This window comes from Trichechus manatus, unplaced genomic scaffold (assembly GCF_000243295.1).
Source record: "Trichechus manatus latirostris isolate Lorelei unplaced genomic scaffold, TriManLat1.0 scaffold00014, whole genome shotgun sequence".
NCBI classification, from domain to species: domain Eukaryota; kingdom Metazoa; phylum Chordata; class Mammalia; order Sirenia; family Trichechidae; genus Trichechus; species Trichechus manatus.
Window position 1 is genome coordinate 11,295,944 of NW_004443950.1, and position 70,268 is coordinate 11,366,211.

Consider the following 70,268-nt stretch of genomic DNA (forward strand, 5'->3'; position numbering starts at 1 on the left):
AGTGATTTGGACAGTCAAACATAAATAAGTCTTTGTTGTTGTGTGCCTTGCTTGTTGAGTGATCTGGGTACACAGTTGTTGTAGGGCAGATCATATCCCAGAAGATAGGGTGATGCATAACTGTTTTTCCACTACAACACTCATGGAATAGCCTGCTACTATTATAGTAACCTCTCACTTGCATTGATAACACATATTCTAATTCCTGATACTTGCTGGGGAAGAAAAAAATGTCAGCCGGTAAGAATACAGTAAAATCTCTCTTAAAGAATTTTATCCAACCTTCTTTATTTCTCCCTTGAGAGTCTGAATGACAAGATTGTTACCGTCATGAAAAAGAAGACCTACCTTTGCACTGGTTTCGGGCGTTTTTGAAGGCATCTTCACATTGCACACCAGATGCAAAACATGCCGTTTTTCCTGCTGAAAGTATTAAGGAGGTACTTTAGGACCCGAATTCAATCTGGTAAGTGCTTAAAACATTCAGAAGTTAATGTGGAAGTGATATACCTTTGGAAGTAAGTCCCTGAGACATTGGTGATCCAACAACAGCTTCCCAGAATAAATTAATCTCTGGTCCTCTGGATGCTTATCACGGAAAAGAAAAGAGTAACACAGATCAACATTCAGCCCCAACAAGCTCCCAAACACAGAAAGAATTGTTTTACATAAATAACCTGAATATGTGTGTTTTCCTCCATAGGCAAACATTTTTTTCAAAGGCCTCATACACAAAACTTTTTATTTAGAAAGTGCTTAACTTTAAACTGATCAATAACATATGAATAAATTTAGGATAGCAAATTATCTCTGGTCCACAAAACGTAAGGCAACTATTTGACCTAACCCCCAGGGAAACTGCTTTCTGCTATAGAAAACATAAATTTTATTCGGCCCTCCTACAGCAGCAACTAACTTCAAAACTTGGCTTGTTTCAGAGAAAACAAAGTTCTCTCAAGGTCAGTCTTCACCAAAATCACCAAGGATTGCCTTAAAATAACAAGAAGCAATTCGAAACTTAAGCCTTCAAAGGCTTTTCCCCACATACAAATGCAGTTATAGAGGAGATGGAGAGCGGGGTAACAATTCACACAACTCTGTGAGAGTTAGTATCCCTATTTTAATGGAAGAAACTCTGAGAAACTGACTTGTTCAAGGTCACCTACAACAAGAGTCAAGATCCCAACCCCTCTACTCCTCCATACCAGGGATTTTAAAACCATAAGGACTCTAAAACACTTTTATACAAAATTCACTTTTAAAATAGACTTTTCATGTATTTTTTACTTCTTTTAAAACCGTACTTTTAAAAATAATGACCCCAATGATATATACCACAGTACACTGGAACTCACCAACCTGTCAACCTACTCTTGCCAGAATAACCGATGATGGAAAACTTGGAATAAAGCTATTCCTGCTAACTAGCCCGAGACTGTAAAGCACGTTGTTTAAAACCAACAAAAGACAATAACAAAAACTGTATCTACTTATCGGCATAAATCAGGATTTTTGACACCGTGCAACTAAAACAAAATGTAAAAATATATTGGATGCTATGTTCACCACTGTCCCCACTGGCTGACTTTAGAAGTAAATGCTATACATATGAATTTGTAAAATACTATTAGATATGTGGGGCCCTGCATTATACTGAAGATTTCTGCCACTAGAACTGTTTGAAAACCATAGCACTCAGTAGTAACAGCTGCCTGTGGGTCTGAATTGTTTTCCCTTTTAAAGGCCTGACTTGACACTGTGTCTTTACCCAGGAGACTGATCTGAAAAAAAATACGTATCTTAAACAACTGTTCTAAAATAAGGCTTCTCACATTTACCATCTTATACTACAAAAAACAAATGAAATTGTGCTCCAGGCATCATAACTTTTAAACATAAATTTGTAGAGCTGAGCAGATGTTTTATTCAGAACTTTGGGTCTTCAGACCCACCTATTATGAGTGATGTTCCTAACCCACGGAAGTCTTCAAGGAAAATTCTCCTCCCCAACACTGCCTTTTACCATCTGATGCAATCAGAAATTACACCTGCTTCCCCAATTTGTGTACCTAATAGCCATTCTCACAACCAAACAGCCACTTAGCTTCTTGGAAACAGTTATGGTAAAACTGCAAATAGTGCCAGAGTGAATTCTAAACTGCACCGGGATAGAAAACTTATTTAAATAAATAAGTAAATCTCAAAATAACAACTCAGAAGTAAAATGCGTTTTTACACCCTTGACAACAAAACCAACCTAACACAGGAGCTACCTACCACATACCAGAACCCTCTAGATAAGGATTAACAATTTCACAATCTTTCCCTGTCCTGGTGCCCTTTCCTGTTTGATCCAGAATTACAAATGTGGGCAGCACAGAACACTGCTGACACTTACATAATATCCGAGCAGAAAGTAAATACAGTAAGGTCCAGAGCACAATCCCTCCACCACGTAGCGCGGAGGCAGGGCGGCGCTAAGGATGATGTTGACAGACGTGTCAACCAAAACAAAGCAAGGAAGTCTCCGTAATTGAGGGGCCGAAGTCCTAAAACTCAAGGACTCAAGAAGGAGCCTCCTTCAGCCTGTTTCCCCACGAAGTCACTGTTTACCATAAAGTGCGCCTGGCTCCTCCCTCGAACTAAGCAAAGGCTGGAGAGGCCAGCGCGAAAGGGAGGGGCCGATGGCGGAAAGTGGACCGGGAGAGGAAGAGCCACGTCTTCTGCCTGGGTGTGGGACTTTAAGGACGCTGTGCCTGGCGCTCTAGCCACTGGCCCAGGGTGGCACCTGCACCCTCCTCTCTGCACTGAGCCATCACATTCGTACAATTCATTTCACAGCATTTGTTATTTTGTTTCTATCCATTGTATGCAATCCTATAGAGACACCTAGTCGCCCTGCCGTTTGGGGACACTGAGGCCTGGAGGGTGAAATGACTCACCCAAGGTCAAACTACTGTTTCAGTGGTTTGGCTAAGCGTGGAACCCTGACCTGGGCCGAAGGGGAAGAGACCTAGGAGGTGGGGCAGGGCTGTGAAGCGTCTGCGGGTTTGGGGAAGTGGGGAAGCGAGGGGACAGGAGACGGCAGCCCACCAGGAAGGCGGGGTGATGGCGGCTAGCGAGAGGAAGCGACAGCCACTGGGCAAAGAGAGGGGCGCCTATGGTACTGTTGGGCAGGGAACGAAGCCACAGCCTTGGGGAGGCGACCAGGCGAGTAACTGCCGCCCGAGCAAGGCCAGCTAAGGAGGAGGCTACCGGAAAGCGGATGCGGACGGGACATCCCTAGAAGGAGGGCTCGGGGGATGGCAGCCTGGAGCGGGAGTTGGGGGCTCCTCTCACCGGGCGCTCGGGGTAGACGCGGCTCAGATGGGCCTTGAGGTGGCCCACGCTCCAGCTGCGTTCGCAGCTCAGCTCCAAGTCGCGGTGGCGCTGGTTGGGGCTCTTCACCAGGAGCGTGACCTGCTCAAGCTCAGGCTGGGGCTCGGGCTCCATGTCGGCTGCGCTGTAAGCTCCGCTGCGCTCAGAGATGGCACACACGCCGCGCCGCAGACCCCAGCAACCCCAACGACGGCAGTGCACGTCTTCGGGGCGCGCGCCCCCGCCTCGGGCACCTTTTATAGGCAAGCCGCGTCCGGGCTCTGCGGCCAGAACCCACTGTGGCTGCCGCCCATTGGCTGAGGCAGAGGCCCCGGCCTAACGTGGCCCAATCGACGCCCGGATTGGGGCGGCGGAGGCCGGGCTGAGTACGTGGGCGTGGGCTGAGGCAACCGGTCGCGGTTGCGTCAGCCCGAGTCGCGGCTGCATCCTGGGAGCCGGGGTTCGGCGGCCATGTTTGGGTTCGCTGCGCCTCGTGGGGGGTGGTTCCGTCCTGAGTAGACTCAAGAGCTTTGTACCTGTGGTTGCCTGAGGTGCCTTAGGAAGAGCCATCCCACCCGACCTCCAGGCTCACGGTCTCTACAGATTGTTTCCTCACAAAGCAGCACCCCCACCCTTTTTGACCCCAGGCACTAAGGCCAAAGCCCCTTTTCCGTTCTCCCAGTGGCCCCAGGACCTGAGGTCTCACAGTCAGTCAGCTCAAAGAACAGCTAGGTGGACCATATCGGCGAGCCCAGCCTGCAGTGTGCCCTGGATGTGCATTAGAAGGGCACGGAAAAAGTTGCGCTGACTTAGTGGTCTGGGCTCTTGGACAAGAGGATGAAGACATCCAAACGGCTGTTGTCAATTGATCTGTGGCCTCTTGGTCTTGAACGTTACACCCTCAAGTGTGGGACATCATCCTTATTATGAATGGCAAGCAGACCACAGTCCAGCTTACACTGGGAGACTCTCGAAAAGGATACCCACGCACTGTTCCTTTCAATTGGGACTGAGACTGGGAGAGAGGTTTCCTAAAATGTGACCACAAAGGCCTCTCTGTCATAGGCACTCCCTCCTCCCCTCTGTAGGAAAAAAAGTCTTACAAAACTGACATTGCACTGCCCCCATCCTTGTTCCAACCCTGCTGGGACATTTGTTTTTTCAGGTGTGTGAGGGAACCAAGGCTTGGCTTGGTAAGGACAGGGGTGCAGAAGGAGCCTGGTGGCCTTAATATAAACAGAACATGAGGTGCTTTCTTTCTCAGCTGTCTTTATGTTAAGAAGAGGGGAGACAGCTTTGGAGATAAATTGCCCTCAAGCTCAGCTTTCTTGGTTGGTTTTTGTCTGCTGAGGAGGGCTCTGTCCCTTTTCATCATGGCCAGCTTCACGAATGGAGCCTATGCAGTTGTACAGGGCCCCACACTTGGTTTCGTGCTCTGTTACCACAGCCTTGGAATTCCGAATAAACTTGAACAAGAGCCCTGCATTTTCATTTTGCACTGGGTCCCACAAAGTATGGAGCCAGTTCCTTTTATATATCAAGATGGAAAAGAAAGATGATTATGGTCTGATCTTGCTAGTAGTTAGAAGCTGACCAATGGGGCAAGGCCAGATAAAACAACCAGAGGCCTTAGAGGGGACAGCCAGGCAGGAGATAACAGCTTCACTGGGAAGTTAAGTATGCCACGTAACATGGTTTCCTCTGGCCTACAGTGACAAACGTCGTTGTTAGGTGCCGTCGAGTTGACTCATAGCCACCCTATGTACAATAGAACAAAACTGCCCAGTCCTGCGCCAGCCTCATAATCTTTGCTAATGTTTGAGCCCATTGGTGCACCCACTGTGTCAATCCAACTTGTGGAGGATCTTCCTCTTTTTCACTGACCCTCTACCTTACCAAGCATGACGTCCTTTTCCAGGGACTGGTCCCTCCTGATAACATATCCAAAGTACATGACACAAAATCTCGCCATCTGCACCTCCAAGGAGCACTCTGGCTGTACTCCTACCAAGACAGACTTGTTAGTTCTTCTGGCGGTCCATGGTATATTCAGTATTCTTTGCCAACACCATAATTCAAAGGCATCAATTCTTCAGTCTTCTTTATTCATTGTCCCGCTTTCACATACATATGAGGCAATTGAAAATACCGTGGCTTGGGTCAGGCGCACCTTAGTCCTCAAAGTGACATCTTGGCTTTTTAACACTTTAAAGAGGTCTTTCGCAGCAGATTTGCCCAATGCAATGTATCATTTGATATCTTGTCTACTGCTTCCATGGACGTTGATTGAGGATCCAAGTAAAATCCAAGGTATATGGCAAACATTAGGACGCCTCAAGACAGCTCATCCATTTCCACTCAATAGCTGGGGAAAAGGCTATCCAATTTCTGTGATTCCCTCACGTCATCCCTGAGGAGATAGCTTCTTTTAAAGGACTTTGGTGATTGTGTCTATAGCACATTTAGAAAAACATTAAATTCAGGTCAACAAATGTGCCAGTAATAGAATGATCAACAAAGCATAACCTTGTTTTCAGTGACCTTACAGATATAATGAGGATGATAAGACAGTATAAAAATACAAGAACTCAAATGTCTCATACATTTCTGGGGGACCTATGAGAGGGGCTACCTTGAGACAGAGAGGAGAGGGGGGAGGAGTCAGAAAAAACTTGATGGAAGTGGTGGAATTTGAGCTGAGGATGGAAGATAGGTGGGATTTGAAAAAAATAATAAATGGCAGCCTCTGTTGCTGTTATGAGTCAGAATCAACTCACTGGCAATGGGTTTATTTTACTTGATTGATTAACTACCACCCGGCTGTCAGTTTGTCGCACTGTGGTGGCTTGTGTGTTGCTATGAAACTGGAAGCTATGCCACTGGTATTTCAAATGCCAGCAGGGTTGCCCGTGGTGGATAGGTTTCAGAAGAGCCTCCAGACTAAAACAGACTAGAAAGAAAGGCCTGGTAATCTTATCAGAAAACTAGCCAATGAAAACCCTACGGATTACAGAATTTTGTCTGAGACTTCAACTCGCTTGCTTTGGATGCCTCATTGGGAGGGACTGATCACTGGAGAGGGACAACACATTTGGCAAAGCAGAGGGCCAGCAAAGGCAAGGGAGATCCTCGATGTGAGGCATTAACTCAGTGTCCACAACAATGGACTCAAATATCCCAATGATCATGAAAATGGTGCAGGATCAGACAATGTCTTGTTCTTTTACACGTGGGGTCATCACAAATCAGATTCAACTCAATGGCAAATGATACCGGTAACTGGTATACCCATACAACGAAGTACTACTCAGCAATAAAAAGGAATGAACTACTGATACAGGCAACAACATGAATGAATCTCCAAACCATGCTGATCGAAAGAACTAGACACAAAAGAGTACATATTGTATGATTGCATTAATATCAAACAAGAACAAGCGAAACTAATCTATGGTGACAGAAAGCAGATCAGTGGTTGCCTGGGGATGGGGGTGGCAGAGATTGGTTGGGAGAAGGTATGGCAGTGGTGTGCTGAAGCTGTCTTATACCAGTTCCCGAGTTGATTGTGAGCCTCTTTCCAACTCTGCTTTCAGAGACATCAGGCTGATAGCTTAAAATTGGCCATATGGGAATATTTGCACCAGAGAGATCGGCAAATGCTATAAATCAGAGCTTTTTTCCCCCTCAGGGAGCCAGCTGTCAAACTTTTACCAGCACACCACTGGCCATGAGGGAGCTTTCTGGCTATGAAACGTTCTCTCACGTTGTCTTAGTCATCTAGTGCTGCTGTAACAGAGATACCGCAAGTGGATGGCCTTAACAAAGAGAAATTCATTCTCTCACAGTCCAGTAGGCTACAAGTCCAAATTCAGGGTGTCAGCTCCAGGTGAGGGCTTTCTCTTCTCTGTTCGCTCTGGAAGAAGGTCCTTGTCATCAGTCTTCCCTTTGGTCTGGGAGTATCTCAGTGCAAGAACCTCAAGGTCCAAAAGACTCGCTCTGCTCCCAGCACTGCTTTCTTGATGATATGATGTCCCTTTGTCTCTGCTCTCTTTTCTCTTTTATATCTCAAAAGAGATTGGCTTAAGATACTATCTAATCTTGTAGACCTCATCAGTATAACTGCCACTAATCCATCTTATTATGTCATAGTGATAGAGTTTATAACACGTAAGGAAATCACATCAGATTACAAAATAGTACACAATCATACAATACTTGGAATCATGACCCAACCAAGTTGACAAGATATTTTGGGGAGACACAGTTAAAGCCATGACACGTGTTGATAGGTGAGTGGGTTACACATTTGTCAAAGCTAATCAAAATATACAGTTAAGACCTGTGGCTTTTACTATCATAAATTATACCTCAATTTCTAAAATGAAAAAGAATTTAAAAAGGACAGCTGTCTGGGTCCCACTGCAAGCCTACCAATTGGGTTCTGGTGTAAGGACAAGCTTTGGGAGCTGTTGGCCAAGTGTGACAGTAAGTACAAGGTTTATTCTAAAATAATAATAATGATAACGTCACTGAGGAGTGAGACTGGAAAGAATTTTGGGACCAGCTCAGGAAGGACTTCGCATGTCACCCTTGGGAGTTTGAGCCTTATTTTGTGGGCACCAGGAGGTTTGTGAACAGTGGAAAGGACATGATCAGAATTGTGTCAAGGGGCCATCAGTCCGGTTGGGTTTGAAATGGAGAGACCTGGGGTCAGAGGACTCAACAGTTTCATTCAAGAGGAAATGTGGTTAATGAGAAGCTAGTTTGTTTGGTAAAACTTCATCTACAGCACAATAATAAATAAATAAATGAAAAGAGGAAATGTGGATCAGCACTAAGATGGACAAAAATGGAAATGTGAGGCCCATATAAGAGAAGCTGCAGAGATAAATCAGCAGGGAGAGGAATTGATAAAGAAGTCTGCTCATGAAGAAAAATACTGGCCAACACTGTGGAGTGCCTACCACACGCCAGAACTCTGCATGACTTCATTCATTCAATACTCACAGCACCCTTATAAAGTAGAATGCTATTATCATTTTCATTTGATGGCTGGGGAAACTGAGGTCCAGAGAGTTTAAGTAACTTGCTCAAGATCACAGAGCTAATAAGTGACCAAGGCCAGAAGCCAAACTCTTTCTGACATTATTATTTTTTAAAGTATATTGAAGTATAATTTATATACAGTAAAATACAAGGATCTTAAATGCAGAGCTTAATGTGTTTTGACATACGTGTTCACCTACATAACTCACTCATGTCAAGATAGACGAGATTTCCGTCATCCCAGAAAGTTCCCTAGTGCCTCTTCCCTGTCAACCCCCTCACCCCCACCACTCCTGGTCCCAGACATCCACTGATCTGCCTCTGTCACTACAGTTTGGTTGTGCCTATTCTAGAAGTTCATATAAATGAAATCATACAGTATGTATTCTTTTGGGCCTCTCAAAGATAGAAATTCAAGCAGGTCAGAAAAAGAAAGATGGTGAGCTGAAGGGAAATCCACGTTCTCAAATGAGGTTTCTGGACATGTGGAAATGAAAGGACGATGGAAACTTTTCAGCTTGATTGTTGTCGTACTGCTGTGGTGCTATGTCTCCACAGTGACCTCATTCATGTTTAAATTCTGAGAGGGGGAAGGGAAGAAGGAGCCAAGGACCTGTCTTATTTTCTGGTCATCAGCTTGGGAGGGTCAGAAAGGGGACTTTGCAAAAGCCAAGCAGGCAAAAGATCACTAATAGTGCACGTTGTATTTTAAATCATCTCATGTCTTGGGCCCTACTGAACTTCTGTCCTTTGTTTTTGGAACACTTGTTTTTATTTGGTTTCTAGAGATCCCCCAAATAATTCACACCCCGGTCAGAAACCTTTCCTTCTATGGTCATTTCTGAAGTACTAGTTGGGCAACGGGGACAATGATGATTCAGCGCTAGGATTCTTATCTTCCATGTGGAAGACCTGGTTCGATTCCTGGTCAATGCACCCCATGCGCAGCTACCACCCATCTGTTAGTGGAGGCTTGCATGTTGCTATGATGATGAACAGATTTCAGCAGAGTTTCCAGACTAAGACAGACTAGGAGGAAAGGCCTCACGAGCTACTGCCGAAAATCAGCCAATGGATCACAATAGTCCAATCCCATTGTGCGTGGGGTCGCCAGGAGTTGGAGGCTGACTCGACAGTAGCTACCAACAATCTGGCAACACATGCATCATCTTCTTTAGCCCAGGAAGTGGACATCCTGTTCTGTACCCATGAAATCCATCCCACAGTAACTCTTGTGCCCATGCTAAGCCAGAAGCAGCTTTCCTTCCTTACTGGAAGAAGCCTCCAAGACAAACCTTCCCTTACCATGTGGCCAGTGATGGGGAAGTGTTTTAGTCTGATAAAAGAAGGGGAAATCTCAGACTGTGGTTCTCAATCCTTGAGAAGTGATGACACCCACTTCCTATTCATTTCATGTCACATTGCCTGTCTCTTAAAAGTTCCTATTATAGACATTTTTAAATAAAAGAAAATTAACAAACACTAAGCTTGCTTTGAGAACCCCAACATGTCCCTTGAATAGGAGACACCAAGGGACATGGCCAGTCTAGATTGACAATTGGGGCTAAGCTATAGTAACAGAACAATGGGTCTAATAGTTAACTGTAGAGTGAACTTTGAAACTCAGCCCTTACAAGGCTTAAAAATGTACCCAAGACTGCAAGTCAAACTGTCTCGATGGGCTACTTGCCTCCTTAGCCATGAGACCAGAAAAGTGCATGGTACCCAGCTACCATTACTGAACGTTTTGATCAAAGAGACAGTTAGCTGAATCCTAATCAAAAGGTGGAAAAATGTGGAACAGAATTTCAAATTCTTACAGAATCCAGACCTACAGGATCTATTGAGACTGGAGGAACCCCCAAATCTATCGCTCTGAGAAAATCTTCAAACTATGAACTGAAATTGTCCCTTGAAGTCATTTTTAAACTAAACAACTGTTTAGCTAAACTAGTAAATTATGTTTGCCATAAAAATTGTGCTCTTTTAAAGAATTACCTATATGAGATCAAATTGTCACCAGTAACTACAAAGCATATATGAGAAAGAAGTTTAGGGGGTAGTGAGTCTAAGTCGATGTTGGTGGAACAGTATGAGTAGAGCTAGCAAGAATGGAGACACAACGTGAAGAATGTAACCAATGTTACTGAATAGTACATGCAGAAATTGATGAATGGGTGTATGTTCTGCTGAGTGTATTTTCACCAAAATTAAAATTTTAAAAAATATATCCAGGCTCCTCTGTTCTGTTGAAGATTGTCTTCCAGCTTTTCTTCGAATGGAAGAAAGAACCAAAAAAAAAAAAAGAAAACTGTCACTATCATAACAAAATCCTTACTGATCCCCCAAAAAGGGGCTTTGGCCCTGGACCAGATGGCTGGGTGGGTGTCTACCTCAGTTAACAATCTCCCTCAGGGCAAATACTCAGCCTAGCCCCATACCGCAGGTGCCGAGGCTCAAGGTTTATGGCTTTGCCCAGCCCCTGGTTTTGGCTCCAGGGCACACAAGAGTAAGATGGGTCCTGCCTTCCAGCCTGCATCCAGGGCAGGGGTCACAGGCTGCACTTGGAGGCCCCACATAACCCTCAGAACCTGCACTCCTCTTTCCTTACCACAGCCCTGCCCGGCCCTTTTCTAAATATTTTGACTGCATACCAGCATTTTACTTTAAAAATAAAATAAAACATATATTGATCTTTATCTATCTAAAATTTTATAGTCCTGTTCATATATAAGGAGCCCTGGTGATGCAGTGGTTAAGTGCTCGGCTGCTAATCGAAAGGTTGGTGGTTTAAACCCACCAGCCACTCCAAGGGAGAAAGATGTGGCAGTCTGCTTCCTTAAAGGTTACAGCCTTGGAAACTCTATGGGGCAGTTCTGGTCTGTCTTATAGGGTTGCTATGAGTCAGAATCAACTCAATGGCAGTGGGTTTTGGTTTTCATATTGTCATGGATTGAATTCTGTTCCCAAAAAATATGTTTCAACTTGGTCAGGCTATGAGTCCCAGTATTGTGTGATTGTCCACCATTTTGTCATCTGATGCCATTTTCCTGTGTGTTGTAAATCTTGCCTCTATGATGTTAATGATGCAGGATTAGAGGCAGTTACGTTAATGAGGCAGGAGATTGTGTTTTAAACCAATCTCTTTTGAGACACGAAAGACAGAAGTGAGCACAGAGACAGGGGGACCTCATACCACCAAGAAAGTAGTGCTCGGAGAAGAGCACTTTTAGACCCGGGGTCCCTGCACTGTGCTCCTTGGCTGGGAAAGATTGATGACAAGGACCTTCCTCCAGAGCCTACGGAGAGAGAAAGCCTTCCCATGGAGCTGACACCCTGAATTTGGACTTCTAGCCTACTAGACGGTGAGAGAATAAACTTCTGTTTGTTGAAGCCATCCACTTGTGGTATTTCTGTTACAGCAGCACTAGATGACTTAAACACACATATATAGAATCTTTTCTACACTCTAAGTGGAATTTTGATTGTGTGTTCTTTTCTGGGTCTCTTTATTTTTTTTCCCCTAAGAAAACCCCCACCTCCCCTAAGCTGGGATTTTTCATACTAGACCTAGCATTTACGCAAAGATGCCTAAAACTACAGAAATAGCTTTATAGCAACATTCTTGTTAAAATAGTGGGGCTTTTTCATCCCCTCCATGAGTCTAATCCAGCCTGCTCAGCCCTCCCATTCAATGCTGGCTTTTCCTCCTGTCCTCACCAGCCCACGAAAACACCTCCACTCGTTTCTCCAGCTCTATCTCTGATGTGGTCTGGTGTCCCTTCCCTGCCCCAGGCCCAGATCACTCAGAAATGAGCCCCCCAGGGCCTGGTTCTTTGTGAAGAGGCTCCAGCCCCCTCCCCCTGCACCTTGCCCTTCTACCCAGGACTTCTTCACATTCCTGAACCCCACTTTCCCCAGGAAGCGTCCCTTGAACACCTCCCGGTTGCTTCTTGCTGTTATGCATCTCAGCAGCCTTTCTGACCTGAAGACTTCCCTGGCCGTAGGCAGCCTCTACTGACCTCTAGGGCTCTCTCCCAAGATCTCAGCATCTTCAACAACTGACTCATGAGCTTCCTTTCATTCTTGCCTCTCTCTACTCCTCCAACATCCAGCTCACACTCACTCTCACAGTGCTCTCCTCCAGCTACCTTTATCTGCTCTCCGCTTTCCTCCCACTACCCTTTGTATGATTCACCCATTCATCATTAATTCGTTCATCGGACAAACGTTTACTGAGTGCCTACTCTGCGCCAAGCCCTGTGCTGGGTACTGGGATACAAAGATGAGCCAGAAATAGTCACCATCAGAGCCGACATGCAGCCAGCCATTTCAGTGGCTAAGATACTGAAATACCCTTGTGCCAGTTGGTGGATAGACATTGCCCTAAGTATCCCCTAGCTGCCCCATCCCCTCCCCTGAGTCTCCCTGTCACCCAACAACTAAAAGGTTCATCAATCACTACACTCCTAGAGCTCATAGTCAAAGGGTGGACACCTTAGACTTTGATAGTGCTCGAGAATGTTTACCTCCTCTAGAACTTCAAATTTTGAAATGCAGACATACTGACTACAAACTTCCCTTTATTATTCCCCTATCTCCCTCTCCCCCATTCCCACTGAACACTTTTTGTCCTCATGCTAGCAGCCCCTCAAGTCTTCTCAACTCTTGCAGCTCTCTGCCCACCTTGGAACTCATGGCCAGCCACCTCCCCCTACTTTTGCTGTCCTCCTTGAGTTTTTCATGCCTTGATCTTCCATCCTTCTTGCTTGGACAGCCCCAGCCCTGGAAAACATGTCACCTGCATCCCAAAGAGAGTCACAAGGTCAGGTGTCCTGAGAGTTTTGCACCCTCAGGCTACAAGACATCAGAGATGCCTTCTTTGCTGCTGGGCAAAATTTTCCCCACATTTTGTCAATTCACCATTTCTACCTCTTCATCAGTTATTCTCTCCTTTGCGTCTTCAATCTCACCTCTTTTACCTACAAATACACCCAGGTCTCTAACGCTCACCCTAACCTTGTAACAGAGACATTTATTGCTCAATGAATATTCATGTGCCCCTCAAATTTCTCAGCACCGTTGTAGTTAGGTGGAGCCCTGTGACTACCGGGCTTTGAGTGGAAGTAACATGTCACTTCTGGGCTGAAGTATTTAAAAGCCAGTGCAGTATGGAAAAGCAACACACTCTATGATTCCAACTATATGACACTCTGGAAAAGGCAAAACTACAGAGACAGTAAAAAGATCAGTGATTGCCAGGGGTTCAAGGGGAAGGAGGGAGGGATAAAGAGGTGGAGCACAGGACGTTTTAAGGGTCCTATTGAAACTATTCTGCATGATACTGTAATGGTGGATACATGATATTATGCATTTGTCAAAACCCATAAAACTGCACAAAACAAAGAGTGAACTCCGAGAGCCTACTCTGTCCTTCATCCCCTGCTCTGTGCCTTCTGAGGCCCATGGTTATCTGGGTTTCCTCCAGTGCTCTTCCTCAGGGTGTTTTCCTGGCTCCCCCTCTCCCCTGCCCCAAAATGTAGCCTTCCCGAGGACCTAGCCTTGGCTCTCTCCTCTGCTATACCTCTCTCTTGGTGGTCTCACCCAAGCTCTAGCTTCAATATCCCTGACCATGAGTATGACTCCAAATCTATTTATAGTCACTGCTTTCAAAGAGCTGCAAGCTAACAGTGGATACCCTGAGCTCTTCCCAAGCCCCGGGATCACAACTCTGACCACCTGGATGTCTTCACACTTAAAACATCCAAAACCAAACCCACTTACTCTCTCTTTTCCTCCAGCAATAAGCCCTTTATATTACATCGTTTCTCCATTATTAGAGCTGTTCAGGCTCAACTTCTGGGGCCCTGTCTCCACCCATGTATACATCCAGGCAATTCCCAGTTCTGGTAGATTCTATTTCTTCATACTCTCCCCCGTCTCTTCCCCTTTTCCATTTTCTCTGCCACTTTTAAGAGGGCTGAGCCTTGTTACTTTGCCTTTGGAATTCTGCACAGCCTCCTCCCTGGGCTCCCTGTCTTTTCTCTTCCTGCCTCCTTCCGTCTCCTGCCCAACCGAGCTTCCTAACTTTACCTTCAGTGACTCCCCCTAAAAAACCAGAAACCAAACCTGCTGCTGTCCAGTCAATTCTGACTCATGGCAACCCCATGCGTTACAGAGTAGAACTGCTCCATGGGGTTTTCTTGGCTGTGATCTTTACAGAAGCAGATCGCCAGGCCTTTCTTCCGTGGTGCTGCTGGGTGGGTTTGAACTACCAACCCTTCGGTTAGTAGACGAGCGCAAACTGTTTGCACCACCTGGAGACCCTAGTGTCTCCCCAGCGCTTCTGACTTCACTGTGAGCTCTCCCCTTGACAGGCAGGGCTTTCCACATCACGACTTCCCCAGTCTTATCTTCTCATACACATCTCTCATACTCCCGGCAAACTGGCTTATTCCTTGTTCCCCAGACACTTCTAAGGCTGTCCTTGAGCAGGTGCTTTCTCAAGCCGTTCCTGCCACCTGGAATGCCTTTCTCCAACTCCAGCCCCCATTTCTGTCTGCAGAATCCTACCTATGTTTCAGGGCCTCTTTTAAATACTGTTTTCTCTAAACAGACTTTCCTAATTCCCGTGAGCCTGTGTGTTTGCTCTTTGCACCCCATCTAGCATTTTATTTGTATCTCTTTTATGAGTTGGGGTAACATACGCTTGTCCTTTCTTGCCACTGTCTTTCGTCCACCTGACAGTCCGCCGACCAGCTTACCAAGGCTCTGCCCACATGGTATTTTTAGAACCTGAATTTGTTCTGGCTCGCTTTCAGGAAGCGGGGACTGCGCTGTACTTTCAGTCATAGGATTAAACCTCCCTTCAGTGGGGGAATTACCAATGAGGCCGATGCCTGGGCTTTTCTGGGCCGCATTTTGGGGAACGCTTTTGAAGTTGGCAGCATTTTTTCTGACATCCTGAGCTATACACAGATACAAGTGAAACCCAGCTGCTTTGCATGTGCTTGGGGGCCTTCCAGTCAGCTGGTTCTTCTCAAGAACATTCCAGCTGGTCTCATCCCCTTGACACCCGTCCCTCCCTCGCCACATCAGAGGGGCGAGGGAGGTGTCTAAAATGACTTTCAGACCAATCTGAACTCTGTGTGCTAATGCGGCCCGCAGCTTTCTGCCTGAAACTGGAGCTCAGTGAGCCTGTTGAGTGAAAAATGGGCTGCACTGTGCCGACTTCAAAGCCACAACTAGTCTGGGTGGGAACTGAAAGACATACTAGATCTGGAGGCTGAAAAGCCGAGGGCAAAACTGGGAGCTAGCTGGGTAGTGGATCCCTCCCGGGGGAGAAAAGCGAGGAGCTCCTGCTGGGGCAGCCAGGTGGCTGCTGACTGGGGCCAGGCCTTGCCCTGCTGACCAACCTCTGTGCCTCAGGTTCTCCACACACACCACAAGAGAGGACTGTGGGGATTATACAGTAAAACCTGTGAAAACCAGAACCTGTGTAAGGCGGAAACTTGTGAGAGGGAAGACTCAAATATTTTCCACTAATAGAAAGCGATAGAAAAGTGGTAAGACTGCACCCTGTCAAAGGGGGAGAACTTTGAGACCCTGAAAAACAAGGCAGTCCCCTTGAGTTCCGGCTTTCACAGGTTTCACTGTACTCAAACCGCCCCCTCTCCCCCCACTACAACCCTTAATGGGAAGCATTTTACTATCCAAAGGCAGGGAGAGAGACACAGTGTGGACGTAATTGCTTATCCTCCCATTGCCCAATAGGACAAACAAGGACCTAGAAGCCCTGAGATCCCTGACGCAAGAGCTCACGCAGTAGGGCAGTAGGAAGTGGTGGGCCAGACTGGGGTGGTGATGGGGGGAAAGGAGAAATGACTGGAGAATGTGTCACCTCCCCCAGCCCCCACCAGGTATCCACCACTTTGGTCAACCCTGCATGGGCCAAACCACACTCATCGGCAGGCCAGCTGGCTAGTGACGCCTGTTCTGGTCCAATTCTCCCATTATACAGACTGAGGCCCAGAGAGGTTGAGGGCCTATCTGAGGTCACACAGCCAGTTTTAGGGAGAGATAGAAACTCAAATCCAGGTCTCTGGGTGGCCATACCATGGCTCTTTCCACTCGACCTCTTTACCTCTCTCAGTTTGAGCAAAGTGGAAAATGCTGCGAGGCGTTTATAGGAGGCTGAAGAAAACGGTTCCCATAAGGCTGCAAAGGTGAGCAGAGAAGCAGGGGCGAGAATAGGTGGCTCCTATAAACAGTCATGCAGAAATCCGGCAATTTGACCCACAGGACCAGTGCAAGCTCAGGAAAACGTTCAATCCAGGGTTGAAAAACAATACAGCCCATTTTTTTCAAAACACTCTGGGAGTTGAAAAACAGTATGTTCCCAAACAAATAAGTTCTGTTGACTAAGAGAAAGCATTTTTATTCATTTCATTGTTTTGGGCCTCATTGTTAACTCAAGGTTTTTTTGTTTTTTCTTTTTTAAAGCGATTATCATTGTTAAAAATTCACTGTTTCCAACATAGTGAAAGTTTTGGGTCTTTTTTAAACACCCGAAGCCAAAACAATCTGGGCTCTTGGGTCAGGGTCTCCTTGAGGTCTGAAGAGGGAGTGCCTGCTCACAAGGAAGGTTCTTTTCCAGGTGAGTCTAGAAAGGCCGTCATTTCCTGATTGAGGCTGTGCTTTACCAGGATTTGGGGGACTGGTCCCAGGGTCCAGCTGAATAGCTCAGAGGGCAGGTCTCCTGGGAGCAGAGGAGCTGCCCCCGGTAAGCAAAGCCAGTCTCCCAGCAAACCCTGATGCAGTAGAAGAACAGTGGGGATTTATAACCACCCGGGAGCCAATCTGCAGTGCACAATTTCACCTGTCCCCCACCACATCAATGATGTGGTGAAACCCATGTAAAATTGCTCACCGCAGATCAGCAAGTAAATACAATTAAGCACGTGTGTGCCTTGTTTAATGCAGGCTGGTGCATGCAGTAGGTTGACCTGCGGAATGTTCAAGTCCTGTGGATTCTAACCCCACACAGGAGGAGGAAGACAACACTCAGGGAGGCCTTGCTCCTTCTGCCACCCCAGCACCACTGGGAGAAGGCACAGTCAGTCCTCTCACCAAACAACTCATCTCTGTGATGTCTGTGGATCTCGAGCTGCAAATGGCCTTTCAGGGAGCATCACCCACTGGCCCTGAATGTCTCTTAATGCCCCTTCCGCTCTCACATCATAGCTTTGTGGGGCAAACACTCTGGGGGTGTTCAATCCCTAGTAACCTTACCTGGGCCAGGTCTAAGCCCTTTGTCTATGTGCCCCAGTTTCTCTCCTACCTCTGACCCCCATCTCATATTGACCCTCTCAGCTCCCTCCTCCACTGGCTCTGTTCACTTTTCTCACTGGTTATTCCTCCTCCCCTAGACTTTTACCTGACCTTGGGCTGGGTTTGGACCCGCTTCTTCCTTTCTGATCCTTTGCCCAATCTTGCCATCTGCTTCCCCACTCTTGACATCTTTGTCCTTCATCTTTAACCAAACCTGAAATTTAACCCCCTTCCACTAGATTCCTGAAATCCTGCCCCTCTTTAAAGCTCTTTCTTGACGCTCCCACCCAGTTAATACCCTTATCACGTGTCTTGTTGGCTCCCTTTTCCTCCCTGTGGGATGAGCTGGGGAAATAGCAGAAATGCCCAACAGTGGCCCATCCCCAAACCAGCCGGACAAACACAAAGGAAAATCAAGATTGTTTTTCAAATTGTGGGTCACCACCCATTAGCGGGTTCTGAAATCATTTCAGTAGATTGCACGCAACATTAAAAAGAAAGAAAGAAATAAGAACAGAAAATATTAGAATGCGTCACCCATTGCTGTTGCTAGTTGTCATCAAGTCGATTCCGGCTCATGGAGGCCCCCATGTGTGCAGAGTAGAACGCTCCACAGGGTTTTCAAGGCTGTGAACTTTTGCAAGCAGATTGCCAGGCCTGTCTTCCTAGACACCTCTGGGTGGGTTTTAACTGCCAACCTTTGGGCTAGTAGTTGAGTGCTTAACTGTTTGCTTCACCTAGGGACTCTACATCACGCATCATCGGGGTAAATATGGTGACGTTTTTGTTTCAGTGGTGTGTCTCTGTGTATTCCAAGTATCATTGTAAAATATTATTTCTTAAACTGTGGGCTACAGTCAAAAAAGTTTGAAAGTCCTTGGTCTAAAGAACAAACGAAAACACTGAAGACCTAGTTATGGAAGGTGAGAGGAGTGACAGATGGTTAAAGAAATTTGCATTGTTACAGAGGCTGAAAGGACCCTGTATTCCCGGTGTGGTGGAGTGAATTACTTAATATGGCCCTCCTGGTCACAGTCTTTGTAACTCCCACCAAATTATTGCATGACACTGTGCAAATGAGGTGCTTGTGGCCCACCAAGGGAATTGGATAGCTTGCTATGTAAACAAAGTGCATGGTACCCTTGTAGGGGTGGGACCATGCAAATAAGGTGCATGAAACCCTAATGAGGGGATTGGCTAGTTTTGCCATTGGTTATGCTTAAAATGAGCCATCCCAGAGGTGGAAAGGGGGATCTCATGACCACCAAGAGAGAAGAGTCAGGAGTGGAATGTGTCCTTCGGACCCAGGATCCCTGCACTGAGAACCTTTTAGACCCGGAGACAGTGAGAGACAGCAGAGCGAGAGCAAGAAGCAGCGACAGCAGAGGGAGCAGAACCAGGAGACCAGTAGGAGACAGTGCTGTGGGCTTCCTGGCCTACAGAGGGAGAAAGCTGGGCGCCTTCTAGCAGAAGCCTTCCTAGCAAAGTGGGGTGCCTCTCAATGGTGAATTAACCAGTAAGCACGGTATGCACCGGCCTGCATTAAACAAGGCACTTACCTGCTGAATTGTATTTACTTGCTAATCTGGTGAACAATTTCACCACATCATTGACATGGTGGGGGACAGGTGAAATTGTGCGCTGTAGATTGGTGGGAAGGCAATTGGGTAATCCAGCCCTGGCTCCAGGTGCTTATCAGCAGAGCTAAAAGAGCTTTGTAACACTTGCCTGAGCTGGGCAGAGGCTGAGGGGCCAGACAGAGGCCTGCCTGCAAGCACGGCTGAGAAGAGGTTGTCCTGATCGAAGAACTGTTTTCTGAGCATTCCTGAACTTGAACTGTAACCTGTTACTTCCCTTATAAACCCCATAATCGTCAGTACTGTCTGTGAGTTCTGTGTGGCCATTGCAAGAAATTATCGAACCCAGCAGAGAAGTACAGAGTGCCATGGGAGGGATAGTTGGTGTCAGAATTGGTAAAAAGGTTGGAGGGTGGAGGCATGTCTGACCTCTGCCTCCTAGGAATCAGCCTTGGCTGTTGATGCTGATGATGATTCTCCTTCCCCCTGGTGAAGTTAGAGGAGGTTAGACGATGCCCCCACCATGCCCTTTTCACAGCTGGCATCAGAGCGGGATTTGTTGCAATGGCTCCAGACTCATGGGAGCATGAGACTTTGTAAGCGAAAGAACGAGGGGCGTGGGAAATGTAACTTTTGATGGTGACTTTGGTTGTTACCTGTAATGGTTGAAAGGAAAATAAGTGATGTTACGCCGCAGCTGAGGAGAGAAAAGCCACATCTGGAGTGGCCTGGGGCAAAAGCCAGGTTGATTAAACAAGATAATTGATAGGCGGCCAGTATCTACAGGTTCCACCCAGCTTGAGGCCCAAGTCAAGGGGTGGAGAAGTTGAAACTGGAATGTTTTAAAAAGGGGCATGTGTTTATTTGAATGTACTATGGATACTGAATGTTCCTCCTACCCAGACCTACGTGTACGATGGAAATGAAAACTGGGTATTATAGATTACAGAGAGCATGTAACTAACTTCACCTTCCGCCAATACTTGATTGGAGATGCCTGAAGGAAACACAGGCTGTTGTTTGAATGCAGTAGCCCTGTATATAGAGTACCTATTGTTGACTTAGGCAGAAAACCCGACCTCCACCCAACACCTTCAGAGTCAGGAAATTTGCTTTGAAAAGACTTGCAGAACTACCCAGAACTGCTGGGAGAGGAGGACATTCACATTTGAAGGAGGGACCTGCAGAAAAAAAAAAAATCGACTTTTGCTTTTTGAATTTCAAGCAAGTGGTTTGCCTTTGGATGCCTTGAAACAGGAAGTCAGTGCCAATCGGAAGAACCCCCTTGTGAAGTTAGAGGAGGCCAGACCATGTCCCCATCACACCACTCTTACACCTGGGCACCCCTCTAAGTCCTACAGGTGGGGCTCCCATTCTCCCGACTGTTGGAGGAAGGAGGTGTGATTTGGGGACGACCACCAGGGAAGGGCTGTAGAAACTGACAAGATTCGCACCCAGCACTCTGATTCAAACTTGCATACAAATCAAAGACTGAAATCTTCATTAATTGTAATCAAGATCAAGAGAAAACTTTAAAACGAATATGGATCCTCCAGAGAGTTTTCCTGAACCTCCATCTGGTACTTATCCAGCCCATAAAAAAAGAGGCCCAGGGACATGTCCGATGGAAGTGGGGTGCAGCTGAAGTTTGGAAATCTACCAGTGTCTTCAGTGGGATCATCAGATGCCAACACTTAAAGGGCAACAGAACGTGAGTCTTGTCTGGTGGAATGGAGGGTTCCAGCTCGTCCTCCACACCTTCAGCCTTGGGCAGGGCTGGCCAAGCCCAGAATCACTGGCAGTAAAAGGTGAGCACGTTTTCTTGGTTTCCTCGGATCAAGATGACCGGGGGCCTGAGGTCCTGGGACAGGGTCTCCAGCCAGGCCATGTACAACGAGCTGGGACACTTCCCCTTCCTCCCTATGGGCAAGGTGCTGCAAGGCAGGAAGAAACACAGAAAGGAAATCACCAAGAGGCCTCTCTACCCAGTGCTGCTCATGGCTTGTTTTCTGAACAACAGGTCTGTGCCTTGTCCCCTTCTGGGCTCCTCTTCCCAACCATCCTCCGAAGGACCTCCTGCTTCTTGAAGCTGAATGTTAATAATAAGGGTGATGGAAAAATCTGGGGCCAGATCAGGGTGATGATGGAACAGTGTGAACCTAAACAATGCCTCTGAACTGTACGTGGGAAGGCTGGTGAAATAGCAAACGTTTGCTTACATATATATTTACCACACACACACACACAAGTTTAAACAAACAATAACAACAAAAAACTCTTGCTCAAAATGAGCCTTCCAAAAAAAAAAAAAAACAAAAGAGAAAAAATGTACCTTCAGTCATGAAGCATTTCTAACAAAGCCGTGGCCCACAGGCCCACGTGATCTAGTCCCCGCCAACCCCTATAACTTCATCTCTGACCCCCTCTGCCTCCCTCTCACCCCTACAGTCACAGTGGCTTTCATTCCATTCCTGGGGGGGGGGGGGAACAGCCAAACTTTCTCCTGCCTCAGGACCTTTGCACTTGATGGTCTGTCTCCCCACCTAGAAGGCAGCACTCAGCTCTTCACCTGGTTGGCTCCTGTGCATCACTCAGGTATCAGAGGTATCAGATCAAATGCCACCCCCTTCCCTACTACTAAGCTAAAAAGAAGCCCTAGTGGCGCAGTGGTTAAATGCTCAGCTGCTAACTGAAAGGTCTGCAGTTCAGACCCACCAGCTGCTTCTCGGGAGAAAGATGTGGCAGTCTGCTTCCATAAAGATTACAGCCTTGGAAACCCTGTGGGGCAGTTCTACTCTGTCCTATAGGGTCACTATGAGTCAGAATTGACTCAACAGCAGTATGTTTTTGGGTAACCTAAAGGTTGGCAGTTCAAACCACCCCCGGGGCACTACGGAAGAAAGCCTTGGCAATCTGCTTCTGTAAAGATTACAGGTAAGAAAACCCTATGAAGCTCAGTTCTCATCTGTATCACATGAGGTCACCATGAGTTGGAATCGACTCAATGCCAATGGGTTGTTTGGGTGGGATCTATACGGAAAGAGATCACCAGGCCTTTCTCTCGCAGCGCCTCTGGGTGGGTTCAACCCTCCAACCTTTAGGTTAGCAGCTGATCCGAATCCACTTGTGCCACCTAGGGACCTTAAAGCATGTGTGGGGAGGTGGAAAGCTGGTCATGTCCTAGAAGGTAACGATTATAAGGTCATGGTTTTGCTGAGAGTCAGAGGCCTTCAGGGTAACCCAGTGGTTGGGGCTTAGGCTTGGGGGTCTCTGTGGTGGGGGCTGTGCAGGGCTTGAGGGAGGGTTACCAGTGGTTCATTTTACCTGGACATAAGAATCACCTGGGGATGTTGTTATACTTAGGGAAACTGAGGCATGCAGGTTCCAGGGCCTTGCCCAGAGCTATGAAATTGGAGTCTGCCGGGAAGCAGACTGGGGTTCCCATGTGTGACGAATGCCTCCCGGCCCGCAAGATCCACAGGACTGGAACAACAGCTCTCCGCTGTGCCTGAGAGGCACCTGGGGCAGTGAAAACCCACTTTTCCGAGGAATGAATGAAGAGCTCATGCCAGGGTTTTACTTAGACCTGCAAAAATGATTGGCTTTAAGGAGGGGGGCTTTGTAGAGAAGAGGAGTTGGAACCCCCAGTTAGACAGGAACAGGCTGGGAGTCCAGTGGAAGGTGATCGGGCGGGTTACAAGGCTGGTTTACAGTTGGGCAGGCGGAACGCGAGCCAGGAGCCACTCATCAGATAAACTGCTGAGAGTGGACAGCACACAACCAAGCGTTGCCTCCAACTGGCTCTAGAAAATGGCTGGAGCATGTGCTCATACATGCTAGACAATGCGAATTGTTTCTTCCTCAGAATTTTGGGGGATGCAGTTTCCTGGGCTCCACCTCAGACCCTGATCTGGAAAGAATTGAGGAATTTGCCTCTTCCACAGCCCCCCCGCCCCCGACCCCAGTTCTGATGAAGGTGACCCTCAGACTGAACTGTTAGAGAACCGGGCATGTCTCCAGTTTGCAAAGATGCAGCTGCTGTTCCTCCCCCGCGGAGTCGCCTGACAGCGGGGGCCCTAGCAGCTGTAGCTGCCACCCGTGGAGTGTGAGGCTGTGTGCAGCCGTCTTTTCTGAGGTGACTGCACTCACAATTATTCGCATCAGTTAATTCCTCAGAATGTGGGGAGAATTGTTTTTCCCCATGAGATCAGGGGAGTGGGGATATAGGAGGGGAGAGGCGCCAGCCAGCAGCAGATGGTCACCTCCCATAATGAAATTCCTCATGGCCTGAATAGGGAGTCTGGGTGGCACAAGCAGTTTGCGATCAGCTACTAACCAAAAGGTTGGCGGTTGGAACACAGCCAGTGACTCCGTGGAACAAAAGGCCTGGCGATCTGGCTCTGTAAAGGTCACAGCCTAGAAAACCCTACGGGGCAGGTCTACTCTGTAACCCCTGGGAGCCCCACGAGTCAGGGGCCGAAGGGAGGACAGCTAACAACAACATGGCCTGAGCGACAGACTCATTTTAATAGCAGATAAACTTAGAATCACACCACGTTAGAGGGAAAGAGAATCTTAAAAATAGTTTAACTCATCTTGTTATACTTACAGAAACTGAAGCACAGAAAAAAGTGAGTTACTATTCCAAGGCCACCCATGGGGCCAAAGACAGAGACAAAATACAAACCTGCATCTCTGAACAGGGGCTCTCTCGCTAAGCCGTGGATTGGCGCCCCAGGGAACACACCCAGGGAAAGGTCTGGGGGGCCATCCCAGGACACAGCCATTCCCACTGTCCCCACTCCGACCCCGCCCGTACCTTTTTCCAGCCTTCCCCAGGAACATTCTTTGCCAGGTGTGGCCGGAGGCTTGGAGAGAAACCCACCCCCTTCCCTCTCAGAGTCTTACATCAAAGGAGAACTTTTCTTTGTATAGAAAACTATCTCCCTGAAAGCCTTGGGTAGCCTTGTTTCAGGCACAGCCAGCTGCATGGACGTGTGACCTGTGTAGTCACATAGGGCCCCACGCTTAGAAGGGTCCCACACTTGGTTTAATGCTCTTCTGTTAACCATCCTGAAATGTTAATTTTTGAACAAGGGGCCCGACATTTTCATTTTGCTCTGTTGTTGTTGGGTGCCGTCAAGTCAATTCCGACTTATATGACAGAGTAGGACTGCCTCATAGGGTTTCCTAGGCTGTAATCTTTATGGGAGCAGATCACCAGGTATTTCTCCTGCAGAGCTGCTGGATGGGTTTGAACAGCCAACCTTGCAGTTAGCAGCCAAACACTTAACCCTTGTGCCACCAGGGCTCATAAATTATGCCCCACAAATTATGTGGTAGGTCCTGGTTTCGGAGGTATGAAAAAACAGGTTCAGCAGGCTTCTTGGCTGTCCTGTGGAATTTCCAGGTGGTCAGCCCCCAGGAAATGGAAGAAAAGCCAGTTATGCATCTTAGCAAATATCCCTTTTCGCTCTGAGCTGGCCTTCTCTCTGAGTCCCACTGAGCAGGGACCCAGATGGCTTTGTGGATCATGTTCTTCCTTCTGGTCTCAGAGCAGAGCCACACCGAGTCCCTCTCTGTGTCACTGTCACCTTCTACCTCACCTTCCTCACCGCAGCCAAGGCCAACACACACAGAGGTGGCTGAGAACTGGACACGGGCAGCAGTGGAAGCCTGAGGGTCCTATAGGAACAGAGCCTGGACCAGACTTGGCACTGACACCAGTTGGGGCAGCCGAGAGCCAAAGAGGCCTAAGTGATTCCGAAACAACCAGGAATTGATTTCCTTCTAGAACGAGCTGGGTTCCCTTTGCCAAGCTGGGTTTGGCAAGAAAAGATGGCAAACAAGGGAAAAGCACTGGCAAGAGGGGAGTCAGTGGGAGCTTTGCCCTCTGACCTGATGGTTCTGTCACTCCGGTGAAGGGTGGGAGTAGCCAGCAGGCCCGGCCACTTGCTGAGAACCACCTGGGTGTGTTTACAGGCTCTTTGGGCCCTTCTGCCTCACAAGGATGGCTCAGTTCCTCAGCTGGTGCCCACCTCCTGTGCCCCTTCGGGAGCTGACACCCTTGACCTCCTGGGGGGCTTCTCCGACCGCCAAGTACTACTTACATGACAACAAGAGCCGCGTCTCGGGAGTAATCCAGAAGAATCTCATTCAGCCTCACCTGCCGAAGGGACTGGGGCAAGGAGAAGACAGGTGGTCACTGCCCACACCCTTGTAAGCAGGCCCCCTGCCAAGCCCAGGTGTCTCTTTTTCACATTTGAACTGGATACATGAATTATCCTCCCTAATTTATTAGGGACTCTCCTGCCTCCAGGAAGGAAGGGGCCCCTTGTAGTAACTGAGTGCCAAGCTCACCTCCTTGAAGAAGCCCTCCTGCGTTTTCTCTTGCCTGACTTTATTATCCATTGCCGTCAAGTGGAATCCGACTCATATACTGGAGCTCTGGTGGCACAGTGGCTAAGCACTTGGCTGCTAACTGAAAGGTCAGTGCTTGGAATGCACTAGCTGCTCCGAAGCAGAAAGATGTGACAGTTCACTTTCATAAAGATTCCAGCCTTGGAAACCCTATGGGGCAGTTCTCCTCTGTCCTATAGGGTCGCCATGAGTTGGAATTGACTTGACGGCAACAGATTTGGTTTTTATGGGGCTTTATTACCACGACCACCAGGATAGTGGGAGAGAGAGCACGCTGACTGGGTGTTAGCAGAGCTCTGATAGTTCATAGGAGACAGAACCTGAGCAAGTCACCTTACCTCCCTGAGCTTCACTGCCTTCATCTGTAAAACGGGTTTGATATTATACAATAGCTGCCCCAGGGGAATTGGGGAGGATAGACTGAGATAACCTAGGCAAAATCACCAAGCACAAGGCCTGACCCACAGAAGGCAGTAAGATAGCGGAACTTGGAGCAGGGGCGGGACACTCCACTTTCTCTGTAACTGGGTGTGTAAGAGCCTTCTCTGGCCACTGCTGGATTCAGCATTTTCCCGAGAGCAGGAAGGCGTGAGCCCTTTGGGGCAAGGTCTCCACCGATCAGGGAATTCCCCAAGGCTCCCTCTCACCCCAAGGCCTTCCTCCAAGTTGTTCAGAAATAACTTACACTCAGGATCTGATAGTGGATGGACACCTCCGTTCGAGAGAAGGGAAAACTGAGGGGAAGTGAGTTGACTTAAATTAGAGGTTCGCAATCTTGCACTATTGACATTTGGGGCTGGATAATTCTCTGTGGGAAGCTGTCCTGTGCACTGCAGAATGTTTAGCAGCATCCCTGGCCTTTACCCACTACTTGCTGTTAGCACCCTCCGCCCCCCAGTTATGACAACCATTACCAGAAGTCCCCTGGGGGGCAAAATTGCCGCAGGTGGGAAACCACTGACCCAGAGCACACAACGGCAGAGCTGTGACCGCCCTCCCTGCTGCCCTACAGCTGGTCCCCCGCCTCCTCAGCCACAGCAGCCACTTTAGGAGGCACTTCCTGCCACCCCCTCCTCCCTTAACTCTTACTAGAATCCTGAAAAAGCTGTTTAGGAAGGGAGAGGACATGGCTTTAGGCTGCGTCTGGGGTGGGGTCTATGGACTAAAGGGAGAAGCTTCTGGAAAGGCACAAGGTGGCATGTCTAAGCCCCCGTGCAGTTTGGCCAGCTTTGTTGCCTCAAAAAAAAAAAAAAAAAAAAAAAACCCAAACCCATTGCTGAAGAGTTGATTTTTACTCATAACCCTCTAGGGCAGAGTAGAACTGCCCCATGGGGTTTCTAAGGCTGTAAATCTTCACAGACTGCCACACCTTTCTCCCTTGAAGCAGCTGGTGGGTTCCAACTGCCGACCTCTCATTTAGCAGCCAAGCACTCCACCACTGTGCCACCAGGGCTCCTTTTTGTTGCCTCACAGGATAAATTATACCTCCATCTTACCACTTGTCTCACTAATCCCTGCCAGGGAGCACTGGGGCCAAGGGGAGGGCATAAACCTAGACCACTGGGCTACCCGCCAGCCTGAGCATTTGTGGCTGGAGGATACCTCTGAGGCTGGGAGGGAAAAGCATGGCTGAGGGGTGGAGGGAGGGGAATTAAGGAAGCTCAGGACACATGGGACATATGGCTCTGACCCATGGAGCACCATGACCCCACCCCTACTCCCACCCCCAGCAAGGCCCTTCTCTCTCTTGCACCTTGATTCTATTCTTGCTGATCTCCTCATCCGAGATCTTCCAGGGGCAGTCACGCCTCATCTCGGTGATGGTGGCCTCGTCTTTGAAGCCGTCATTCAGGCGGAAGGGTGCAATCATGTCCTCAAACCGGTTGGTGCTGGCGACAGAGAGAGGAGTGAGACTGTGGGAAACGGCCCAATTTCCAGGAGCACCAGGTCTCAGGAGGGGGATGGTGGTGGGTGCCACAGGGGTGTGCTTTTCAGGTGAAATCCATTGTGATGTTGTTATTTACATCAAAGCAGCTTCCGTATTCAATTAAGCCCTGACCATTGGGGCTGACATTCAACTAACCGACTTGGGATCCACCATCCACCCACCTGTCCATTCAGCAGGTATTTACTGATATGGGGCGGTTCTACTCTGTTCTATAGGGTCACTATGAGTTGGAATTGACTCGATGGCAATGAGCTTGGTTTTTTGGGTTTTTTGGACTGTGCCAGGAGTCCCTACTTGGTGCAAAGGTTTTGTGCTTGGCAGCTCCAACCCACCTAGTGGCGCCATGAAAATAAAGGCATGGCAATCCGTTTACAGCCAAGAAAACCTTATGGACCAGTTCTACTCTGTAACACATAGGGTTGCCATGAGTCGGAATCAACTAGATGGCAATAGGTTTGGATTTTTGTTGTTGTTCTTGTTTTGTTTTTTGGTGCTTGGAGTTGCAGGGGCAGAGACCAGTAACTTGCTGCCCCTGCCCTCCAGGGTTTACCCAGGCTAAGTGCAGGCTGGAGGCAGTCAGGTGCCATCAGAATGCTGCAGAGATGGACCGGAATGCAAAAGAGAAAAGGGCTGACTCTGTTGGTGAGGAGCAAAGCTGCATTTGAGAAAGCCCTTGACGGACGGAGAGATAGGAGGAGACATCCCAGGTGGAGAGGACAATGTGAGAAAACATGCTGACCCATCCAGCATCTCTTTTTTTAAACCAATTGCCATGGTGTCATTTCTGACTCATGGCAACTCTATGGGTGTCAGAGTAGCACTGTGGTCCAGAGGGTTTTCATGGTTGATTTTTCAGAAGTAGATCGCCAGGCCTTTCTTCCGTGGCACTGCTGGGTGGATTTGAGCTCCAATCTTTAGGTTAGTAGTTGAGTGGAAACTGTGCTACCCAGAGACCTCTAGCAAAGGGGAGGACTTAATACATCCATGTCTATTAAATAGTTCTGGGTGGCCACGTGACACTGCCGTTCATCCTTCCTTTTATCTTTGACTTCCTTTCTCCTCATCTCCATTTCCTTCCTTCTCCTGGTAGGTGGGAGATGAGGAGAGAGGGAACAAGGGCTAGGAGGTCAGGGTTTGTCATTGTGATTGTTGTTAGTTGCCATTGAGGAGGTCAGGATAGACCTTACTTTACTGAGGAGAGAGAGTCCTGGAAAACCTCATATAGACTGATTTACATAAAACAAATCCAATGACAAATATTTTATGATCATGAAATTGAATCATTTTAGACAGCAAATAATCCCTTTTAACTGTACAATTGATCCTGGCTACAAATTCACAAAAGGATTTGCTTAAGTCTGCACAGTTGCTGCTGCATGGCGGGAGAAGAAAGTTGCTGCCCAAACCATTCTGCACTTCCCCCACTCCAAGCATCAACGTGCGAACCAGGGTTTCGAACCAGTTATCCCCAATTCAGTCACGGATGAAGAAGTGAAACTGTAACAGACCTGAATTTTTTTAATTTGAGTGAACTGGAATGATAACCAGAACAGGAAAAATTACGGGTCAAAGCTCTACTAGAAACCCAATTTCCCTCTTAGAAAACAAGGACAGCATATGCGTTGCCTAGCAACTAAATCTCTTGCCCTTCGGATTTTGAGCAGAGTCGGAAACAGCAGTGCCCCACTTAAAGATGTTGGCCGACCACGCTGCTTTGAACGTGTGTTGCTTTCCACAATCCTGCCAATAATCCAATCTCACTAGGCTTCTTCCGAGTCTCCCATTCCAGGGCTTCAACCAGTAATTTTTCTCATTCTGGCTATCGTTCTGGATCACTCAAATTATAAAAATTTTGGTCTGTTCCGGTTTCACTTCATCGGTGATGCATGAACGAGTATGAACTGGTTTGAAGCCCGGGTGCTAACATAACATTGGGTGCTGCAGCTGTCATGCCCGAGATCCCCTTGGTCCCGAGGAGGAAGGTGCCTCTGCCACAGCTGATTGGACCAACGGTAGCCAAGAAGCAGACTGCACAGTAACCTCTCCCTTGGCATGGCAGGAAGGGATGAGCTGGGCCAGTCATAGTCCCTTTATCAGGAATTTGAATTAGACAACACCTAGAGAAGGAGGCAGTTTCCAGTGGAGCTGGAACTGCAAGAAAAGGTCAAGACGTGGCCAGCTCGCACGGAATCCAGACTTTCTGGAGCAATTGAGGCTGGCTAACCCTCCAAACTATTACCCTGATGAAATCTTTAAACCCTGAACTGAAACTATCCCCTGAAGTTATCTTTGAACCAAGTAATAGTTTAGCCTACTTAGGAAAGAAGGTCTGCATTAAACATACTCTTTTAAAGAACTGTCTTTATGTGATCAAATTGACAACAGCAAGTCAAAAGGATAGGTGAGAAGCTTAGGGGGGCAGTGAGTTTGTGTTAATGATGGTGAAACAGTTTGGAAATGTCGTTGAGAAAGGTGGTACAATTTGAAGACTGTAATCAATGTCACTGAATTGTACGTGTAGAAATTGTTGGAGGGGTGTATGTTTTGTTGTGTATATTTTCACCAAAAAAGGAAATGATGTGGAGAGCTCAGAACTCATGAATAAGCAGAAGCCACTAATGATGGGAGTGACAAAGCTAATATTTAATCAGCTTTGACTCTGGGCCCGAGGCTGTGTTAAGCATTTTGGGTGGATTGTCTCTAAGACAAAAACAGACAAACAAACAAAAAAACCTAGTTGTCATGGAATTGACTCTGACTCATTGCAACCCCACATGTGTGCTCCATCGAGTTTTTAATGGCTGATTTTTGGGAAGTAGATTGCCAGGCCTTTCTTCTGAGGTGCCTCTGGGTAGACCCCAACCCTCAACCTTTCAGCTAGCAGCCAAGCATGTTAATCATTTGCACCACCCAGGGATGACACTGGTTCTCAAAGCAGGGTCCCTGGGCCAGCATCACTGGCATCCCCTGAGAGCATGCTAGAAATGCAGATTCTCAAGGCCCTGCCCCAGACCTACTGAACCCAAATCTCTGGAGGCAGGACCCAGCCATCTGTGTTTTCACAAGCTCTTCAGATGTTTCTGACACAAGCCACGTTTGAGAACCACTGTTTTATGAAAAAACTCAGGGCCCTGGGGAAAATTTAGAAAACCAGTTGTCTTTGTAGGTAAAATCAGCCTTTCGTGAGTAGCCAGAGGCCTGGGCTGGTGAAGTATGAGGCCAGAAACTCCCTCGGTCCCAGAGATGTGGGGGTGGGGAGCCTTTGCAGATAAAACACTGACCTTTGCTAACGTGGCAAAACTCAGCACGACCTGGCTGTCAGTAACAGCTTACAAAACACCTGATCGAAGAAGGGCAGAAGGAGCCCTGGTAGAGTGACACTTAAGCTCTCAGCTGCTAACCAAAAGGTTGGCAGTTCAAACCCACCCAGCGGCTCCACAGAAGAAAGACCTGGTGATCTGCTCCTGTAAATACAGCCTAGAAAACCCTATGGAGCAGATCTACTCTGGGTCGACTCGACTGCACCTAACAACAAGGGCATGCAGACATTCGTCAGCCTCCAAGGCCAGGTGTTCTTCTGGCAAAGACCAGCACCCCCTTGCCCTGACTGGCAGGGCTGGGAGAAGAAAACATAAACACAAAAATAAACAGCTGCAGCTCTCTCTCTTCCTCTTTCTCTTCACAAGTGGCACCAGCGGGGAGGAGGGGACAGCCCTTTGCTCTTGGCTCATCAGCGAGAAAGGAGGCAACGGGCAGAGGGGGCTGCGGGGCACACAGTTGGCCCTTCCGCCCAGAGCCCCCAACACGGAGAACTCACTGCTCAGCCCGCGGCTTTTGGTTGATGTCGGGAAGGACGTGAACCTCATGGAATCCCAGTCGGAACTTGCTCAGCAGAGAAATGATCCTGGAAGAGAGACAGAGATTTTAAAAAATGCATTCATTCTTTCCGTGAAATTTTTTTTTATTGAGCGCCTGCTAAGGATATATAGGGTTAGACAAGACAGACCAAAAAGAACCAAAAGCAAACATCCCACCCTGATGGAGTTTACATTCTATCAGGTGGAGGAAGGACAGACGTATACAAACAGATGCTAAGTAGATCAGACGATGACAAGTGCCATGGGAAAAGTAATAGACCAGTATTTCCCAAGTGGAGTTCCTGGGGGTGCGAAGACTTAACACACTCAGCTGCTAACCGAAAGGTTGGAAGTTCAAGTACACCCAGAAGTGCCTCAGAAGAAATGCCTGGCGATCTACTTCCAAAAAATCAGCCACTGAAACCCCTATGGAGCACAGTTCTACTCTGACACGCATGAGGTGGCCAGGAGTCGGAGTTGACTCAACGGCAACTGGTATTTTCCAAGACTCTGGTCAGCACACCTGTACCAAACAAACCAAACCAGTTGGTTGATTTTTAGGAAGTAGATTGCCAGGCCTTTCTTTCAATGTGCCTCTGGGTGGACTCTAACCTCTAACCTTTCAGGTAGCAGCCGAACACTTTAACCGTTTGCATCACCCAGGGACTCCTAGATCCATCCTACACCAAACAAAAACCCACTGCCGGCAAGTTGATTCCCACTCGTAGCGACTGCACAGGACAGAGTAGGACTATCCCATAGGGTTTCCAAGGCCGTAATCTTTATGGAAGCAGACTGCCACATCTTTCTCCTGTCGAGTGGCTTGTGCATTCGAACCACCGACCTTTTGGTTAGCAGCTGAGCACTTAACCACTGTGCCACATCCATACTAATGTGTCTCAAAATTTAATGTGTCTACGCATCTGCTGGGGATCTTGTAATAATGTAAATTCTGATTCACTAGGTCTCGGGTGGGGCCTTGGATTCTGCATTTCTAACAAGCCCCTGTCCACAGACCACACTTTGTGTAGCCAAGGTCTAAGGGATGGGCAGGCTAAATAAAGGAACTTACAGAGTAGCCAAGGCAACGAGATAACACATGAAATAAGCACAGAGCCATGAAGAGCAAGCCAGATGGTGCTGACTTTGAGTTCAATAGAACAGAGGAGGAGAAACCAACTGTGGTTTGTAGCAGTCAGGGAAGACTTCATGGGGGAGGTGGTGATTCTGGCTGGCCAGTGCATGGCAGGTAAGATTGTTATAGACCAAGAGTTCTCAGGAGGTGAGCCGGGGCGGGGTATCCACATTGGAATCACCCAAAGAGCCTTCAAAACAATACACCTGCCTTGGCCCTTGTCCTGGGCAGGGCACGTGCTTGTTGTAATGTCCCATGTGATTCTGCTGGTTAAGAACCACTGGCTTGTTAGTGGGGAGCGGGCAGCCCAGGAGGAAGAGTCCGAGTAAGCAAAGACACGGGAGTATGGGGGCAGTGCAGGAATGGGATGAGCTGGCTGGGATGGAGCAGAGCATGCTGGGGGAGAGGAAGGAGGGGGAGATAGGCCTGAGTGAACAGGCTGGGGCCCATGGCAATCAACAGAGGTCAGTGGGTTTGTCAGCAGGGAAGCCGCTGCTGGCTCCTGAACCTGGGAAGTGAAATGCCGAGAGCAGGACCACGGGCAGATGCGTCTTGATGCGCAGCAGTGAAGGTTGCAGGCCTGGCCCCAGTGTGTCACAAGGAAAGCAGAAGATGTGGGCTGTCAAGACACACTTGAAAGACAGAGAAGGCAGTGCTGGATTTTCCACAGACTTGCATGACGGACATCCCGCTAACCAATGGTGCCACGGCCTTGAGCAAAACTAAGCCAACGGAACGAGCTTGGATTCAGAGCTGGCACAGGAAACTGAGCAAGCAAAGTAGCCTTGTGGTCTGTTTGCTTTTAGGAGATCCCAGAGAAGCCAGGTGCTGCTTTCCCCAAGCAACGCTCCCCTTAGCATGCCAAGCAGGGGCCTTCCCCGGGGGAGAGGTTCTGAGTAGGGGTGAGGACAGAGATGGGGTTGCCCTTGACTCACACAGGGGCGACTAGAGGAGGAGGGCTGTGGGGATGTGATCCTGACCTAGGACTAGGGTCGGGGGAGTGCTGGGGGCCAAGTGGCCCCCTCCCAGCTGGGCACCATGGCTGGGGTTGTTACAAAGGGCACTAGAGACTTTGCAAGATGTCTTCTCTTTTGCTAATTAATTGAGTGACTTGGGCTGCACGAACCTGCAACTCTTTCAGCTCTGACTTCCTCCATTCTACGACTCGACGTCAATTGACCTCACTCTGACCTTCCTCCATTCTATGAATCTTGACCTCAGTTGACTGCGCTGACCTTCCTCCATTCTCTGACCTTTGACCTCACTTGGCCTTGCTCTAAAGCAGCAGTTACCCACCTCTAGGCACACACATGCCTCCTGCCACATTCACACCTGTGCACTACCTCTGTTACTATTCACTCCTTTTACCTTAAACCAGCTCACATTCTTAGGTAGATAAAATTCAAAAGGAAGTTTTATATGGCATTTTAAACAGAAAACCAGCATCCCTTGCCAAAGGAGGTGACCAGTAAAACCCATGCAAATAAGCCAATGTTACTAAGTTCTGGCTGGATGCTGGTTGCCAGCCAGCCTACCATTGGCCTGCTAGGCCTGCTCTCTCTTGCTTAAAATGGGAGATTAACATGGGTTACCAAGCAGAAAGACAGGCCAGCATAAAGAGCCCTTCCCCTTCTGAATTATCCACAAAACTGAAAGAGAATTAAAGGTTTCAGAAGATGCCCACAGCTACCATGGAGTTCCTAGGTGGTGCAAATTGTTAACCTGCTCAGCTGCTAACCGAAAGGTTGGAGGTTGGAGTTTACCCAGAGGCACCTTGGAAGAAAGGCCTGGCAATCTACTTCTGAAAAATCAGCCCCTGAAAACCCTCTGGAGCACAATTCTACTCTGACACACATGGGGTGGTCATGAGTCGGAATGAACTCCACAGCACTTGGTTCTGGTTCTCCATGAGAAGATGTGTGGTTTTAAAATGTAACACCCCTCCCATCATGGTTGGGAGCAGGGCATCCACATCCGATTAAAGCGGACAGGAAACCAAAACAACATCCAAAACGTCAAGAAAGCTGTTCCTGCCCAGAGCCCCGCTCCCACCACTGTGATACAGAGAGACGGGCCCTGGGTGTTGGGACAATCCCAGCACCCACCTGGCAGTGGTGGTGGTGCGGGGTGAGAGGCAGGGGAGGTGTGGGGCTGGCAGGCTCAGTGGAGCTGAGGCAGGTCCGTGCTGGCCCTGTGTGCTGGCCCTGCCCACTTACGCCTTTCTCTCCTGGTCCATCCTGTTGATCTGGCCCCCGACGAACACACGGAACTTGCACTTGCTCCACCTTTTCTTGCGGCCCAGGAGATAGGGGATGAGGAGCGTGAGGCCTGGCAAGGAGAGTCTGTGAGTCAACAGGAAAGCACTTGCAAACACCCCAGGTTCCCACCCCGCTCTGCCACCAGCAAGCCCCTTCCCCTCTCAGAACCTCAATTTTTCCATCTGTATAATGAGCACTCAACCTAAGCTGCAGTCACACATGTTGCTCTGTGGGCTGGGGTGTATTTCGTCTGTGCCATGCTTTTAAATAAACGAGCTTGCATTTAATACTTGGGGGATTTCACATGAACATCTACGTCGCTGGCATTCCTTGAAGACTGAAAATGTAACCAATGGGCAGGAGCCCTTGTCCCTCCCTGTCCTTTCTCTACGCGAGGCCAAGGACTAGCTGTCATTTGTTGTTATTGTGTTGCATGCCACTGAGTCAATTTTGACTCCTAGCGACCCTATAGGATGGAGTAGAACTGCCCCATAGGGTTTCCAAGACTGTAATCTTTATAGAAGCAGACTGCCACATCTTTCTCCCAGGGAGCGGCTGGTGGGTTCGAACCCCTGACCTTTCAGTTAGCAGCCAAGTGTTTAACCACTGCGCCACCAGGGCTCGTTAGCTGTCACTTAGCACTGCGTAATCCTAGACAAATGACTTCAGCGCTCTGTGCCTCCGTTTCCTTATTAGTAAAGACAGGTTCGTGCTAGCAGGTCCTCCCTGGGGACTGCATTAGGTGAGCGCATGTGAACACTGCGTGTCGGCATGTAGGAAGTGCCCAGTCTACCTCAGCTCTTGTTAATTGGATAATTTCTGTTAGACACATTTTCTCTCTATGATGCTATCAAAAGAGCGAACAATAGAAGCGTGGGAGTCGTATGCTTTAAGGGAAGTGAGAGAGAGCGTATTGCTTTGTGAAGTGAATATCCCTCAGCTTTCCTAGGCACCCGGCCCATCTCCCACTTTATGTCATGGGCCTGTGACACCTGAACTAGCCCATTCCCAAGGACGGTGGTCTGAAGGTTCAGTCTCATGCTGACATTAGTTCCTCCTCTAAAGTTCCCCATTTTACAGCTGGAATACTGGAGGCCAGGGAGCGGGCCCTGCCAGGTCCCTCCAAGCTCAGTGGTGGGCCAGGGCCCCTGTTCCCCTTTGCTGGGCTCTGCTGTCCCACCCAAGAGGCCTTGACAAGAGCTGGACAGGAAGGGCCGGCTGAGAGGACAGGGGCCTGGAGGGAAACCCTGCCCAGGAGAGCCAACACTGAGGGGGCCCCGACCTCCGTCGTCGAAGAGCCAATAGATGTCGACGGTCTTCTTGCCCTGCTCCGACTGGAAGATGGTGCTGGCCTGCTCCTCCCGCACCAGGGCCTCGGGGTCCACTGCAGGAGGAGGGGAGGGGCAGAGCAGAGTCAGATGCTTGCAGAGGGAGCTTCCCTGTGAGGGAGGCTCGCCAGCACTGGGGGTGGGCACAGCAGCTGGATGCCCCAGGCCAGGCATGTACTGCTAACACCCTTCTGACGCTGAGATTTGATTCTCCTGCAGGTCAGCCAGGAGCAGAAGCCTGGGACCCACAGTCCCTTGCTCCCAGCTTCTTAATCCGGGATTCCTGTGGGCATTGGGGCGGGAGAGGAGGGTCCCAAAGCCTTCTGGGGCAGCCCATGCATAGGGCAAGCTTGCTTTGTAAAATTCCTTGTGGCCCTGGCAAATGCCCACAGGGTGGCCTCAGTCCCTGCAGCATCAGACTCCCTGCCTCCACAGAGGCAATGGAAGAGGTCTGAAGGATGGTCCATGACACCTGCTTGGCCACAACATTCGAGCTCGACCAGAGGAGTCCCGGACGGGGTAGAAAGTAGGCCTAGAGCTTGCTGGGCGAGTCCCACAATGCCTAGACATAAATTCTCCACCAGGCTGGCTTGGCCCTGGCAATCTTTAATTCGAGCCAAGCCCCCAGTGAGCTGACCCTAGGGGTCTCGGGAGCCACCAAGGAAAACCTTCTGCCCTTGACCAAGTTCCCACATGGCCCACCCACAGGTGAGGGTGCTGCGAGCCTCAAGTGGGGAGGGGACTGACACATGCTGGAGACCGAATGCCTGGCTCCATTGGCTCTGGCTTCTTTGCAGTCCTCCACCGGGTCAAACACGGGGTTTACTGCAAAAGGGGGGGGGGGCGTGGCTTTGGTTCACAGGCTTCTGAGCCTAGGGGTCTTCACGGGGGAAAACCTCCTGACTCCCCACCTGGTCTCTAAGGTCTGCCCCACCTGGCCACTGCCCCCCTCTGACTTGTCCCCTCCCTCACCCATCACACTCCAGCTGCACAGTCTTCCTCCTGCTCCTCACAGGCCAAGTCCATCCCCACCTCAGGGCCGGGAACACTCCTCAGATGTCCCCGAGGCTGACTTCTCAACCTCAGCAGAAGACCGTCCTCAGAGAGGCCTTCCCTGACCACCCAGACCCCTGTCTGTGTCGGCTTCCTCAGAACACTTATCGCTCTCTGAAATGACTCATGTGTTCACTTGTTGGAGCCCTGCTGGCACAGTGGTTAAGAACTTGGCTGCTAACCTAAAAGTCAGTGGTTCAAATCCACCAGCTGCTCCTTGTCTTATAGGGTCACTATGAGTCAGAATCAAGTCTATGGCAACGGGTGTTTTTTTGGTCCACTTGTTAACTATCGGCCTTCCTCACTGGAATGTCAGCTCCCCAAGGGCAGGTACTGATCTGTCCCCTGCTGTATTCCCACACTTAGACCAACGTCTACCTGGTCCTGTCTGTGAATATCTGTTGCGGAAGTATTTACTGAATAATTTTTTTAAAAAGTGAAATATTTATTGAACAACTGCTCTGTGCCAGGCATGCCCTCAGCCCTGGATGACACAGGTGAATAAGAGTTAGCCCCTGCCTGCAGGAAACACAGAACTGAAACACCTTTCTACGCCCCCCACCCCCCGCACTCCTACTTGTTCCTATAAATTTGACTTCTTTCACAACTATGCCCATTGCCCTCGAGTCGACTCCAACTCATAGTGACCCCATAGGACAGAGTAGAACTGCCCCATAGGGTTTCCAAGGAGCGGCTGGTGGATTTGAACTGCCTACCTTTTGGTTAGCAGCCGAGTTCTTAACCACTGTACCACCAGGGCTCCTTCACAACTATAATCATTACTAATTTGGAGTCTACACACTCATACATGACTATAAACATAAAACACATTCCTACTCTGTGCCAGAGACAGGCTTCCAGACACAATCGTCCAGTTTTCCTGGCCTTTATGTGTGCATTTTAATGTTTTGGTTTATTTATGTGAGCACTTACTTCTCTCTCCACTTTTCCCTTTTTCTGTCTATTAAATCATTTTCATCCCACTTGCTACAAAAGCACTAACCATGATTCAGGGAGCTCTGGTTCCAGTCCTGGCTCTGCCCCCAGCTGGAAGCGTGACCTTGGCCTTGAACTGTCGCTTCCCCTTTCTGGGCCTCAGTTTCCCAATTTGGAAAACTGATGGCCTCTAAGTGCCCATTGAAAGCTGACCTTCTAGGAGCCTGTGGCCTTTTATTACGTACTAATTTTTCCCTCTCTTCTCTCTACCACTTAAAAAATATCGGATTCTAGAATTTTCTGGAACCCTGCTGTGGTTTTGGACCGGGGCGCCGAGTAGGCGAGGTGTGTACTCACTGTGTGCCTGCATCACCTCCGAGACATTGAGGCCCTCTCGCATCCTCACGACACACACACCGAAGTTAAAATCAAAAGCGTCGCTGGAAAGACAGGAGGTGCGGTCAGGCTCCTCTTAGCCTAGCCCCATACTGGGGAGGTGACCCAGCTCCTAGGGCACCAGATGTCTGGAGGTGGTCCTGCCTTCCACCATGCCCCTTCCTCTCTTTGGGCCCCATTTTTCCATCTGCATATCGAGCAGGCAAGCCTGGATAGTCTCCCCTCTTCCCCTGTGGCACTGTGGATCCTGCACTTGGGGGGAAACAAGCAGGCCTGTCTTTAAGCCAGGCCCTGCCCTCCTGATACATATGGACGATCCTCCCAACTCTGCCAACAGAGATGGGCATGAGAATTCTTATCCCATTTTACAGATGCAGAAACAGAGTTTGGGGGGAGTAACTGGCCCACGACCATGCAACTAAGGACGTGGCCAGCTCGGATTAGAATACAGATCTCTTGAATCCCAAAACCTGGGCTCTTTCCGCTGTACCATGCCATCTCTCTTTAGTAGTTGAGAATGTAAACTCAGAGGGCAGGTAGGCACATGGGAATGGCTTCACTCATGGATGCAGCAATATGTTGTCTATATGCAATGTCTAAGAGCCTCAAAAATATATTTACTGACTGGTTGACACAGCACCCAAAAGTCTGTCATTAGGGTTTGTTCTAATTGGCAAAGCATTGCCCTCTTTGGACTCTTTAATTACACATCTCTGAACAGGAAACGTTCAGTCCCCAGTGCTCTGAAGTCCTGAAATGTTGGATCTAGAGGAACCTGGAGACCAGGGACACCACCACCTCCTGCTGCAGTGTTGTTAGAGGCAGCTGAGATTTACTGCTCAGAGTCACACAGCTCGTTAACAGCAACCTGGAAGCAGGTCCCAGCTCCCCAACACTCAGCCTCGTGTTCTTTAAATGTTACTGCACACTGCCTCACACACAGCATCGATGCAGAAAAGCAACTCAGGCCAGCATTTTCTGGACCTTGCACAGTAAGAGCTGAAGGAGAAAGGGTTCCATTTAACCCTGAGATCCCCAGGGAGTTCAGTCCCCCAATCCCATTCCCTGAGTTTGTCGTCTTCCTTGGGACCTAGTTGTCACTCCTCTGCTCTGTGGCACCACCTCAGAGCTCAGGAGCTGGCCACCCGGTGGCCATCTGAAATCCTGTAGGCCTGAGGATTTCACCTAAAAATCCACATTTTCAGCTTCTCTGAAAAAATAGAAGATTTGGCAACATTGGGCCCACATTTCCACATGGCCACAATTGGCTGAACCTTGCTTGCTGAAAGTGAAGAGGACCTGAAGCACTTACTGATGAAGATCAAAGACCACAGCCCTCAGTATGGATTACACCTCAACATAAAGAAAACAAAAATCCTCACAACTGGATCAGTGAGCAACATCGTGATAAATGGAGAAAAGATTGAAGTTGTCAAGGGTTTCATTTTACTTGGATCCGCAATCAACACCCATGGAAGCAGCAGTCAAGAAATCAAAAGATGCATTACACTGGGCAAATCTGCTGTAAAAGACCTCTTTGAAGTGTTGAAAAGCAAAGATGTCACCTTGAAGACTAAGGTGTGCCTGACCAAAGCCATGGTGTTTTCAGTTGCCTCATATGCATGCGAAAGCTGGATGATGAATAAGGAAGACAGAAGAAGAACTGACACCTTTGAATTGTGGTGTTGGCGAAGAATATTGAATATACCATGGATTGGCAAAAGAACGAACAAATCTAACTTGGAAGAAATACAACCAGAATGTTCCTTGGAAGCAAGGATGGTGAGACTACGTCTCACACACTTTGGACATGTTATCAGCAGGGATCAGTCCCTGGAGAAGGACATCATGCTTGGTAAAGTAGAGGATCAGCGAAAAAGAGGAAGACCCTCAACGAGGCGGATTGACACAGTGGCTACAATAATGGGCTCCAGCATAACAATTGTGAGGATGGCACAGAACCACGCAGTGTTTCCTTCTGTTGTACATGTCGCTATGAGTCGGAATCGACTCAACGGCTCCTAAAAACAACAACAACAATTGGCTGGAGCAAAGTAGCAGCTGCTCTCTCCAGTTCACCACAGTCCCCATCACTCCCTATTGTCCAACACGTGGCCTACTTCACTCTTCGTCCTGCTTGATCCCTGCCAATCCTGGTGTCCATGACCCATAGGCCAGGGTGGGGACCCTCGGCCTTTCTGTTTCCTCCTCATCTTTGAATGGTGGACTCACAGCTTCTTACAGTGCCCACTCTTCCCCTTCATTTCCCAAGGCCCAGGGAACTCCGAAGGCCCAAATCGACAGATCCCAGGCTCCCGCCTCCCCTGTGCCCTACTCACTGCAGGATGCCAATGTAATCTTCCACTGTTGCTGGGTGAGCTGACTGCCAGTTCTTCTTGAACCCAAGCACCAGGATGTTGGGCTTCATTCTCCCAAGACCTGTGGCCTGCCGGGGTTGGGGTAGGGGGGCTGTCAGACGGGCAGGGCTGGTGATCAGGCTTCATGCCCCAAAGGGACTCTGTTCTGTGATGAGTGGGGCTCTCTCTCAGCCCTGGCCAGTCTCCCCTCCATTCAGTGAGGGCTCAGGAAATACATCCTCCTGTTCAGGGTCTTGTCCACCAGGAAACATTCATTAGAGGGGCAAAGCTACAGCCTAACTTATCCGATGTGGCCTTGCCAACCCTGGGCCCACGATTGGACTGTCCCATTAGTTCTGGATTATCCAAGCTCCTGCTCCAACAAATTATTTTTCATAATAAGAGACATAGATTTGAGCATCAAGCTTGGAGTATTCCTGGGTCATCTAATCCATATGTCTTCCATATATCTCTTTTTTATAATTCTGAGAAACATTTAAAACTATTGAAAAGAATCTCCATGTGTCTACCACTTATAATTAACAACTGTTATTATCTCATGCATCTCCTTTTACAGAAATGAGAAAACTGAGCAGGAAAATGAATTGCCCAGTGGAATGTTCTAGATCTTGATACAAATGGTGTTTAGATACCACCAGGTGCTATCTACATATGTAAACATTTATCAAACTATACACTTAGTGTTTGTCACTTTACTGTCTGTAAATTATATCCTTAAAAAAAAAAAATGCCCAAGGTCACACAGCCCCCAGACTCCAAGTCAATTTCCCCAGGTCCCGGGCCCTCAGAGGAAGTGCCTGAATCAGCACATTTGGAGGGGCAGAAAGAGGCGGGACTGGTGGTGCAGGCAGAAAAATCAGTTGCTGTCATGTAGACTCATGGTGACTCCGTGTGTGTCAGAGTGGACCTGTGCTCCACAGACCTTCCAATGGCTGACTTTTTGGACGTAGATCGCCAGGCCTTTCTTCCAAGGTGCCTCTGGGTGGATGCAAACCTTAACCTTTCAGTTAGCAGCCAAGCATGTTAATGATTTGCACCACCCAGGGAATCCTGTGGTGCAGCAGAAGGGGCTTAAGCTGGACCTCAGGACTTCCTGCCTCCCAGGTTATCATACCAAGTAGTGAGTCCTCCTGGGAAGCCCCGAACCCGCGGCACCTGCATGAGAATCTGCACCCCATTGCGGAGGTCCTCGGCGATGACGTCCGAGTAGAAGGCCTTGATCTTCCTCTTGTTCAGCCACTTGGTGTGCCCGTTGGCAATGAGCCGGAGCTCTGGCATCCTCTGCTTGTGGGGTCCCTGTGGGCCGGGGTGGGCCGGGGAGGTGGCGGATGACCTCAGCCTCCAGCCTGAGAACCAGCCCCTTTCCTGCCCTGAAGGCTGCCCCGTGGGCTCAGCAGCACCCGGAGGTGTCCGTTTCCCTTACAGAGTGAAGGGGGGGAAAGGGGAGCTGGAGTAGGGAAGAGGGTGTGGAAGAGAGATGCAAGGCAGAAGCGGGGAGAGAGTGAGCAAGAAGGGAAGGGGAGAGAACTGAGCCCACAACCTGCTTGGCCTGGCTCCGCTTGCTTTGCATCCCCTCTGTCCCCAACCCCGTGGTGGACATTGCACCCAGGCAGCTCTTCCAAAGAGTACGGCCACCGTCAGAGGGGACTCACAATGAGCACGTGGCCACAGATCATCAGGCTGAGGTTCCGGGTGAAGGTGCCCACGAAGTCCACCAGCGCCGGACGGAAGTTGGGGGGCCCCGTGAGCACCAGGCACTGGGGGCTGACGAGGGGCAGAGAAAAGGGCATAATCTTAAGAGAGAGCCCACCAGGGTCTGGCACTCATGAGCCACCCTCTCTTGGTTCTCCTTTCTCTGTCGGAAGGATGGGTGAACCACGGTGTGGCCTTGGACAAGACCCCATATGCTCTAGGCCTCATCTCGCCGACTGTGACTCCAGGGTGACACTCAGGGCCCTTCCAGCTGGGTCTCCATTGTCCTTTCTGCACAGGCCCCCAGATACCCAAACCGGGCAAACCACCCTTCCTTCTCCTCCAGATGCTCCTGCCAGCCCTGGTGCGGCATGGCTCTGGGAAGGATAAAGACACAGAGTGAGGACACCCTTCACTTACAAACTCCTCGTGTGGCTCAGCCTCTGCATCTCGAGGCAGCAGAGGGCAGTGGTCAAGGGCCACCACCGGACTAAACCAGCCACTCACAAGGTGTATGACCGGGCCAGCTACTTAGCTGTGCCTCAGTGTTCTCGTCTGTGAATGGGGTCAGTGACTTCATCTACCTCAGAGGTGCTGAGGTCATGCACACACGAGGCAATGTCAGGTACTTAGCGCAGTGCCTGGCTTCACGGTAAGTGCAACATAAAGAAAAAAAAAACAGTTGCCATCAAGTCAACTCCGACTCATGGTGACCCCAAGTGTGTCAGAGCAGACCTGTGCTCCATAAGGTTTTCAATGGCTGATTTTCCGGAAGTAGACCTCCAGGCCTTTCTTCCGAGGAGGGTGGACTGGAACCTCCAACTTTTCGGTTAGCAGCCGAGCACGTTAACCATTTGCACCACCCAGGGACTTCAGCAACATCAATGGTATTGGCTATTATTATTGCTACTGTTATGGTGTTTCCCCACTGGTGGGAGGGGACGGCAGGCACACGATTCTCCTCACAAAGGAGGGGAATCAGCTTTGAAGAGTCCCCAGGAGGTTCATCCCGGCCAGCCTCGTGGTGTTGTTGGTAATTATTAGTGAAAGCATGGGAATCACAACCCCAAATGACCCTTACAGCACTCTTTACAGCTCATAGAGCATGTTCTGCTGTGGAAACTGAGGCACAGAGCGATCACTCGACTTGCTTGGGCCCCACTGGGCAATGCCCACCCAGGTCTCCTGACCCCCGGGTACTTCCCCTCTTCTGGTCCCTCTCTAAGCATGGGCTGTGCCCACCTTGGGTATGCCCATCTCAGGGGACGGTCTGGGCCCGGAGTCGAGGTCCTGGGGGCTGGGCTCACCGGTAGTTCTTGATGTGGTCCTCCACCTCATTGAGGCCCACCGAGTGGCTCAGGGCCAGGTTGTAGGAGCCGGCCTGCACTGAGGAGCCCCAGTTCACCTCTGAGGGCAGCAAGGGATGAGCGCGAGATTAGAAGGTGCAGGTAAAAGCAGACATAGGGAGGGAAGGAGGGACGGACAGTGTAGCAACGCCTCCTCTGGGCGCTGAGAAGCCACAGGAGGTGGGCGGCTGGGCAGGGGATGCCTGCTGCTCTGTTCCCAAAGACTGTGAGGCCAGAGCCCCACACGCCACAGGGCTATATGTTTAAAAGTTACACGCCAAAATATCCTCCCCACTTTTCACATGCAGACCTCCCATGGCCTTGAAGGCCAGGCTCATGGCTCTCCTTGCCCATGCCTCCAAGCTCTGCCCTCATGCCCTTCAAGCAGCCGCCCCCTGACCCCCTTAGGTCCGGCGTGCCCACCAGTGGGTGCCTGTGCTCAGGAGGGCAGGCCTGGGAACAGGCCGAGCAGGCCCTAGGAGCCAACTTGGCCGTTTACACAGGGAATCCCAGGGTCCCAGGTGCCCAGAGGTCAAGGTGTGGGCTCTGAGGGGGCACATCCCTTGGGCTGAAGGGCCCAAGGGGGCCCTTGGAAGCCTGCTTGGCTGCCTCAGAGGGAAGGAGGTAGCGAGCTCCCCCACCATGGCTGCCCAGGAGCACACACCTGGCTTCTTGTAGAGCACGTAGAGCAGGAGGAAGAGGATGATGCCGATGGTAATAAGGGCCGCCCACCAGGTGAGAAGGAACATGATGACTACAGAGACAACTGCCCCAAACAGTGCTGTCCACTTGCTGTAGTACTGGAACGAAGGTCTCCAGCCTGGGCCAGGCAAGGTCCGAGGGCACGCTCAGCTTCTGGAGCCTGTTCCTGGGGTCCCAGCCTGTGGCCCACCGGCCATTTACGCTAAGGTGCACCACCCACCTGCCTGCTGGGGCTGGGCCTGGAGGGTCTAGGGAGGACCAACTGCCCACCTCGACTGCCATTTTACCATGTTGACAGGCCACACCAAGGAAGAGGCGGCCAGCTCTGGCCAAATACGGTCACAGGACGCCCAACGTCAACAACAGCGCCGGCTCCCATGGAGCAAGGGGGTGAGATGGAGGAGAAAGGACATGAACTGGGGACCAGGAGGTCTGGGTTCTGGCCTGGCTTTGCCACCACTAGTAGGAGCTGCACCATCTCAACCCCAGGGGGCTCAATGCTCGTTGTGGTCTTCGTAAAAGGCAGCCCAGAGACCAGCCCATCGGTGATTTGGGGCTAATTAGAGAAAGTAAAGACTCTACTTCCATCTTCCAGAATACAATCATATCAAGTACAGAAATCTGAGGTGTGCAATGTGAACAGCGCCCCCTAGAGCTGTGGAGTGTGCAACCCCCAGCAACCACATGTGACAGCCCTGTCTGTAACTTTGGGCAAGTCCCCTCTCTCTCTGGGAACCACACTTCCTGACTTCTCTATAATTGGTGAGGGAGGGACTAAAAAATTCTCTACAGTCTTCCAACTATAAGGGCATATGAATCTATGGAAAGTACACACTGTAAGCGCTCAGTAAAGGATGTTCTTGTTATTAGGTGCTGTCAAGTCAATTCTGACTCAGCGATCCTGTGTGACAGAGTAGAACAGCTCCACAGGGTTTTCTAGGCTATGATCTTTACAGGAGTAGATCATCAGATCTATTCCCCTGCAGAGTCACTGGGCAGGTTCGAACTGCCAACCTTTTGGTTAGCAGCCGAGCACTTAACCATTGCAGCACCCAGGGCTCCTTTGATAAAGGACAGCTATGATTATTGTTGTATGAACATGCCCTTAATCATTTTCAATTTGAGAAGTCACATTGGTCTGTCCACCTCCACCCATGCCTTCTATCACCCCCACCCCCAAATGCCCCAGCCCCTAGGTTCCCCTCCCTTGGAGGGGTGAGGGATTTGCTTACCGGGCGAGTTTGTGATGGAGGCATGGAAGCAGCTGAAGTTGATGAGGGCGTAGGAGCACAGGAAGAAGTTAGAAATGATGGGGGCGATGGTGTTGAGCTCAGCTTCAGGGACCCAGGAAGAGAGAGGACAGCCCGTTGGGAACTCTGCCAAAGAGCCGCCTGACACCCTACCTCACAGGGTGGGGGAACCAGACAGGCCACAGCGGCTCAGTGAGGCTCAACCTTCTTGTCTGTGAAATGGGTTCATCATTTTGTAAAGTTCAAAGGGACCGTGTTTTGTAATGTGTAAACAGCTGGCTGTGAAAAGGGAGGGTGGGGGGCAGTGGTGAGAGGAGAACCCGCCAGGCAATGGAATGACCTGGAGTGGTGGTTGTCACACTCTTCTGACTACAAATTCCAGGAAGAAATACGTTTTACAGTATATGACCCAGGACACACTCATCTTTTATTTGAAACCCCGAGACCACATCACAATTCCACCCGTGGGGTAATCCCCTCAAGAACTGGCTCTGCCCTTTCTGGCCTCACTGTCCCCTCCCCTGCACCCCAAGACAGATCAGCTATTGCACGTGAATCCTTGTCTCAGGGTTTGCCGCCAGGGGATCCCAAGGCAAGACAAGCACCTCTGCCATCCCACACGGGCCTTCTGTAACAATTTCATTTAATCATCACAAGAGGTCTGCCCAGAGATCTGAGACCACAGCCTTCAGTCTGAAGTCTCGTCAGAACCACCCAGCTAAAAGGATGTCAAATCCAAGTTGGGGGTGGACTCCAGGGAAATGGAGTTCTGGGACCCTGGTGAGCAGGAGAAGAGGGGTCCAGGGAACACCAGGCCCCACCAGACTACCCCATCTCCCCGTGTGCCCCTGCTGCCCCTTCACTTGGTTCAAGACCCAGGAACATCTGGTGTCTGCAAAGGTTCACTTAGTGAAAGTGACCAGATTGTTGGGGTGAGTCCTTCGGGACTCATGATGCCAGCCTGCGAGCAAGGATTGGCTGTGGCAGGGAGGTGCCTACCAGCCCAGAGAGGATCACCAACAGCCCCCCACCCCACTCCTGCACAGAGAGTCAGGGGCCAGGGGGACACCACACCATGCCAGGGCCACCACCCCTGCTCCGTGTGGCCCCCTCTCTCAGAGAGTTCTGCCTCTTTGGCTAAGTAAATCAGGAAGCAATGCTCTATGTAAAAATGTTTGCACAAGAGTGTGTACAGGCCTATGTGAATGCATGTGTGTGTGTGCATGTGTGCAGCATATGCGTGGGGGCGCATAGAATGGGTGTGTGCTCATGTGGGTGTGTGTACGTGTGTGTGTGTTCAAATGTGTGCAGTGCATGTGTGTGGGCGCATAGGATGGGTGTGTGCTCATGGGGGTGTGTGTACGTGTGTGTGTGTTCAAATGTGTGCAGTGTATGCGTGGGGGCGCATAGGATGGGTGTGTGCTCATGGGGGTGTGTGTACGTGTGTGTGTGTTCAAATGTGTGCAGTGCATGCGTGGGGGCGCATAGGATGGGTGTGTGCTCATGGGGGTGTGTGTACGTGTGTGTGTGTTCAAATGTGTGCAGTGTATGTGTGTGGGTGCATCTGGGTAAGTGTGTGCATGTGTGTGTGCAAACACAAGTGGTCTCTTTCTGCCCATCTGTGTCACATCTGCTATGCACTATCACTCCCATTTTGCAGGTGAGGAAACAGGTCGCATAGTTGACACACGGCAAGGCAGGATAAAAAGTCAATCTCATTAACTCCAAGCTTGGGCTCTTTCTTCTACGGCATCCTCAGCCTGAGAAGCTGGGTTTGTCTAGTTTATACCTACGAAGACACCGACCCAGTCATTTGTATTGGCTCCCAAGGAGGGACCAGTCGAATACAGAATCAGAAAACAGGCCAGGGGCCCCTCTACAAAACACAAGGGCCCACCTGCCTGGCCTGTTTGGGCAGAAGCTGTTTGGAGGCAGGTGTAGGAACCACACACTTGACCTCCCCAAGTTTCCTTCCAGTGGGCTTTGCCCACACCTTCAAGAGTTATCCACTGAGTGCCCACTAACGGCCAGGTCCAGCTGGGCACTGGGCACAGGGGTGACTGGACAGAGAGGAGGCCCCTCCCCATGCCCTGGAGCCTCTTACCAATGATGATGAAGGCCACGGCGATGGCATAGGCCAGCAGGTAGCTGCGGACGGGTTCCTTGTTCTTGCCATAGCCTTTGCCAAAGAAGCTGATTAGCGGGTAGAGCCGGTCTTCACACAGGCACTGTGGGCACCAGTCACCATGCTTACGCCCTGGCTGGCACCTGTCACCCCTTCCCTGGGCTTCCCCGTGACCTCCACAGGGCAGTTCCTCAATTTGGGTCATCATCTCTGTTCAATGGGGTGATATCCCACTCTTGCACCTCCCAGGGCTGGGAAAGCCCATGGAGACGGTGAGAGGGCAACAAGAGACGGCCTGATCACGTTGGGCTGAAGTGTGGCTGGCGCGATATCAGACATGGAGCAGGCTGCACGGCTGGGCCAGAGTTTTGGGCCGAAGTGCAGATTCTCCAACCATGCCACAGGAAGGGGACAGCGTCCTTGAAGCTTGCTGTCCTGGCCCTTCTCTGTTCAGTCCAGACACCCTGGGCACATGACTCCTTCGTGGCCACCTTCAGGCTTTTGTATCCATCACCTGGGACCTCCCCCCTGGGCCTCCCTGTCTACCCCTCCAGCCCCCTTCCATCCGTGGCCTCACCTGGAAGACTTTGGCAGCAGAGACAAGGCAGGCTAGGGCGGAGGAGAGGGTGGCCCCGAAGATGCCGGCTGTGATCAGAGGTGCGAAGCCTGACACCATGCTCATAGTCTGTGGGATATGGGGTTCAGTGCCCATGGTGAGTCAGGAAGAGACTGGGGCCTGTAGCTCCACCTGAGTCCATAACCTCACCTGGGATCCCAGCGCCCAGCCAGGTGAATCCCTTTCTCAGCCCTGAACCCCTCTCCCCGACCCTAGGCCCAGCCCCTCATCCACTGGTGAGAAGGCTTCCCGGCAGAGCTGGCCGAGACCCAGGAGGGCGAGGCGGGACCACCCCACGCCCAGTGGTACCTGGTAGTAGTTGATGAGGCCATAGCGGCAGCTGTGCCACTGGGAGCACTCGGTAAAGTTCCAGCCATAGCCACAGGCCAGGCCTTCGCAGGTGCCCACGCCTGGGGTCACCGTGTCGTTCAGGCTCCCAGAGGCGTCACGCACCACACAGGAGCCTGGAAGAAGGAGGAAGGTGTGGGAGGCTTCCTTCCCCTCCCCTCTGCTCTCCTCCCCTCCAATCCCCCAAATGCTGGCCACTTCTGTGGAGGGCAAGATGCTGTGGGGGGTCAGCTCTTCCCTGATCATGTAATAATAATGATAATAATTACAATAGTAAAACAGCTGATGTCAAGTTGATTCCAACTCACGGTGACCCCATGTGTTTTAGAGTAGAACTTCATTCCACAGGATTTTCAACAGCTTTCACCTTTCAGAAGTAGATCACCAGGACTTTCTTCCAAGGTGCCTCGGGGTGGATTCAAACCACCAGCTTTTCAATTACTAGCCAAGTGCTGAACCATATGCATTACTCAGGGACTCCAATGACAATAATATTAATAGCTAATATGTAGGAGCACTTACAATAAGTCAGGTGCTGTTCTAAATACTTTATAACAACCCTGGGGAACTTATTATTTTCATTGTTGTCAATCCCATTTTACAGAGAGCTTCAGTGACACAATGTCCTCCTTAAAGCAGGGACCTGGGTCTCAGGTCCTGATTGGCTGTGACTGGGGACCAGCCCCTTGGCCATCTGTGACAAGCTTGCCTCACAAGGTGGTTACTGGGAACAAGCATACTTGGGAGGATCTCAGGGAGAGGCAGGTGTTAACAGCACAGGCCTGGAGTCCAACCCCGGCTCCACCACTCAGTGGCTGTGTGATATAGGGCAGGTGACTTAACCTCTCTGAGCCCTGTTTCCTTCTCAGTAAAATGGGAAACATGACAGTGCCTGGATTAAATGAGATAAAGTATGTAAGGGCCGAGTACATGGTAGGTCAATTGTTATTATTAATATTATTATTCCTAGGGTAGGAGTATGATTTGTTGTGTAGGAGCTTTACACTTATGAATCCAGAACCCTAAGGTCTGAAAGGACCAGAGGGATTTGTCTGACCCAGTCCCCGTAAATCTCCCCATGAAGATGCTCTGGTACACCAAGATGCCCCCAGGGATAGGGTTCTAGACTCAACTTCCTGGGGCCAGCGTTTCCTCCCAGCCCAGCTCTCCCCATGACCCCACATCCAGTGGTCTGGGTCCCACCCATGGGCCACAGTATGAGGCTGTGCCATGTGCTGGCAAGCCCCACAAGGCCCCATTGGCACTGCGGGTGGGGGCTGGGCCCGGCCACTTACCGATGGTGGCTGAGATGGCCAGGTAGGAGATAGTGGTCCAGAAAATGGCCATGAGTGTTCCCTTGGGGATGGCTACTTCGGGGTCCTAGGGGAGGTGGGGTGTCAGACATCCTCTGGGCCTCCTTCTTGCCTGAGGCTGAGGAGTAGGAGGACAGTGACCCCTGTCCTTGGCCTCTTAGGGTCCCCTTCTAGCAGAGAGAGGACAGACACTTGGGATTGAGGTCCCACCGAGGAGGAAGGGACACAGCCGAGAGCACAGGGCTGAGACCACACCCAGGGCCCTGGAAGCCAGAGGCAGGAAGAGGAAACCCAACCAGCCCATGTCTGGTCCACGAGGGCACTGGGCAGACCCCTGCTATGGGGGTATTAAGGGTGAAGGTGAAGATTGGAGGACTCAGGGATCAGCGGCCTGGGTTCAATTCCAGATGACCAGCCAGGCCACTTGCTTATTCTCCCATGCCTTGGTCCCCTCATGTGTGAAATCGGGGTGACAAGGACCACTTCATAGGATGTTGGCCAAATGTATTAATCCATGTATAGCTTCCAGATCAGGGCCCTGCTCACTGTCAGCCCTAACACACATTAAGCATAATTATGCAACAATGGATTTTTCTGGTTCCACAACAATGAAATATAGGAGCAGAAGACAAGCCCCACACTCTCTCCTTCCCCTGTGAGACAGGCAGAAAAAATTCTCTGTATTTTCCTAACAGCAATAACAAAGTTTTACACACACAAGGGATCCCTAGGTGGCAAAAACAGTCTGCGATCGACTGCTAACCTAAAGGTTGGTGGTTCGAACTCACCCAGCAGTACTGTGGAAGAAAAGGCCTGGCAATCTACTTCCATTAAAATTACAGCCAAGAAAACGCTATGGAGCAGTTAGTTCTGCTCTGTAACACACAGAATCAACTCGATAGCATTTAACAAGAACAATATACACAAGTCCCTTTTTCCATGTAGCAAGCCCCCCTTGTCTCTGAGCTTCATTTTCCCAATCCAGACAGTGGGCTAACTGCCCGTCCTGCCCATAACATGGGTGGTTGTGAGGATGAAAACCAACATGAGATTATGGTCGTGAGGTTGCTCTGCAAATGCTAAAGTGTTGGGGAACATAACAGACTGGCAATACCAAAAACAGCCCTAGTGGTGCAACAGTTAAGCACTCCGCTGCTAACCGAAAGGTCGGCAGTTTGAACCTACCCATTAGCTCCAAGGGAGAAAGACCTGGTGACCTGCTCCCATAAAGACTACAGCCTAGAAAACCCTATGGGGCAGTTCTGTTCTGTCACATGTGCTCGCTATGAGTCGGAATAGACTCAAAGGCACCCAACAACAACAAAAAGCAGTACCAATGACAACTTTGTCATCACCCGTCTAGGTCTCTGTGCCAGCGTCACTGCCTCAGGGAGATCTCTGGCCACCTGTCTACATTTGTACCCCATCCCTTCCCTGCTTTGTTTTTCTACCTTTCACTTGGCACCGTCTGACGAATGTCACATTTTACTTATTTGTTTGTCGTCGGTCTCATGCCCCAGGCCATCAGCTGCACGAGGGTGGGAGTTCGTGTCTAGTGTGTTCACAGCTTATCCACAAGAGACTGGCAGGAAGCAGGTGCTCATAACGCAGTTGTTGAAGGAATTGTGATAAAGTCAAGGCATCTGTTCTAGAAACTTACTTTCTAGCTCCTCTGTTACCTGGCTGACTCATGCAAGCCCCTGAGCCCCGCTGACCGTGGTGTGCTAGTCTCTACTTGGGGGTGATGATGGTATGACACCCTTAGGGCTGCCTCCAGGACAGTGCTTGGCGCCGCTGGTCACATGGCAAAAATGATGATGACAACTAGCTCTTAGCTCATCCTCTGTGCCAGGCCCTGTTCTCAGTACTTTCTGTGAATGAGCTCATTGAATCCTCACCACCGTCCTGCAAGGTGGGGGCTGTGTTAGTCTCATAGCTGAGGAAACTGAGGCCCAGAGAGGCTTTTTGTTCGTTTGTTTGTTTAAGGGAATTGCCCAAAATGTTGCAACAAAGACTCCATAAACAGGTATTGCTCTTCTGCTGAGGACATCAATGGCTGTCTGTTAAATCCTATGGGATGGGCAGAAGGCCTGGTCCAGGAGGCAAGGGCCTCTTCAGGGCTTGAGGATATTTAAGACAGAGTGAGGGGCTGCCTCCCCAGCTCCAAGACAGACGCCTGCATGCGGGGCCAGGTGGTAACCTAAGAAGCTTGATAAAGCATAGAGATAAATCCCCAGGTAACGATCTATCATGGGTCTTGGAGGACATCAGGCTGCCTGAACACCAGCCCGACCTCTGCAGTGACCTTGGGACAGGAGTCCAGGCCTCTGCTGGCCGTTCCAGGGTCGAGGGGAGGAGCCGGACACCCACGGCCACTCTCTGATTTCCAGGCCCAGCTGCACACCACCTGGGGCATAAATGGTTAGAACCAGGCCAAGCTTCAAAATTGTCTCCAATGCATCATTTTCAATTCACTTAAGAAAATGCTTCAAGGACAACCTTTTGAGTGTGGGAAGGGTTAGCTGGGATTTCCAGCCCAAAGCCAGGCTCCCCACCATTCACCCCCTCCCTCCCCCTGGCATGCCAGTCTCTCCCACCGGCAAAGGCTCAGAAAGCCTATCCCCAATCCTGCCTCCATCCCCAAGTTTTGTTGGACCTCGTAGCCAGTATCAGTCTCTCCTTCTTCCCCACTTTCAGCACTGTGTACTCAGCTCTAACACTTCCCTTCTGCTGCATTTCACCGGCATTCACTCGACAAATGTGCAGAGCACCTAGTATGTGTCAGACTCTAAGCTGAGATGAGGGACATAGAGGTATGCCTTGGTTCTTGAGTGGTGAGAGGAACGGATGCATAAATGGCCAGCAATCATTACAGGAAAAGCTGCTAGCGGAACCATGACTCTAATGGGGAGGACTGTGGGAGATGTAGGGATAGAAGAGGTATTTGAAAGAGGAACAGAGTTTGTCACGTAAAAAACAAGGGTGGGGAGTCCTAGGCAGAGAGGAGAGAACAGGCAAAGGCATGGACAAGTGACGGCGCAAGGATAAGTGACATGGGGAGGTGGAGCAGGGGCCATAGGGATGGTGGCAGTGGTTGGGGGCCTCAAACCCAAAGCCAAGAAGCCTGCCTCTGTGCTTGAGGCATGGAGAGAGCTCAGTACAAATGTGCACGATCAAGGCTGAGTTTTGGAAAGGTCACATTTGGGACAGTCTTCGCCTTAGGCTGAGAGTCCCAGGGACACAGGAGGGAAATTAGACCACTTTTGGGTGCCCCTCAGAGCCTAGAGCACAGTGGATGTCAACCAACAACCTCAGAATTGAACTGAGTTGAGTTGTGTTGGGTTGAGTTGAGTTGAGTTGGATTGGGTTGGGTTGGACTGGATTGGATTGGATTGGACTGGATTGGACTGGACTGCACAGGATTTTAGAAGCTCTGGCCTCCTAGTTTAAGTGCCAAGCTCAATGGCACAGCAGGAGAAACTAGGAGGACAGGGAGCAAAATTCTGCTCACAGCCGACAGTGCCAGGAAGTGGGAAGGATGGGCATCCTGCTCACCTTGAGGTCCCCAGAGATGTTGGCCCCTGCCAGGATGCCTGTGGCCGAGGGGAAGAAAATGGAAAACATCCCAAAGAAGGTGCCGTCCATGCCCCGCCAGTCAGGCACTAAGTTCTGGACAAAAATGTCCCCTGGAAAACCAAGGCCTAAGTCAGGGTGACTCTGGCTTCCATCACTGGGCCCAGCTGGGGCATCAGCTGACTCTTCTGGCCACCTTTGGCCATGCAAGTCGGGAGTCTCATCCTCCTGGTGCCCACAGGATGGGCCAGATTTGGGGGTGGTCTGTTTCTGCCTCCAAAGTTGTGGCCAGTGGCCCAAACCACATGTACCTCGGTAGCTGAAGAAGCCTTTGGAGGCCTTGTCCTCAGATGGAGGGATCAGCGTCCCTACCAGGTAGTTGGCAAAGGAGACCATGATGATGAAGAAGAACAGCACCTGGGCCTGGGGAGCAGAGGGAGGCCTAGAGGTCAGATTGTCTGGTCCTGCCCACTCAGGGAGCTCCAGTAGGGAAGAACTTGCCCAAGGTCCCTCACTCATTTAATTAATTAATTCATTCCTTCAACACCCACGATGCAGCAGGCTCTGCTCAAGGAGTTGAACGAGACAGCCAATGTCTTTGTCTTGGCTAATGAATAGTAAGATGAAATTAGAGTAAGAAGAAGGGTATGGTGGGGATGGGGCTGGGTGATCAGGGAAGGTGGCTCTGAGAAGACATTTGAACAGAGGTCTACAGAAGGAGGAGTGAGCCACAGAATGATCTAGGGGATAAGTTTGGTGCATTCAATGAACAGTGAGGAGGCCAGCATGACTGAAGTGCAGAAAGCCAGGAGGAGAGAGAAGAGGCAGGGTCTGAGAGGCAGCAGCAGCCAGAGCGTGCCGAGTCTGCCAGCTACAGCCCAACCTGTCCTCTTCCTTTACTTCATAGTAAGAAACCTCTGATATCTGGCTGGATAAAGCAAAAAAACCAGTTTCCATTGAGTCACCTCCAACTCAGGCCAACCCCATGTGCATCAGAGTAGGACTGTGCTCCATAGGGTTTTTAATGGCTGATTTTTTGGAAATAGATCACCAGGCTTTCTTCCGAGGTGCCTCTTGGTGGACTTGAACCTCCAACCTTTCTGTTAGCGGCCAAGCACATTAACCCATGGACTCCATCTGGCTGGATACTTGGTTCAAATAGAGACCACACTTCGCCAGCCTCCCTTGCAGCTATGTGTACCTACAAGACCAAGTTTTGGTCAATGGGATGGAAGCAGAAGTGATCTGTGCAACTTCCAGGTTGTGCTATAAAAGGGAAGAGAGGAGTGTGGACATGGTGGTGTGTCCATCGTGGACCAGGTGGGCGAGGGTCACTCTGAGGGGTGGGAGGAGCCTGGGTCCCTGACACTCTGGACTATGCACACCTGGACTGTTTCACGAGGGAGAAACAGACATCTCTCCTGTTTAAGCCACTGCTGCTTAGAGTCTCTTTGTCACAGCAGCAGAACTTCCAGCCTAGCTGATACACACAGCGAGGTAGAGCCAGGGCCAGGACCCAGGTCTCACGACCTTCCCCACACGACCACCCCATGCCCCCCCCAGCCCCTCCTCACCTTGGACTCCCACTCCATACCGGCCAGGGAGATGGCCAGCAGCAAAGTAACGGTGATCACGCCAATGATGCGGATGTCATTGGTGGGGTCCACAATGGGCGAGCCATACTCCTAGGGGAGAGGACAGGCCGGACTGCATCTGCCCTCCAAACCGCCACCTCCAGGGAGCCCTCTGCCTCACATTCACCCAGTGATGGTGCCTACCAGAGGTAGGAAAACACAGACTCAAACAGACCCCCCCCAAGGGTCCGCTGCATCAGGCTGGACAACGTGGCCCTAAGGGCAAAGTACACTCCTGAAAGGGACCTTTTCTTGATGAAATCGTCACTGTCACCCACGGTGGTCAAACTGTGGCCTTGGTCCCTGGTAGATAAAACCAGACGGGAGGCCGGAAGGCCCAACCCAGACAGGATGGAGCAGAGCGGGGTGGGCGGCCTGGGGTCCAGCCCGGCCTTACCTGGAGCAGGTCCCGCACAGTCTCCGCGAAGCCCACGGTGTGCATGGCCACAGCCACGGCGTTGGCGAAAGCAAAGATGAGGCCAATGGAGCCCCCTAGCTCTGGTCCGAGACTCCGGGAGATGAGGAAGTAGGTGCCACCTAACGGGGCCAGAGCCCGGAGCCGTGAAACCAGAGGAGCCTGCTGGCTGGGGTGGGCTCAGGATAGGCAGAGGCCGAGGCTGGGAGAGGGGGCCCACGGGGCAGGGTCACAGAGAGACCATCTTTAGGGGGCAGAGAACCTGCCGGGAGCCCTCACCTGGAACTGGAAAGAGCAGCCTGGGGCATCCCAGTTGGGAGGGAACACTTCAGACACCTGTTCCCAGGGCGAAAATTGGGCGAGTCTACCAGAGGAGGGCCTGGGGGTATGGGGTAGCGGCAGGCGATAGTGGGGGTAGGGCGGGGCCTACCTGACTTGACCTTGCCGTTGGTGGAGATGGCGGAGATGGAGAGGCCGGTGATGGAGGTCACCATGACTGAGAGCAGGATGATGATCCAGGTGAGGACTGTGGGGGCAAGTAAGGGTGTGGTCACCCCAAAACTCAGTCGGGCATTTCCCAGGTGGGAGGGACACGAGAGGAGCCATGTGAGGAACTTGAATCTGCCCACTAATTCCCTGTGTGACTTAAGTTACTTCCCGTCTCTGAGCCTCAGTTTTCTCATCTGAAAAATGGGTCTCTGTCCATCTCCTGGCACATTATAAACAACCAGGGAGCTGATGAGCCAACATGTAGACGATCATTCAATGGAGGCCCCCTTTACTACTGATAAAAAATGAAGCATTCGTTGCCACTTGATGAGCACCTCTGGGCGCAAAAACCTGTGCTGTTCTGCATGCACCATATCAACTCCACACTAGCTCTGTAAGGCAGGTATTATTACTGTTGTTGTTGTTAGCTGTCGTCGAGTTGGCCCCTGACTTAGGGCACCCCATTCACAACACAAGGAAACACTGCCTCATCCTGCACCATCCCCATTCACAACACAAGGAAACTCTGCCTCATCCTGCACCATCCCCATTCACAACACAAGGAAACTCTGCCTCATCCTGCACCATCCCCATGATCAGTTGCGGATAAGACCGCTGTGATCCATAGGGTTTTCATTGGTTGACTTTTGGAAGTAGACTGCCAGGCCTTTCTTCTTAGTCTGTCTTAGTCTGGAAGCACCACTGAAACCTGTTTAGCATCATAGCAACACACAAGCCTCCACTGACAGGTGGGTGGTGGCTGTGCATGAGGTGTTACCATCCCCATTTTACTGATGAAGAAACCGAGGCTCAGAGAGGTTAAGAAACTTGCCCAAGGTCACACAGCATGGTACAGAGCTAGCATCTGAATCCTGGTCTGTCCAGAGTTCAAGTTTCTACCCCCAATGCTCTGCAGTAGAAATTGGTTCAAAGAGGTTAAGGGATTTACTCAAGGGCAAACAAACCAGGGAGAGCTGTCAGGCCTACTAACTCCACGTCCAGTGCTCCCCTGCCACACCACCCTGACCTCCGTTTGAGCCTGCTCCGGGGGCCTTGCAGGACCAGGATTTGAGCATCTCTATCCCCTCCAGGAGGCGGCACTTACCGATGCCCGCCTGGGCCGTAATCCAGGGAAGCCGCAGGTACAGGATCACACCCCAGATGTTGAGCATGCAACGGATCTGGGAGGAGAGTGGCGTCAGAGGCTGCCTGCCAGATGCTTCAAGCCCAAAGACACAAGTCCCCGTCCCCAGTCATGGCATGGATCGGCCACCTGGGCCTAGGGAACCCTGGGCCCTTTCTTTGCTTTACCCACATAAAGTCTTCTGGTCCTCTGGTTCTGTGGGGCAGAGGGGAGGTGAGGAGAACCTGGAGAACTGCCTGCTCCTGCCACCCACTCTCCTGGTCTCCATCAAAGGCTGAAGACAGGCTGCAAACATCCTCACCCCTTACTCCCTTTCCAAGCCCCGAACCCACGTCTGCCTGCCCCAGCCATAGCCCCAAGTGGCCAGCTGTTGGCCCAGTGCCTGGTATTTAAGAGGAGCTCAGCAAACGCCAGCTGAGCCGATGTCCCACATTGGAGCAGAAATCAGAGCTCGGGTTGCTGTGACTTCAGCTTCCAAATTTAAAGCAAAGCCAGAGTCTGTAATTGAGGCCACAGTTCCCGGATGGGAGGGGCTTGTGTGGTCCTCAGCTCCAGCCACGATGTGGGGTGATCAAGGCATGTGACGTTTACAACTAGAGAGGCTTAGAAGCGCCTTAGTCTGCTCTGAGACGCTAAATGGAAGCCACACCAGGCTCCGGCATGAAGACAGTCTGGGAGGAAGAACCCAACTCAGGCTATGAGCCTCTGGGGCGGGAGTGGGAGAAGGCTCACTGTCCAGATGAGGAAATGGAGGCATAGCCAGTTGGCAGCAGAGGTCAGAACTGGGGCTTCCTGCCTCCCAGGGCGGGGCTACAGCTGTCTCCTACATCCCACGCAGTCCGCTCTGTAAAGTCTCATAATGCCTTCCAAAGCCAAGCTCACTTGACTCTTAGTGTTTGGGGATTTAATTGCGCTCTACGCTACTGCAAATCTTCCCCTCCCCATCACAAAGGAGAATGAGAAAAACACGGTTGTGGAGTTTTTGTTTCGTTCTGCCACCTGGTGGCGTCTTGAGGAAACACAGCTTTTCTTCTAATAATAACTCTGGCAGGCGATGTAAGCACGTTACATCTAATCATTTAATGCTCATCACAGCCCTATGAGTGGGCAGTAAGTGGACAAGCAGGGATTTGAATCAGGGCAGTTAGCTGCCAGGTCCTTGCAGGGATAGAGGGAGGGAGCCACAGGATGCTGCCCCCAGGCCTGGATTCAGCCTAGGGGGTAAATGAAGGTCGAGGCAGCACAAAACCAGTGTGCAGATGGGGAAAATGAGGCCCAGGCTGGGCTCTGGATCTGCCCTGGCCACTAGGGCCTGTGGGTAACAGCTGAGTCTAGAGGGAGCCCTGTCTCCTTCCCCACCATCCCCGGGCATCCACGCCCCTCCACGCCCCACTCACCATCACCCCCTTGATCCAGCCAAAGCGCACGGGCTCCCCAAGGTCTTTCTCACCATTAGCACCTGCCTCATCCTCCACCAGCCCATCAGTCATCTCACAGCTGGGCTGGCTGTCAAAGGCGAGGGCATGCAGATGGCTGCCTTCCTGCTGGAAGACCAGAGGTCAGGAGTCAGGCACATGGAGGCATGGGGGGTGGGGGACTGGGTCTCTGCATCCAGTGCCCAGCCCAAGCCATGTTGCGCCATGCAGGCAGCCCCCGGGCTCCTCAGCCTCGCTGGGTATCAAGCAGCCTTGGGGGGCTTTTAAAAAGCCCCACAGCTATAGTGGGGGAACAAACACCACAAGAGGCTGAGAGTTCGAGTTGTCTCTGTTCATAATCCTCCTTCCACCAACGAGAGCAGTGGGCTTCAGAGCTGACCAGGCACTTGTACAGCCTGCAAAGGGACAGGGCAGGGTTACTGTCATGTCCCCCTCCCGGCAAGAGGCAACAGACACAGCTTATCCAAGACCACACAGCGGGTCCCTGGCAAAGCGGGGGCTTGAACCCAAGCCTCCACCTTGGGGAAGTCGGTGAGTCTCCTGGTTGTGCCTGAGATGACTGAAGCCTCCTTTTGGGGTTTTCTTACAGACACATCTCATCTCAACAGCCCTGTGTGGCGCAAAGGGCCATGTCTGGCCATGGGAGCCAGGATTGAGGTTTGTTCAGGGATGGGGAGGAGTCCTGTGAATTTTACGAGTCTCAGCCCCCCGAACCAAGAATGATTCTGCCCAATTGTCAGATGGGAAAAGTGAGGCCCAGAGAGGGGTGGTGAAGATCCAGCTCCCAGCCCTCCATCCTCCATAATCAAGCCTCCCAGGCAGCAAACTCAGTGAGCCCCTCGCTCTGATGCAGACCTTCCCTGCCCCTCTTCTCCCCATCTCTTTCAGGTGTGTGTAACCTCTGTTTGCATGCCTCCACTGACCGGGAGCTCATTACCTCTTTATACAGCCTGTTCTACCTTTGGGTTGCCAGTGACTGGATAATGAATATTACAGTGTTTATGACAACATGTGCCTAGAGCTTTCACCTCCACTATTTCATTTGGGGTTCTCAATCCATGAGGCAGACACTCGTCCCCGTGGGACAGATTATAAGTTGAGGTTCAGAGAGGTTGGGTAACTGGGCCCAGACCACACAGCAGGCAGTGGCCCATCTTCTGAGACTTGGCTTACCTTGAGGAAGGAGTGTAGGTCGGCCAGCGTGGGCCGGGCCTTTCGGGGCTCACCGGGCAGGGCGCTGTTGGCGTAGTGCTCATAGGTGGGCACCACGTCGATGGTGTTGTAGCCAAAGGTGCGCATGTAGGAGGTGCTGCCATGGGTCAGATGGCTGGGCTGGCTGCTGTCGTAGGCAGTGGGTGGTGGGGGCTCGTCACTCCCCAGAAGCGTGCTGATGGTGAAGCGCCCACTGCACAGGGTTGGGTTCCCGGGCATCTCCGAGGCCGGCAGCTCCGCCATTGTGGCTCTGGGTGCTCGGGGAGGGGGCCAGGGTTGGTGAGGACACAAACCGTGGCTTTATAGGCTGGGTCTGCAGTAGGGAGGAGGCAGAGAATTTGGCCCAAACCGCCTAAGGCTGGCAAGCACGGTCCCCAGATGGGGTGGGAGGTGGAAGCACATGCCTACTGCTGTCCTGCCGCCATTTGATCGCTGAGATAGCAGTCTGCCTCAGACAGGGAGGGGAGGCTGGCCCTAGCCAGACACGGAGCCTAGCCGGAGCTGAGAAGGGGGGAGCCTGCCCAGCCCCTGGGTCCTGGAAAGGCAGTGGAGATCCCAGACAGACAGACCCAGGAAGGAGCAACTCCCCAGCGAGGACCCTTAGGAGCCCTGTAGGGGGTCCCTAGAGATGGCCTGACGGTCTGAGGATCCACTATGTGTCCCACCCTATCAAGTTCAAAAGCCTCTCATTTTAGTATGTGATTTGGTATTTTGAACAGATGAATGGCATGACGTTTAAAAAGGTATACTGTGTATATAAAATGTTAATCTCTGTCACTCCGATCTGTCTCCCAACGTCTATGTGTCCTTCCAGAGACATCCTTAGTATATTTAAGCCATACGCATGTGTGAAGGAGCCCTGGTGACCCAAAGGTTAAGCAGTCAGCTGCTAACCAAAAGGTTGGCAGTTCAAATTCACCTGGTGGCTCCAAAAGAGAAAGACCTAGCGATCTAACTTCTGTAAAGATTACAGCTTTGGAAACCCTATGGGGCAGTTCTACTCTGTCCTACAGGGTCACTGTGAGTCGGAATCAGTTTGAGGGCACCCAACAACATGTACGTGTACCCCAGGGTACACATACCCGAGCTCAGAAGGTCTGAGGTGTGATTCTGCAGCCACTAGATGATTTAATGAGGTCCTGGGCTGGTGGGTGGCCAGTGGCCTTCAAGGCAGCTGGGCCCTGGCCGCCGACATGGGCATGCTTCCCTGGGCTCTGCCTGCAGTGCCGCCAGGTTACAGAGCCCCACAGAGCCAGCTGCCTATCTTCCCAGCCATCCCAGAGCGCTCCCCGGCTCTCATGGGGGTGGCAAGGTGCAGTCCCAGGGCTGGGCCAGGTCGAGATCCAGTTTTGCCAGCAGCCCCAAGGTCGTGCTTCAGTGCCCAGTGGTGGCAGGAGCAGCACACTGGTTGCCAGAGGTAACCTAAACCGTTCTGTGGGGGTGAAACAGGTGGGTCAGGGTGTGGAGAGATGAGTTGGTGTAGTGGACACTTGCTGTGTCACAGGGTCCCCTTCAGGAATGAAGGACATAGTCCCCCAACAGCTATGAGGGTTCCTAGTGCCCAATCCCATGGCAATGGCCTCTGCTGAAGAGCCCTGAAGGTCATGCCCTTTCCCCCGTGGCCGGAAGCCCACGGCTTATGGATATGGAGGGTAAAGGCCCGGCCCCTTCCCCTAAGACCAGCACTCACCCTGAAGGGGGCTGTGTGGGTGCACTGCAGCTACATATCCCTCTGCCTGGTCCTGCCTCGCCCCTCTCCCACAGCTACTGCCTCCAGGAGCCCTCCCTGGAGCTGTCCCAGCTCAAGACCTGCCTCTAGCAGCTGAGATGACAAACTCAAAAGGTCATGATCACTGTCCACCTTTTTTCACAGTTGATATATTTACTTTTAAATATATGTTAACTTTTAAAAAGAATCTTCTCAGGGCTCCCTGCACACTGCCCCCGCCCTACCCCACCCCACCCCGCAGTCTCAGTGTCTGCTTCCCAGGGAAATAAACGCATGACCATTGCGGGTGGGGCTGCCTAGTGGTTCACAAAAAAATCATCATCTCTGTCACTCTTTCCTTCAGTTATTCACCCAACACACCTTTTTTGTGCACCCACCACGCTGGGGGAGGCAGGAACCAGGAACTCAGATGGCGGGCACCGTCCCTGCTTTCAGGGTGCTGCCAAGTTAGTGTGGGAAATAGACAAGGAAAGAGGCCAGCCAGTGGGTGGTGACGACAGTAATGAGAGACAGATGCCCCCGGAGGAGGGTCAGGCTGGGGACAGCAGGGAAGGCTTCCTGGAGGAGGGAACCCCCGTCCCGAGTCATGGAAGATGAGTTGCTCCTTCTGGAGGCAGAGAATAGATGGAAGCCCCGCTCCAGGCATCTGAGCTTGGGTTCCGCTCAGGCTCCAGCCGTCCTTGGGAAGGATGTGGAGGGACACACTTTCTCCCCCGCCCTGGCCCTGCTTCTTCAGGCTTCAGCTCTCAAAGCCCACGTGAATCCCCAGGACCAGCTCAGAGATGCCAAGTCCTTGGGGCTCCATGGCCTCCAACAGCAAGTCACTAGCTGATTAGGACTTACAGGTGACCTGCTGGCTCTTGCTGCCCCCTCTTAGCTCCCGGTCTAGAGGTGTGCTCGTCATCTTCCACCTGTAGGCCAGGAAGGGGGAGGTGGAGGTGCTCAGACTGCGTTAGGGCCGCAAACGGGAGTCACCCTCCCTCCCAGATGAGGGTGCCTAAACTGGGTCAAGGAGCCCCATAAAACCATGGACAAGTTTTCGTATCTAAGTGTGTTTTCTGAGGAAGAGGTGGTAAACTTCATCCAGCTTGCTAGAATGTAAGCCCACGAGGGCAGTGTGTGGCCTGCTTTGTCCACTGATAATCCCAAGGGGCTAGAACAGCACATAGTAGGAACTCAGTAAATGTTTGTTGAGTGAATAATGAAGGAGACCCAAAACCAAAGAAGGCAAAGAACTGCTGCCAGAGAAACCCTCAGTGACACAATCACCCCATGGGAGAAGCGGGTGCAAGGGCAGCTCTGTGGGGCTGTCCCAGGTCAGGGTCCGCTGGCACAGAGGTGAGCTGAATGACAAACTCAAACGGTCATGATCGCTGCATACTTTTTGTACAATTGAAATATTTACCGAATGTGTTAACTTGTTAAAGACTCTTCCTGGGGCCCCACTTAATGACCGAGGCTTACCTGCCCCTTCCTGGATTTCCAGCCCCCACCCCAGAGAGGCATCTGCAGGAAAGTGCCCTCAGCCCCCACGACAGTGTCCAGTGAGGTGAAGGCTCCAAGGCCAGGACTCCAGGCCAAGGTCCCCTAGTCATGTTCACCTTTCCCCCTTCCCTGCAGCCCCACCCAGTTTGTGCTGAGTTACTCATTCCCTCCCGCTGGGCCCACGCGGCAGATCTTATCGCCCTCTCGTTCTTACATTGCCACTTTACTGGTGAAAATTGCAGCTGCCCAGCATCCCCTTACACCATTCTCCCACACCGTGTCCCTAGGGCAGCTCTGAAAAATTCTCGATTAAGATCTCAGGAGAGGAAGAGGCCGGGAGGGGTCGGTCACCCAGGGCTGGTTTCCAGAACTGGGAAAAGTCAGAGGCCGCGGATTTTCTGGGCGACCTTGGGCAAGTTACTTCTGCCTCCCTCGGCAAAAGCTCATCCTGCGCCAGCTCCGTGTCCCTTCCAGCCCTGGGGGGGGGGACATTTGCTTCTTCAAGAAGCCGTTCCTGCCCCTCTGCATCTCTCAGGGGTGGGATGGGGTTTAAGCAGGAACCCTCAAAGGGATTATCCATGGAATAAGCTGAAGGGATCATCAGACACCTTGCTCCAAAGCACAGATTCCGAAGACAATGATTCTTGTATTTGGATGGAATGCGATCCATTTAAGAAATGCTCTTGACCAGGGGACACAGCTGTGGATCACACACGGTCCCTGCCTCCTAGGACTTCAGCTGCCAGGAGAATTCACAGGCCAAGTGGCCTCCAAGCCCTCTGGCACTGAGGGTTGGGACTCAGAATCACATGTGCCCTGAGCAAAGCAGCTCAGTTCCAGCAGCTTCTTTGTGACTTGCCCAAGGTGGCACAGCACCTGACCTCACGGGCCTCAGTTTCCTCATCAGCGAAATGGAAATAGTACCTAGACCAGTGTCAGTTATCTCTCCCCACCCAGTGTCAGCTCCAGAAAAACACAGACTGAGGGGCCGAGGGCCCCTGGCACCTCCTGGGTCTCAGAGGGAGAGTGAGCAGAGGCAGTAAAAGGACCTGAAAAACAGCAGTCAGAACACTCCTTAGAAGCACAGACCCTGGACCAAGGGGGCTGAGATGGTGAGGGCAGGAGGGCCTGCTGCAGCCTCCAAATCTGAGCCTCCTGTCTGCATGGCCACAGAGGCACCTTGGCACTTAGTGTGCCCCACCTATATACCAGGCACTGGAACTCACAGCCCAGCATGGCAGACAGACCAGCCAAGAGACTGTGGCAACTGGTGGGCTGTAGTAGAGGAGGGAGGCTGCCCAGGACAGGGAGACGGGAGCTGGATGGTGACAGAGGGGGAGACGGCAGGCAGGGAAACATGGGTGGGATTCTGGTGGAGAGGAAGGGCATGTGGTGAAGGGAAGAGGGGGGCGGGCTCAACATGGGATGACACGGGGGCAGGGGCAGAGGGAAGAAATAGGAGATGAGGCTGGAAGGGGTCACATTGTTTCTTCCTTCCACACACATTTATTGAGCACCTGCTGCATACTAGACCTCGTGCTAGGCAATGGAAGCACAGTGCGAACAAGACAAAGGCCCTGCCCTCTTGGAGCTCACATTCTAGTGGGGGAAACAGACTATCTAAACCAGCAATTGTTGTTATGATACATTCAGTGATAAGTGTGATTAAGAAAACAAAACCGTGTGGACAGTTGCATGAGGAGCTTTTAGGCCTCTTGAGGAGGAGAAATTTCAGCTGAGCTCCAACGATGAGAAGGAGCACCCACATGGAAACAGGTGTGAGCTTGGGGTCCCAGGCAGCAGGAAAAGCATGTGCAAAGGCCCTGAGGCAGGAGTGTGCTTGGAGGGCAGTGTGGCCAGGGCAGAGGGACTGAGGAGATGGGGTGAGGCAGGGGCCACATGTATAATATTCTATGATGGTCAGCTTTATATTCTTCAGAGATCACTCTGCCGTTACATGAAGAATGGACTGAGGGAAACAAGGGCCAGCCAAGGAGACTAGATAGCAGTCCCCACAGGTGCGTGAGCGTGGTGGCCAGGCCAGGGGTGGCAAGATGGTAAGAAGCGGTGGGATTCGATCATATTCTGAAGGCTGAGTCCACAAAACCGTCACGTGGATTTGCGTGGGGCAGGAGTGTGAGGGAAGGGAAATGGTGGTGCCATTTCTGAGCTGGGGAACCCTGGTGGGAAGGGCTTTGCATATCATCAGAACGATCTGGTTTGGGAAAACTGGGGTTGGGGGGCAGGAGTGAGTTGGGACAGCAGTGGTGTGGTAGACAGCACAAGGCAGAAAGCAACAGGGCCAGGGGAGGGCTGGGAGACAGCTATGGCAACAGTTAGGCAGGAGCAGAGCGCTCAGCCCCAGCCATCAGCCCGCTGCACACAGACTTGAGCATCATCTGGGAACCTCTAACAAATGCTGATCTGCAGCCCCACCCTGGAGATTCTAGTTAATGGGCCACCTTGTGGGGGGTGGGCATCAGTATTTTAAAAACAAAGCTTCCAGGAATTCTGAGGAGCAGTCAGGACTGAGACCCAGGCGTCTAAAAAGAACAATCTTTCACACACAGACCCACCCCATCTCCATCTCTTACTCCATCCCCACGACCCCGGTCCGGTCCCTCGGTCCCTCGGTCCCTCGAGGCTCGCCTGGAGAGGATGGGTATGATGCAACCCTGGTGTCGTGAAATAGCCGGGTAAGAGGATGCGCTGCTCGTCGGCCTGATTCACAACACCAGCTGCAGCAACGATACCAGAACTCGGCGCTGCCGGCGTCCTCTGGAGTGTGGCTCCGCGGGGCTGGACACAGCGACAAGCCCGGGCAAACATCGTCGCACACCGATGGCTGCCCGGGCCGAGCCACACCAGGGCCAGCGAACGATGGAGGCTGCGTCCCTGCCTGCAAGAGGCTCACAGACTTGATGGTCTTCATGGTCAGACTTGAGGTTTTGTTTTGTTTTTAAACCTATTTAGCCAACATTCGTTCCACCAGTAAATGTAAACATTAATAACATATCCAACACAACCTGGGTGCTTTGAAGGATACACAGAAGGACAAGGCATGATCAGTGTCCTAAAGAAGCATACTGTCATGGGAGATCAGGCCAACTACAGTCACAGCCCAAGGATAAAGTGGTGTATCCCTCGATAAAATGCTACATAGGTTCAGAAGGGGTGGCTTCCTCTGGCTGGGGTCAAGGGTGGAGTGGGGTGTATGAAATAGCACAGTTAGACTAAAGGCAAAAGGAGATAAGCAATTATTTAAGGAGGTAGAGAGCCCAATGTTAGCTTGGAGCTTCCTGGCTGCCAAGGCAAAAATGGGAATCATAATCAGTAGTCACCATCTGATAAAAGAATAATATTTATGGCTGAACAACATGATGAACATAACTAATGTCACTGAACTGGACCTGTGAAGACTGTTGAAATGTCAAATGTTTAGTTACACGTATAGTTACCACAATTTTAAAAAAACGTTCTAGGGGGCAAAAAAGAGTGAGTTTTTTTCCTCATCCCCTTTTTCATAAAGAAAATAAATCTCCATCCACCCTTCACCCCTCCATCTAGACTTGGCTGAGAAGTTTTCCAGTAAGGGCGTGGCCTCAGCCACTGGTCAGTGCAAACGGAAGCAGCCATGCTAACAAGTTCAGTCCAGCAGTAACGGCTATAACCAGTGTTCCTCCACCTACTGGAAGATGTGCTGCCACGTGCTCTCCCACGCCGCCAAGGAAGCCAAGCCTACCGCCCTTCATCTCCGCATCCCACCCATTCATTTTGAAGTATACCTTAAGCTATTCCAACTTTACTGTTAACCTTTTATTTTCTCGAGAGCATTAGGGGAAACGTGGTCATTCTGCTCGGTTTTGAATTCCACGGGTGCATTTCTCATCAAAACCTATTTAATGGGCTCTCTTGGAGGCCCGGGACCCTCTCAGCTGCTCCTGCAGCAGGGACTAGGCGGCCTGGAACAGGGGCAGATTACCTAGTAAGCAAATTAAGCACAGGCTTAATTGTGTTTACTTACTAATCTGTAGTGCAGAGATTAGTAAATAGGCACTACAGATTAGTAAGTAAGCACAAGTAAGCCCATGCACACCTTGCTGATTGGGCAATCTGTCCCTGACCTGGAATCACAGAGCTGCTTTTAAAAGCTCAGCTCCCGCTCTTTACCCCCCTAGCCAGCCTGGGCCCTGGACACCTGGAGGGAGCAGGAAGGATGTGAGCCCGAGGAGGCCTGGGGCTGGTCCCACTCTACTACCACCAACCTTACCTTATGGCCTCAGGCCCATCCCTGTGAGCCTCAGTTCCACTGTCTGTCAAGTGGAGCTAATTCCACAGTCAATGGGATTTTTGATGCTCAAGAGAAGGGATTTGTGAATGAAGCATTTTGGAGGATATTAACAGCACTCTGCACATATAAATGATGATTTTTGTTTTTGTCCCAGCCCCTTCCAAACAAACAAATCCATTGCCATTAAGTTGATTCTGACTCATAGTGACCCTATAAAACAGAGTAGAACTGCCCCATAGGGTTTCCAAGGAGCAGCTGGTGGATTCAAACTGCTAACCTTTTGGTTAGCAGCCCAGCTCTTAACCACTGCACCACCAGGACTTCTCCAGCCCCTTAGCTACTAGAAAAGAAAGGTGGAAGAAAACCAACTCATCCTTGACTGTTTAAGGCAGTGATTCTAGTTAAGGCAGCTACTAAGATTCATTTAAAAAAAAAAGAAGAAGAAAGAAAGAAAAGTTCAGGGCATGGGGAGGAGTGGGGGAAGAGGAGCCCAGGATCAGAAAGCAGAGACCCAAAGAGTTGGCTTTGGCTGTTTGCAGTCATCAGAGCCCAGGCTTCTCACAGAAGTGGGAAAGCTCAGAGAATGCTAGACGTTCAGGGCTGGAGAGCCGCTCCCGTATCATCTTGTTGCCCATTTACCAGATACACAAAACAGCTGCTCACTTCCTTAATATCCCAAAGCAGAGTTCCAAAGGTAATCTGCCAGTGGGCAGCCAGCACCCTCAAGGTTCAGTTGCAAGATAGCAGTCACCCCTCAGGGCCACATTTGTGCTAAAGCAGAGAGGGGAACCAGATCCAAGAGAAGCCTCCGCTCCAGGCCTGTGTCCACCGCGGCCCTTGGAACTCCGGCTAGTTGTAGCCCAGGAGGGCATGGAGCCCACTGCAGGAAGCTTGAGGGCTGCATGTGTAGCAGAAGTTAGTCCTTACCCTCAGGGAGTTCATAGTTGGCGGCAGCACTGTGCAGTGGAGCAGCTTGAGACACGTCCCGATCAAGGCATGTGCCTGCCAGTGGTGGACACGGAAGGTGGGGGCAGGAAACACTAGGAAAGACCATCTTTGGTGAGGGGCCAGGGATTCAAGCAAGGCCTGGGCGGGCTCAGAGTGGACAGATGGAAAACGTGTCCCCCCCACCACAATAACACTCTTTAACGGATGTCATTCTGACAGGCTGACCCCTCAACATCAAAGACAGTGATGGATGGTTGGCTTTGATCTTGGCGGTTACACAATGGGCAAGCTGACCTCGATGGGCTGAGGCACCGTGTGTTTTTCCCTAACCAGGTAGAATTTGTCATCTTCCTGTTAAGTGCATCTCAGATATTCTATTATTTATTGAAAACTTGTGCAGGGGGTAGGGGGATCTCCCCATTTAGAGAGCTCTAGAGGTGCACTTCTTCACTTCCTGCTTTCAGTCAGGGCTCTTGACCTTGGCAGGGCATGAAAATCACCTGGGGGAGCTTTTAAAAAAGACACTGATCAGATAAAGAAAACGTGGTACATATATCCAATGGAATATTACTCAGCCATGAAGAGAAATGAAGTCCTGATGCATGTCACAACACGGACGAACCTAGAAAACATGCTGAGTGAAATCAGTCACAAAAGGACAAAAAAACTATATGATCTCACTTATATGGGAACCCTGGTCGCGCAGTGGTTAGGAGCTATGGCTGCTAACAAAAAGGTTGGCAGCTCAAATCCCCCAGCCACTTCTTGGAAACCCTGTGGGGCATTCTACTCTGTCCTATAGACAGGGTCGCTATGGGTCTGAATCGACTCAATGGCAACGGGTTTGGTTTTTTTGGTTTCACTTATATGAAATAAACAAATATACAGAAACCAAAGATTATTATTGGTCACCGGGGTGGATGGGAGGCAGAAAGGGGGGTTTTGCTTAGGGAGCATTGAGTTTATGCTAATGGTGGTGGAATAATCTGGAAAAGTATGACAATAAAGATTGCACAACATGAAGAAAATAATCAATAATATAATCAATGTCACTGAATTGTATATGTGGAGATTGGTGAAGGTTTTGCTGTGTATAAAATTGTTTTTTTTTTAGAGAAAGGCACCAAAAAGTAAAGCAAAACAAAAACCACCCATCAGTGCCTAGGTCCCTCTCCAGGCCGATTAAATCAGTATTGTCAAGAACACCCCAGGTGATTCTAATATACAGCCTGGGCTGAGACCTGCAGAGCCAGAGCTATAAAGGCAATCCTTTATATAATAGAAGGCTTGTTGACTAAAGCTGTGTGCTGCATAGAACCTGGCTCGGATCAATAAAGGTAATGCTGATTTAGAGTTTCCAAAAAATTACCTTGCATGTTGTTTTTAAAGGGATGTTTTTCTCCTGTGTAGACAAATTAACACATAAGCAGACCACCAGCCCTCCACTGGCATCATTGACTTTTGCCCAAGGGCAGCAGGCAGCCTTATCACCATTGGTATG

The 70,268-nt window shown here is 50.6% G+C and overlaps 2 protein-coding genes across 6 annotated transcripts in view; both read right to left on the reverse strand.

Moving 5' to 3' along the window:
- The window catches only part of HERPUD1 (homocysteine inducible ER protein with ubiquitin like domain 1), a 10,589-nt gene extending 6,952 nt beyond the window's left edge, over window positions 1-3,637 (reverse strand). For 2 of the 3 annotated variants that reach the window (XM_023726883.1, XM_023726884.1), the window contains exons 1-3: window positions 3,340-3,584; window positions 511-588; window positions 349-423 (exon numbers count right to left, since the gene is read on the reverse strand). In XM_023726883.1, the coding sequence (XP_023582651.1) occupies window positions 349-423; window positions 511-588; window positions 3,340-3,492 (306 nt within the window). In that variant the 5' untranslated portion in view covers window positions 3,493-3,584. Of the gene's footprint in view, window positions 1-348; window positions 424-510; window positions 589-3,339 lie in introns of all 3 variants that reach the window. The other variant, XM_004371556.2, reaches the window with a different exon arrangement.
- Window positions 3,638-20,655: 17,018 nt separating this feature from the next.
- Window positions 20,656-60,582, reverse strand: SLC12A3 (solute carrier family 12 member 3). 3 transcript variants are annotated; one of them, XM_004371558.1, is made up of 26 exons: window positions 60,276-60,582; window positions 59,064-59,207; window positions 57,628-57,703; window positions 56,464-56,559; window positions 56,016-56,155; window positions 55,559-55,669; window positions 54,296-54,407; window positions 53,967-54,097; window positions 50,394-50,478; window positions 49,060-49,214; window positions 48,712-48,819; window positions 48,114-48,237; window positions 45,992-46,093; window positions 44,722-44,877; window positions 44,019-44,118; window positions 42,672-42,783; window positions 42,175-42,315; window positions 40,981-41,087; window positions 38,603-38,685; window positions 37,004-37,081; window positions 36,211-36,312; window positions 34,887-34,998; window positions 31,496-31,582; window positions 27,484-27,619; window positions 25,421-25,488; window positions 20,656-21,244 (listed from the first exon to the last, which is right to left on the reverse strand). In XM_004371558.1, exons 1-26 carry the CDS (start codon window positions 60,555-60,557, stop codon window positions 21,103-21,105), a joined length of 3,090 nt encoding a protein of 1,029 aa, XP_004371615.1. In that variant the 5' UTR covers window positions 60,558-60,582; the 3' UTR covers window positions 20,656-21,102. The 3 variants fall into 3 exon arrangements, with proteins under 3 accessions (XP_004371615.1, XP_012409629.1, XP_004371616.1); XM_012554175.1 differs by having other exon boundaries at window positions 59,064-59,210; XM_004371559.1 differs by having other exon boundaries at window positions 21,103-21,244; window positions 36,211-36,314; window positions 37,033-37,081; window positions 59,064-59,210; window positions 60,276-60,557.
- Between the last annotated feature and the right edge of the window lie 9,686 nt (window positions 60,583-70,268).

What these genes read in the sequence shown, in the direction of transcription:
- SLC12A3 (XM_012554175.1), bottom strand. Translation starts at nt 60,557, where the DNA reads ATGGCGGAGCTGCCGGCCTCGGAGATGCCCGGGAACCCAACCCTGTGC. An exon ending in GCCTCATCAACTACTACCAG is followed by an intron (nt 48,820 to 49,059) that starts GTACCACTGGGC and finishes CATATCCCACAG; the next exon opens with ACTATGAGCATGGTGTCAGG. An exon ending in GGGTGCAGATTCTCATGCAG is followed by an intron (nt 41,088 to 42,174) that starts GTGCCGCGGGTT and finishes CAACCCCGGCAG; the next exon opens with GCCACAGGTCTTGGGAGAAT.